Source organism: Narcine bancroftii, chromosome 2 (assembly GCF_036971445.1).
Source record: "Narcine bancroftii isolate sNarBan1 chromosome 2, sNarBan1.hap1, whole genome shotgun sequence".
NCBI classification, from domain to species: domain Eukaryota; kingdom Metazoa; phylum Chordata; class Chondrichthyes; order Torpediniformes; family Narcinidae; genus Narcine; species Narcine bancroftii.
In genome coordinates this window covers 142805398-142877486 of record NC_091470.1, presented here as the reverse complement: position 1 = coordinate 142877486, position 72089 = coordinate 142805398, and the positions used below count along the sequence as shown (strand labels likewise).

The 72089-nt window shown below is 42.5% G+C and overlaps 2 protein-coding genes across 7 annotated transcripts in view; one reads left to right on the top strand and one right to left on the bottom strand.

The window, feature by feature from the left end:
- Positions 1-7150, top strand: part of ubxn10 (UBX domain protein 10) — a 10509-nt gene extending 3359 nt beyond the window's left edge. For 4 of the 6 annotated variants that reach the window (XM_069918347.1, XM_069918343.1, XM_069918344.1 and 1 more), the window contains one exon: positions 4524-7150. In XM_069918347.1, coding sequence (XP_069774448.1) covers positions 4539-5351 — 813 coding nt within the window. In that variant the 5' untranslated portion in view covers positions 4524-4538 and the 3' untranslated portion in view covers positions 5352-7150. Of the gene's footprint in view, positions 1-1818; positions 1898-4523 lie in introns of those variants that run through there. The other 2 variants (XM_069918348.1, XM_069918342.1) reach the window with 2 other exon arrangements.
- Positions 7151-12888: 5738 nt separating this feature from the next.
- LOC138754295 (ATP-dependent RNA helicase DDX19A-like) lies at positions 12889-48005 on the bottom strand. The gene is made up of 12 exons (XM_069918338.1): positions 47919-48005; positions 44227-44278; positions 32668-32766; positions 30820-30955; positions 26911-27003; positions 26438-26540; positions 25921-26035; positions 19600-19777; positions 18769-19006; positions 18381-18543; positions 16610-16801; positions 12889-15177 (listed from the first exon to the last, which is right to left on the bottom strand). The coding sequence occupies exons 1-12, from the start codon at positions 47976-47978 to the stop codon at positions 15116-15118; spliced, it is 1491 nt and encodes a 496-aa protein (XP_069774439.1). The 5' UTR covers positions 47979-48005; the 3' UTR covers positions 12889-15115.
- Between the last annotated feature and the right edge of the window lie 24084 nt (positions 48006-72089).

Here is a 72089-nt window from a genome sequence, read left to right as displayed (position 1 = left end):
GTATAGCCTGTGTAACTAATTATATTGTATCATGTGTAACCTCGTGTTTATTGTATTTCTCATAGTTCCGGAGCATAGCTTTTCCCATTTTTCATTTTTTATCTTTATGTTTAGATCTTGTTCCCACTTTTGTTTGGGTTTATAGTTTATTTCCTCATTCTCTTTCTCTTGCAGCTTGATGTACATGTTTGTTATAAATCTTTTAATTATCATTATGTCTGTAATCACATATTCAAAGCTGCTTCTTTCTGGTAACCTCAGCCTGCTTCCCAATTTCTCCTTCAAGTAGGTTTTCAGTTGGTGTTATGCAAACATTGTACCTTGAGTTATACCATATTTGTACTTCATTTGTTCAAAAGATAATAAATTATTTCCCAAAAAACAATTTTCTATTCTTTTGATCCCTTTTCTCTCCAATTCTCTAAAGGAAAGGTTATCTATTGTGAAAGGGATTAGTTGATTTTGCGTCAATAATAATTTTGGTAGTTGGTAATTTGTTTTTTTTCCTTTCTACGTGAATCTTCTTCCAAATGTTGAGCAGATGGTGCAATACTGGTGAACTTCTATGTTGCAGCAGTTTTTCATCTCACTTATAAAGTATATGTTCTGGTACCTTCTCCCCTATTTTATCTAGCTCTAACCTGGTTCAATCTGGTTTTTCCCTTGTTTGATAAAAATCTGATAGATATCTTAATTGTGCTGCTCTATAATAATTCTTAAAGTTTGGTAGCTGTAAGCCCCCTTGTTTGTACCATTCTGTTAATTTATCTAGCGCTATCCTTGGTTTCCCCCCTTTTCCATAAGAATTTCCTTATTGTTTTCTTTAGCTCATTGAAGAATTTCTCTGTTAAGGGAATTGGTAACAATTGAAATAGGTATTGTATCCTTGGGAAGATATCCATTTTAATGCAATTTACCCTTCCTATCAGTGTTAGTGGTAAATCTTTCCAATGTTCTAAGTCATCTTGTAATTTCTTCATTAATTTAATTTGTATAGATGGCCTAAATTATTATCTAATCTAATACCTAGGTATCGGATTGCTTGTGTTTGCCATTTAAATGGTGATTCTTTTCTAAACTCTGTGTAATCTGCATTATTCATTGGCATCGCTTCACTTTTATTTGTGTTGATCTTGTACCCCGATATTTCTCTATATTCCTTCAATTTCTTCTGCAATTCTTTTATTGATAATTCTGGTTCTGTTAAGTATACGATGACTTCATCTGCACATAAACTGATTTTATATTCCTTTTACTTTTTTTATCTCTTTTATTTTATTTTCTGTTCTTATCAGTTCTGCCAGTGGTTCTATAGCTAACGCGAACAGTGAGGGAGACAGTGGACATCCCTTCCTAGTTGACCTACTTAATTTAAATTGGTTCGATATATATCCATTTACTGTCACCTTCGCCAATGGTCCCTTATATAATGCTTTAATCCAATTAATATATTTCTCTGGTAGGTTGAACCTCTGTAGTACTTTGAATAAATAATTCTACTCTACCCTGTCAAAGGTTTTCTCTGCGTCTAAAGCAACTGCCACTGTTGGCGTCTTATTTCCTTGTACTGGATGGATTAAGTTAATGAACTTACAGATATTGTCCATTGTTGAACGAAATGTTGAAGTGAATAAATGACTCGGGTCTATATTCATGTTATACTTGGATTGGCCATGAGTGAATGTTGTGTAATGGAGAAGCAGTTGAGCAAAAGATAGTTCTGTGGTGAATGGTATCTTGCAGGCTGGCCTTGGAGAAAAGGACTTTAGGTGATGATCCATTTTTTGTTCTCTTCCAACAGAAGGAAGGAGACTTCATATGTTGTTTATTAAACAAATGATCTTTAATTCAAAATTATTTCCTGGTGACTCTTTCATTGGAAATCCCAGAGAAAAAAGTGAGAAATTGATTTAATAATTGTTCTTGTTTTTGCACAGTTCAATATTACATTCGGGATGGAGGAGGAAAACGCTAGTGAGCAAATGGAATTTGTGGAGGGGTTTAGAACTGCATTTGTAGCAATTTCAAAGAGCCATGTAAAATGCTGATCATCTACCCAAGCTAAATGCCTTCACATTTGGAAAGAAATCTCATAATGGTGTTCTGCAAGAGCAGAAGTTAAATGTAAACCAAAAAAAAAAATCACCTTTGAACAGTGGTGATGTGAGGTGTTTAGAAATCATATTAAACTTTGTGTGATATAAATAGTAAAACAGAGATTCAACGAGTAAGATTGAATCCCTGTTGTCGGGAGTGGATTGTGTACATATTCCCAATTGAAAGATTGGGAATATTGGGCTTAATCATTTTTTAATAAATTACGTCTTCAAGATGCAGTATTGGTCAGAACACTGGTTATTTTTTAAAAGCTAGTTGTGAGAGCAGAGCAATAGGCTATCCAGCCCATCCATTTTGTCCCAGTAGTGACCAATTCAATAATCTCACCAGTGGCTGTTTTAAGAGCAAGCTTCCTTGCAAATAACTTTCGTGATAAATCCTTTGAAGTTTGCTATCTCATCATCAACCTTTTTTTTGCATTGACGACATAGTCTTACAGGCTCATTTATTCAAAAAGTGCTTTATATAATAAAGAATAATTAAATTTATTTATCTGGATCTCTGATTAGCAGTAATATTTAATCTTCAAGTGTGCTTTTATACAGTGAAGTGAATTTTTTTTTTGTTTTAAATTTTTGCCATCGGGATTTGAGTGTACATGCTGTTATCTCAGATCTACTTTGCATGTTCAGCTCACAGGCTTGGTGCAGGGCCAAGATTTTGTTTTGTTGGAGCTAATTTGCACTAATGCTTTATTGCAGCATATAAAAAATATTGAACCAATGGCAATTAGAGAGCATCTGCAAAAACATTTTGAATGCAATCCCTCAGTGAAAGTCAGCCATTTCACTTTCCCACCCAAGTAATGGAATATTGCTGTGATTTTTAAAAATTTTATGGGCAGTTGTTCATTCTTTAATGCCAAAACTCTACTCAAGTCAGATTTTACACTGGAGCAGCACTGTTGCACAGATGGTTACATTCTTGAAATGTGTCACGGTTTGAATTAGGTCATTGGCTTGGTAAATTTTTTAAATGTTTGAATTTAAAAAATGAGACATACAGCACAGTAACAGGTCATTTCAGCCCAAGATCCCATGCTGCCCAATTACACCCTATTGACCTACAACCCCAGTATGTTTTGAACAGTGGGAGGAAACCGGAGTACCCGGAGGAAACTCACACAAACGCAGGGAGAACATACAATCTCCTTACAGACAGCATGAGATTTGAACCCCAGTCTCGATCACTGGTGCTGTAACAGCGTTATACTAACTGCTACACTAACTGTGCCATCTATAAAAGAGGAAGGAGTGCGCAAATCCTCCTTTAATTATTTTCAAATGTACTATGTATTTTTTGGGGAGAGCTGATGAGTCACAGGCAATGGTTTCTTTCTATTGATCTCCAGTACTTTGTGTGATTAATGGGAGTAGTCACAGAGTGAGAACCTGAACAAAGGAACGTAGGAGTTGTGAAGTGAAGGCAGTTGGAGAGAAGGAAATAAAGAAGTTGTGAAGTGCAGAACTGTAGGACATGCCCAGTGCAACAGGTTCTGTTAATGAAGAGAGAAAATCTGTACCGATATCACAGATGGAACAACTTCCAGTATCCTTTTCACTAGATGGCCTGGTTTAGAACTTAATTCTATGGCAGTCTGGTATTGTCTTTATCAGAGATATTCCCTTTGACCTTCTCCATCATATTCCATCTCGGCCATCTTCATCATTAAATAGATACAGAGTTCTACCATCCATTGGGAGGAGGGAAGCCAGTGGTTTTAGAGTAAAGAACACAGGCCACAAAAATGATCAGCTGAATTTCCATGTTGAGCTTCAAGAAAAATTAAAATTGGACAAGGAAAAGAAGCCATCACCTTTTAAATCCATTAGTGCAATTTCGAAAGCACACTTCCAAAATACGCAAGCAACCTTCCCTCGCCTTCTCTGAAGATGTGCTCTTTCTTGCCCAGTTCGAATGATAGACCTTTCCATTTCCGCAGATGCCACCTTACTTGCTGAGTGCTTCCAACATTCTGTTTTCAATTCATTTGGCAAGAAAGTTTGTGGGTGGAGGGAGCAGTTGTTGTAGAGGCCAGACCAAGTGTGAGGAAGGAGGGAATCCTGTTGAATTCTGAAGATGTCAGTTTAATTCAGTTGTATTCAATATAGGCTCAAAATCAGTAATGTTGCTGCTTCACTATCCTCCTCCTTGCATTAAACTTTTGGGCTTAACCTCCTAAATATGCTCTGTGTATGCTGAGTACAAGATCCCCTGAAGTTTATTACCTGCTTTGTTAATCTGTTCTGCCACACTTGAAAATTGTGTTCAAATATTCAAGGTGTTGATATTCTTGCACTCTTTAAAACTGCTCAATTTGAAACACATTTCATGCAATCTATCACCTCAATTTAATTTGTTGTGCATATTGAATGATTATAATCAGGTTTTCCAATTTTCTTTAGGTATGAAAGAGTGAAATGGCTGCTGCAGAACCAACCAGCAGGCCACCCTCTGTGTCCAAAAGCATTTCCTTTGATCTTCCTGTACACTCCATCACAGATCCTGATACTCACATCATGAATACTCCAAGACCCAAATCTGCCAAAGGTCGTAGTCGGTCTACCTCTGCTTATGCTCAAGACGCAGGGACTTGTTCGTATTCCATCCCAGTTCCAACTACTTTTGGTGATCGGAGCAGCTGTCCTTCATCTTCAGCTCCTGAGTGCTATTCACCCACCAGGAACACTCGAGTGATCAAGGAGGAAGTTCCAGAACTTCTCCATCATATTCCATCTCGGCCATCTTCATCATTAAATAGATACAGAGTTCTACCATCCATTGGGAGGAGGGAAGCCAGTGGTTTTAGAGTAAAGAACACAGGCCACAAAAATGATCAGCTGAATTTCCATGTTGAGCTTCAAGAAAAATTAAAATTGGACAAGGAAACGAAGCCATCACCTTTTAAATCCATTAGTGCAATTTCAAAAGCACACTTCCAAAATACGCAAGCAACCTCCCCTCCACATGAGCCTGCTGAATCTGAACCAAGGTTGCGGCTTGCTGTGAGATACCCCTCTGGTCAGAGGTTTGAGAGTTGCTTCAGACCTTCAGACACACTACAAACAATCCTTTCCGTAGCTGAATGGAAGAGTAAAGGCAACTATAAAAACTTTGTGGTTGAAACAATGGATGTGCCTAGGAGGAGCTTTAGTGATCTGTCTAAGACACTGGAGGAATGTGGAATTCAAAATAAATCAGTTCTTTGCATCTTACAATGTGATGGTGATTAGTGTCCACCTTGGTGACTTGTATATTTTTCTAGTGTAAAATGTAAGATGTCAAGCCAATGGACCACAATTTTTCAGAATTCCAGCTTGCACTTTTAAGATTGCTGACCATAAATCCAATTGATAGGCAAGCTGCACACTTTAAATGGCATATTTTTGTATTCTAAAGAAAAAAAATATGATTAACAGTGGAAAGGTTGACAATTGAGGTTGCAATCTGAACTTTCCATAATCAGTTTAGAGGCAATGATGTCCATCCACTAATTATGGACCTGTTGAGACAGTGAAGAAATGCCAACTAACATGGATAATTTCCAATCCCCAATGGTGATCAAGAAGGGAAGCTTTGTGTGTACCTTGTATGATGTTTACTCGCACTGGGGTCTTGACCATCTCATCAAGTGATGAGATTCCTTCTGATGGAATTCCAAGAGACTGTGTAATAGTAGCTTCATGAGGCTGACTATTCAGGATGTTGGCTACATCTGTAGCCACCACCAAATGGCTTTGTTCAAAGTCATCACTAGAAGGTACAAAGTATAACAAGATGCAGAGTCTTCACTTGCATTCATTTTTATATAGCCTGGTTGAAAGCAAACCCTTGATTTATCTCAAAGTCCTCCTAGTACAAGGTAAACCTTAAGTTCTGTATTGCTGGGGCACCATTGGTCAGTGGGTGGATACATTACCCACCTGCATTCTCCTTTTGGCCCCAAGACAGACCCCACAATTGAAACAGCATTTCCCTTTGAGAGTCACCATTTTGAGAGCTGTTACCATGGAGAAGGTTCTTGGCTAAAGGTTTAAAAGCTCTATCTGTACAATTCAGAAAGTGAGCCTGGGATTTACAATGCCAGCACAACCTTGAACACCTTAGACTATAGGTTCCTCTTCAGCTTTGGCTGAAGCTGCTCTGGCTACCCATGCAGTGTTGCTTCAGAATGCGTTTCTATTCAATTCCTTTAACTGATTGGATACCTCAAATAATTTTGAGCAAGACAAATAGCAATACTATCAATGGAAAATTGAAGTGTGATTTCTCTGCATGAATTTTAGAAATAGTTGCATAGTGGAATTTAAAGAATGAAATGGTCTTTCCTTGAGATTTTGATGTTTGGTGTAATCAGGCATCGCCTGAACATGTCATCTGTGCCGACTGAAATTGGGAGTGGGTAAAAATGTCAGCTGCAGTAAAGAGGGTCACCAGGACTATAGGATAGTAAAAACTCACAATGCTGGAGAAATTCGGCAGCCTGAGCCCAAAACATCGGTTATGTATCTTTACCTTTTTGACCTGCTGAGCTACTCTAGCATTGTGTGTTTTTACTTCATCCATGGTGTCTACAGTGTTTTACTTGGAACTATAGGATAGACTCGCCTTTTTTTTGTCTCCTCGCCCCCAGCACTCTCCACCCTCCCTAATAACAAGGGCGAAGGATAAATAGCACACATTTAACTGAATACAGCAGAAGACTTTGACATCATTCTGTAGATGGACAAGTGAGCATTTCATGCTTTTAGGAGTAGCTTTAATTTTTTAATGATTTTTATGGAATGTTAATATATTTGGTTTAGTTAAGACATTTGATCCACTGGTTGTATCATACCAACTTGTTTACATCACTGGTTATAACTCAGAGCGAAAGGAAAACTCCAAATAATTTTACTAAACAGTTCTGATCTGAATGTTGTGTTGATTAGCGTTTCTGTTCAAACCCCTGACAGGTTTGCATGGAAATAAGGTTTTCAGTGGAATAGTGGCATTTTAGTTTGCAAGTTCAAAGTACCAAATTAATAAATTTTCACTCTTTGTTTGATTCCATTCCTGTTGTTGCTTTTATTGGCGTCACTTTGGTATTTTCTGAATGTGAAGTCGAATGCAAGTGTGATACAATGTTCATTCTGTTTCATTAATGTAGCCACAGAGAATTGAGTTAAAGAACCATTGAATGTTGTTGCCGCAAGGAAAGGGGTAATTTCAGCCCATCAAATCTGTGCCAGCTCTTTCAGAGCAATTTAATTAGTTCCACTTTTCATTGTCCTGTAAATGCTCTATTTTTAGATATTCCATCTTGATCAAGGGTCTGGTCTGTAATGGTGATAGACCATTTCTCTCCATGGATGCTGCCTCCAACTTCTCATTGTTTGCTCACAGATTCCAGCATCTGCCGTTCTTGTGTTTCTGTCTCTTGCTGAAGGTCCACAAACACTGTCCTGGATGGCTCATTGCTTTCTGCCTGCTCTTACCCAGAGTATGTGCCTTCTCATACTTCGTGTGTTCCAACTTACCTCTGGGACAACTTGCATGCCCTTCACAATTTTGATAAATTCTGATTTCTTGGCTTCTACCTGGTCCACTGTGGATGTCCAGTCTTTGTACACATTCAGTTCCTGTGTGGCCACTCTCATCTCCTGTCATAACTTGATCTCACTCTGAACAGCTCTTGACTGCTCTCACTTCTGGCAAATCAAAAGTGTGGTCAGTGACATCATAGCTATGCCTGTCTTTTCATTGGTTACGTGGAACAGTCCTTGAACCAAACCTTCTCTGGTACCACTCAACTCTATTATATCAGCGACTGCTTGGAGCTGTGTTGGACCTCTCAACTTTATAACTTTCACTACTAACCCTCCCCTACTCAAATTCCTAGGCCTTTTCTGACACCTCTTCTGTGTCTCTGTCTCCATCTACAAACATTTATCAGACATCCATTGACTCCCACACTGACTCAACAACTCTTCTTCCTACCTTGCTCTTGTAAGGATGCCATCTTTCTCCCAGTTTCTTCCTCTGCTGCATCTGCTCTTAAATGGAGGCCTTCTGTTGCAGAGATACTTTGGTGCTTGAACATTAATCACAAGTACCTTTTCAGGTGCTACAAGTAATCAAGAAGGTAAATGGGATGCTGGCCTTCATTGCTGGAAGGCTTGAATTTAAATCGGGGAGATTCTGCTGCAAGTACACAGGGTGCAGTTCTGGTCTCTTGAGATGTAAAACACAAGGCTAGAGGTCAAAGATATATTAGCAAAGATAAAGGTACAAAACCTTTCATCAAGGGTCTACTGGCATTTTGCTCATACCTTGATGAAGGGCTCAAGCCTGAAGCTTTGGTTATGTACCTTATCTTTGACCTGCTGAGTGATTTTACTTCAACCAGTGTCTGCAGGAGTCACGCGATGGAGTAGTGGCCGGACGGTGAACTCCAGCCCTCTCCAGAAAAGTCGGGAAAAACAAGAGAAAACACAAAGGCACAGAAATAAAAGTTACAGAAAAGTGAGTATAAAGGTGGAAAGAAGATGGCGACAAAAAAAGAAAAGTCGAAAGCAACGGTAAGAAGAGAGGAAGAGAAGACAAAGGAGGAAAAAGGTGAAGGCCTTACCTGTCCGAAGAGGCCCGCTGCGGAGAGAGAAACCCGCTCCCTCAGGTCGGTAAATAATGGACTACAAAAATGGCTCGCAGAGCCGAGTAAAAGTGCGCAACCGCGCATGCGCGAAACTTCGCGCATGCGCGATGCGAATGAAAAAAAACACACCGACGGGAGGGGGGACCAGCTGGGGAGTCGATCTCCACAGCCGGCAACGACAGCTGCAGAACACCTGCAGCAAGAAGAGACCACAGAAGACAATAGAAACAAGAAAGAAGAGGAGGAAAGGGCAACAAAGAAACAACAGATGGCCAACCCAGAGGAAGAAGAAGAGGAAGAGTATGGTGAAATAGAAGAAGAAAAGAAAGGCAAGGTAAAGGATATACTTGCTCTTATTAGAGGATACATGGAATCATTTAAAGAATGGCAAACACAGGAATTTAAGGATTTAAGAAAAAGAATAAACAACACAGAAGAGAAAATAAATAAAATGGAGATGACCTTAACAGAAATGGGAAAGAAAATGGACAAGATGGAAGAGCGGGCAGTAGCAGCAGAAATGGAGGTAGAAGACTTAAAAAAGAAATTGGAGAAATCTAATAAAAAAACTAAAGAGACACAAGAACTACAAGCTCAAAAAATAGATACAATGGAAAACCATAACAGAAGAAATAACATAAAGATAGTGGGCCTTAAGGAAGATGAAGAAGGCAAGAATATGAGGGAGTTTATAAAAGAGTGGATCCCTAAGACCCTAGGATGTCCAGAACTACAGCAAGAATTGGAAATAGAAAGGGCACATAGAGTATTGGCCTCTAAACCACAACCACAACAAAAACCAAGATCTATTGTAGTAAAATTCCTAAGATATACTACAAGAGAAAAGGTACTGGAGAAGACAATGGAAAAAGTAAGAGAGGGCAACAAACCACTGGAGTATAAAGGGCAAAAAATCTTCATTTATCCAGATATAAGTTTTGAACTCCTAAAGAAGAGAAAAGAGTTCAATACAGCAAAGGCGATTTTATGGAAGAAAGGGTATAAATTTATACTAAAGCATCCAGCGGTATTGAAAATATTTATTCCAGGACAACAAAACAGACTATTCTCGGATCCAGAAGAAGCACGAAAATTTGCAGAACAATTACAAAAATAGACTGAGGGAGGAAGACGGGTAATGAGAGTTAAAATGATCACAATTGATATGTATGTGGGTAAAGACAAAAATAGACTGAGGGATGAAGACGGGTAATGAGAGTAAAAATGATCACGATTGATATGTATGCGGGTAAAGAGGTATAAGAGTGAATAGAGACAAGGAGCATACGTGAATGTATCTGTACTTAGAGGAAAATATAGATAGTATAGACAAGAATTAATAAGGGAAGGTAATGGAATAGAGAGAATAAGGAGGGAATTAAAAGAGTGACCTTTGTGACATATGAAAAGTGAAATCTTTTCTGGGGGAGGCGGGGTGGGGGGAAATAGCGGTCACTGCAAAATCAGTTGACGCTTGCGAGTGGATTCGCAAATCCAAATGGAGAGGGGAGATGTGGTTGTCCGACAAGGGATAAAGGACAACTCAGGAGGTGAATGGGAGATTGGGGATAAATAAGATAGAAATAGGAGAATAAGGAAAATGTTGGATGTTGTAGGAATGTTGTCTTATAAAGAGTTGAAAATAAGAAAACAGAAATGGAAAAGGAGGAAAGGTGATGATGGAAAAACGGAAAGAGAAGATAAACAAAATATAAAAGGGCTACGCTGAACTATATGTCTTTAAATATTAATGGAATACATAACCAAATTAAAAGGAATAAACTACCAAATTTAAATGAATAAATGTATTCCATTAGAAAAAATAACATATTGGTTAAGAAATAATATTGAAATATTCGAACAAGTATAGGAGCCTTACATTAAATACAATAGCGAAAACCTACCGGGGACAAACATTACCTAAGTTGATGGAAGGAGAAGGAAAGAAAAGAATGGACTCAGTAGAATTTCTGGTGTAATTTTGTTGAATGACAACATTGTCTGACTGGATTAATGCAACCTAGATTGTATACCTAAAATGGATGAGAGGGGGGGTGGGGGGGTGGTTTGGGAGGAAAGGGGGGGGGAGAAAAAGTCACTGTATATGTGTGAAAAAGAAATTGTGTATGTCATGGCTAATGTGATTTATGGTGTGAAAAATAAAAAAATTAAAAAAAAACAAAAAAAAACCCAGTGTCTGCAGACTTTCAGACTACGCCTAGGAATTATACTTTTTAAAAATGCTTTTTATGAAATGCTAATATATTTGGTTTAGTCTTTTCTTGAGTCAAGAAGTATTAGCTTTAGAGGTGATGCAGAGCAGGTTCACTGGGTGGATTCTGGAGATGTGAGGGTTGGCCTCTGAGGGCTGATGGAGTAACGTGAGATTGGTGCTCATTGGAAGTCAGGATGAGGAGGGATATTATAGTGAATAATAAAACTATGAAGGAAATAGATAAGATAGCAGGGAGGTTGTTTCCACTGGCAGCTGAGACTAGAAGTAGGGGACATTGTCTCAAGTTTCAGGGGAGTCAATTTAAGATAAATGAGGAATAACTGCTTCTCCCAGAGACGAGTGAATCTGTGGAATTCTCTGCTTAATGAAGCAATTGAAACTGCCCCATTTAAAACAAATGGGTACCTCCCACCTTTGCTGGCTCAGTCAGGTTCTCCTGACCACAGGATGGCACAGCAGAGCAGTGACTAGATCTTCCTTCCCATCTCCAATTACCTAGTGATCAAACCTGACCGGAGTTTGTGCATTCTCCCTGGATTTGACATGTATGTATTTTAAATTTTGTTTATTTATAAATTTAGACGAACTGCATAGTATCAGGCCCTTTCCACCCATGAGCCCGTGCCACCCAATTGACCTACAACCCTTGTATGGTTTGAACAGTGGGAGAAAACTGGAGCACCCAAAGGAAAGCCATGCAGACACGGGGAGAACGTTTAAACTCTAGAGAGAGCTCAGGATTTTTGGCCCTGGTCCCATTGTTGATGCCACGATGCTACCCAAATTATTTAATTGAGTTATTTATCTGATTTAGAGATGATGAAATTAATTTTTCTCTAGAAATTAATATTACATTTCAACTTCAGGATGTTATTAGTTTTGTGGCTTAACTTGTATTTTGTTAAAAGTGCACATTTTTCTGTCTGATGTAATTGTTGAAGGGCTTTGCTACAACACCTGGTACAGCACTGCCTGTGGCCCTCACCTCTGTGGCTAATCTTCGCCACCCACATCCTGGGAGGGCCGACTGTTGTGCCCATATTTGCTGGTAAATGCTTTGTCTCTGCAAAGTTGTAAGGATTTGAAATATGTTATGGAGACATTTATTAAATATATAATTGATGAGAAAAATCATTTTAGAACCATATTTGGAAAGTTTAACTTAATTTTAAGGGTGTGTAGTTTAAAGTACTTAAATACTTTTCTAATGTATAGAGCTGAAATCAATTTTGTACCATATTGAATATCTGACCCTGCTGTAGAATCCAATGGGAATTCCATCAGGACAGTTTCTCCTGTTGCTTTCCATAGCATATAAAACAGAACAGCATAGGAACAGGCCCTGTGGCCCACATCTGCGCCCAATTTTTATCAAAACTTTGCTTGCTCATGATGCATAACCCCCTATTCGCCATATCATAGTGGTGTTCTGAAGTGTTGTGATGGATGTGGTATCATTCATCAGGCCCTGAATCCTGGGTGTCAGCATGCTTGCATTTAAATGGTTTCAAACATCACAAAGGATGCCATCACCTTTCTTCTGCTGCTCCTTTCAGGCAAAAGGTACAGAAGATTGAAGTCCATTGCCTCTAGGTTCAAGAGCAGTTTTTACCCTAACAGCCATCAGGAGGCTTTTGAACCTCCATATTACCCCTACCTATAACCCTACTCCAAGATCTGTCTGCATTATTGAAACAGCATATTCTTTTGCGGTCTCAACTAAACATTTATCTATGATTTCTCTTTTGGTGCATGGTTGTTACCATTTTATATATCTGTACAGCTGCCACAAGAATTTCATTGCAACTATCATAAAGACATACTACCTTTCCCAGAAATTTCGAACAGATAGTTATTCAGAAATAAATGACTATTAATATAAAACAAAAAAGCAAAACAGTTGCTATACTTGTTCTTTATTCCAATTAGTTCACAAGAATAATATGGAAACCAGAAGCAGCTTTAGCCATCTCCATTGTCAGAGCTGCAAAACAATCTATTACAATTTGTAAAATTATAATCATTTTCAACCTCAATTTATCCATGAAACTCATTCATGTCTGCAGTTTAAATATTTTGAATAACAATCCAATTCAAATAAAAATGCACTGTGTACAAATGCATACACCTCCAGTACAAAATTACAGTATTTGGAAAGCTGCACACCCAATCTAAAGTCAAGCTTTTATACATGTGGAGAGGGCATTTTGTTAAATTCTCCTAAAATTTTAGGTACAACCTCAAATTATTTTAAATTTTTACTTGGTAAAAGTTTTAATTTATTTCTGCGTTTGAACAGAATTTCACAGCCAATAATGTTCCATAAGATTGTATTTTTTTTTAAAATAGTTTCATCACTGCTCTCCCCATTTCCAGCAAACAGATCGGAAACAGTCCTAGTGAAGGCAGTGATTGTTAAGTGGTTCCCATTCACTGCAGAGCCGCGAGTCATAAATTGGAAACTACTTGTGAATATAAGCGGCAAGACCTTCATCAGCTAGCCACATATTGCAAATAATTGACTGCTGAACCACAATACCCTTTTTGATTTTAATTACTAGGTCAAGGTAATTGTTCCTTAACATTCCAACAGAGCCACCTTGGAGCAGCTACTAGCTGTGCGCATCAGCCAGAGCGTATGAAGGTTCAGGATGGGACCAGCACAATAGATGTCCAATTGCCAGATTTCAAGTAGAAAAATAAAAATATGCACTTCCCAATTCATGTTTAAAAGATCCAAGAAATGTACTAGCAAACTGATTTAAAAATTGTTGCTGTGAACACACATGCATCTGATTAGACAGACAACATCCATAAAATGGATAATCTTGTATGAAGGGCAACAATGGCAGGAATCTATTATTGTCACATCTGTTCTAAATTTCACCGATTTTTCAGCTGCCTCTCGTACAGTAGCATACAGTGCATGGCAAGTATAGTCTCACAAGTCAATCGTTAGATCACATGAGCATAAAATGGAGAATTATCATTGGTAACATTTTGGGTACAGGTCTACAAAAGCTATATTCAGCTAAAAACTTGTAACAGTTCCTGGCTTATATTCTACACTAGTTTAAGTTATACACCCGAGAGCTGACTACGATGCATTTAATTTCTGCAGATATTTAACTTGTCCAAGTTGAAATTCCAAGCCATTATATAGAACATTTATTCAGTGTAGCTATTCAAAGAAAAAAAACTCAAAATCCAGCAACTCATTTTACATGCAGCTCCAGATGATTTACTCAAATAGCAGCTTTATTCATATTTATGTTCAATTAGAAATTACTTCTACCTAGCAACACTGCTTCCTACCAATGTCTGTACATTTTGGATCAAGATCAAATACCTGGGTCATACAAAAACTACATTTTCTATAACAATTATGAAAGTTGCTGTATTAAATAATTATTAATGTACTGGGGGTAGCTGATACTGGGATTTACTATTGCTGTTGAGCAAATTATTTGAGAGGAGTTAGAGACGATGTCAGAGTAGGCTGAGTATCTCAGTGTGCAGTGTCACTAGATGCCTTTGAGTCCAGAAGGAAACTAGTTGTGATTAAACTGAAATAAATCACAATTAGTAAACCCAAAGATACCTACCTCAACTACCATAGTTAGTAAGAAAAAAAATTACACCCTGAATGCTAAATAATGGTGCCATTAAATGTGTTTAAAGTAACATACCTGCTTTCAATTTCATTAACACTTCACTTCCAAGCAGAATTAAATCTATTTTTGTAACTCACCATATTAAAAATGAATAGTATCTAAATTGAAAGAGTCACATTTACATTTTTCACTTTCTTCTGTTGTTTGGCATTTCAAATATTCTTTTTAAGGCTAACTAAGACAAACCATATAAAGCATGTTGAATGTTTTTATGTAAACATTTTCCTGGTAATTTTATTATTCACTCCTTTGAAGGAAAAATACAACATTTTACAGTCCCAATGCAAATTCTGAAATGAGGTAAAGTGAATATAATTTGATTTTGTCAGTTTATTCTCTAAATAGACTACAGAATAAACCAAACCAATTTCCAAGTCCAAAAGTCCACTTGCATCTGGGCAGTAAATGTTGACACAGGGGTGAAGGGCGCCAAAGTGTTCAACCTAATGTACTTCAGTTTGTGATCTTCTCAATCTCATCAAGGTCATCTGTATCAAGCTTCTCAATTTTCTTGTCTGGAAGACAATCATAGAACAGTTTCACAAATTTTTTGGGCCATCGTGTCCACACAAGTTAATGTCAATTCTGATCAAGCTAACAATATGCCATTGTTGAAAAGTTTTACAATTACAGACCAAGGAGTGAACCAATTCATTGCTGAATGATTTAGTATTAATCTTGAGTTGATGAGTTAAGGCAGGATGTGCCACAAACTCAACTGTTGATTATCCTCAAGCGACATCTATTTTAAAAGGTTATGATTCGAGAACCACTTGAAAGGCAATGTTCTCTGGATTCTGCTTATCTTCCAATTACAACTATTAACCATATAACCATTTACGGAGCGGAAACAGGCCGTTGGCCTTTCGAGTCCACACCGGTTCACTGATTTTGTGCGCCCTCTTCAGGCATTGGTCCCGGTAGATCTTTATTTAATCACAACTTTTTTTTCCTCCAACCCAAAAACAGGTGGAATCTAGGGTTGAATGCATAGTTTTTTTTAGTCAATCCAGATTATGGGAGTAGCGCACATTCTTTTTGCAAGGTAAGTCAAATTTGCCTCCTAAACCACTTCACCAGATTTTATTTTCACCACGTGCAAGGCAAGGGCCTTTGGTCACCTTTAAGGGCAAAACTGCCTTCAATCCCTTTGCTGGACTCAACCGGTCCTTGCTGTCAGTTTGTTAATGACCCCAACATTTTTCCTGCTATTTTCAAAAGCATACAAACATCTCTTTGGTGAGGTGAAAGGATATTTATTTGAATGGTCCAATCAAAATTAAAAACTTTATGGCAAGATGAAGCATTGGAGCTTCAGTGCACCAGGGCCAACTCATAACACAAGCCATTCTTCAACCAAGGAAGAGCAGAAAATGAATGCCACCAGCACTCAGCCCTTGCAAAACTACAACATCATGGAGAAAAGCACCCTTCACAGGCAACCATGGAACTTACCTCAGTCACTGCTACTTTAACACCACTATTTATTTGAATTAAAATCCCAGACCATATGCTATTGAGGACAATAATCCCTGGGGATTGGGTTTCTTTCTCAAATACACAAACTATGCAGAAAGTTTGTCCATTAAATACATATAAAAATGGGTGTCAGACAGTAAACCCCAACAATAAGAACTTCTTAAATGATAATACCCATCTTTAAGGAGAAGATGCTTGTGCAGTCTTTGACAATCAACTCTCTGCCCCTTTCTCATTGAAGGCGCCAATTTGGACAAGGGAAGAACAGCTTTCATGATTAATGCACATCTGAAAACTTTACAGTTAACACCTAAATAGTTAAAACAACACAAATTTATAGTATATGCTTAATCCAGAAATTGTTCAGTTGACACAAAAGCGAATTTATGCCTCCCATCATAATTTACATTCCCATCATAACATCTTGAGATTTTACTAAAGAAGTTAAACTTGGATGAGGTGACATACTGAAGTGGTCCTGGATTCGGTTCAGGATGTTCATGCTGTATTTACTGTCCACCATGTTGATGGCCAAGCCACGTTTGCCAAAACGCCCAGTTCGTCCAATCCTGTGAAGGTACGTCTCGCAGTCTGGAATCCCATCCTTATCCACCGGAAGATCGAAGTTTATCACAACAGAAACTTGTTCAACATCAATACCTGATGTAAAACAAGGAAGATCACAACATTTTACCCATTTTGTCATTGCAGATTACAAAATTACACACCGATATTTGGCCAAGAAAGCCTAGAGACCCAAGGAAATTTGGCATGTCACCTGCACCTCTAACAACTTCTCCAGGTGCAGGACTCGAAGTGTTCTGTCACGATGCATCACTGCATGGTATGGGCACTGCTCCACCCTACTGCAGGAAACTGCAGAGGGTTATTGATGCAGCCAAGCTCTCTCCTCTATCAACTCCATCTCCACTTTCCGCTGCCTTGGAAAAGCAGCCAATACATTCAAAAAATGAATCCGAACCCAGCCACACTATCCTCACCCCCCGCCTGTCAGGAAGATGATTCAGGAGTGTGAGATCACGCATCACCAGATTCAAGGAAATCTCTTTTCTGTTCTTGTTAGACGTGAATAAACCTCAAAATTTCCTTTGTTCCGTAACAACGATCTTTCTGTAACTCTGCACCTCTGTACTGTTTTATTTGCTGTAGTATGTTGGGATATCTATCTGGATTGCACGCAAAACAGGGCAGCATGGTTTGTGTAGCAGTTAGCGCAAAGCTGTTACTGCACCAGCGACCAGGGTTCAATTCCTGCACTGTCTGTAAGGAGTTTGTATGCTCCCTCTGTATCTGTGGGGATTTCCTCCCACCCTTTAAAATGGGGTTGTAGGTCAATTGGGTGTAATTGGGCAGCACAAGCTCGAGGGTCGGAAGGGCCTGGTTCCATGCTGTATGTCTAAATTAAATAAAATTAAAAATTATCACGGGAACTTGGAACACGTGACAATAAACTTGAACAAGGATTTTATTAAAATGATGGCAGCAGTAGAGGGGAAACAAAACCAAACTTTTACTTTGGGTTCACACAGAAGCTTTTACACAGAGAGACCTCCTGGTGTATCGGGAGAGTGCAGGAAGCAGTCTCTCCACGTTTAAAGTTAGCCATAACGATAATGGAACTTGTCACCTGCTGAGGAGATTGACAGGTTTAAGGAGTAGTGTCAGGGGGCGCACAAATAGCCTGCTTCCCAAAAGCAGGTTGTCTATTTAAATGCAAAACACAATCTGCGGAGGAACTTAGTGGATCTAGCATCGAGATTGGGAGAAAATGAATGGTCAATGTTTCAGGCTAGAACCCTTGATGGAAATATCGACTATTTTTCTTCTACTGATGTTGCTCGAGTTACCCAGTTCCACCAGCAGATTGGTTTCGCTCTAGGTTCCAGAATCGACAGCCTCCTGTTCATTCATATATTAAGGTCTCATCCTTTCATACAACCACCTGCAGATTCAAAAGCTGCAGCCAAATCAAAGCTTCAGCATCTTTGGGATAAAAGTCACTTCACGGCGCTGCTCGCGGGCGAAGACCAGTGGCGCTTTCTCGCTGGGCTCAGGATTGGATATCCTCAGGCAATGGACTGGACCCTCCTTGTGACCCGCATCACAATCATCCTGGCCTGACTGGAAGCTAACTCTATCAACAAACAGTACGGCCATGGACTGGATATCCCCAACGAAGTCCCATCCAGGCCTGTTTGAGCAGCAGCTCACGTGTTACCTCTTGCACAAACGTTAGTTGTAACCAGGACTTTCTCTTTGCCATCCCGGAAACGCTGGATCACAGCAGCTCGTTGTTCTACCATCATCTCTCCACTCAGCAGTGCTACCTGATGACCTTCTTTAGACAATTCTGCGGCTAGCCAGCCAGCTGTCCTGCGTGTCTACAAGTGAAGCAACGGATTAAATAGAGATGCTTTCCATAGGGCTCAAGAAAAACTTAAATCAGACACTCACTATCCATTACAAAGATACATTAAAATGTCTGTAATTAAAATGCATCTACATGGATAAAGTTTTCAGTGCTTGGTTACTCAATGAGAGCAAAAAGTGGCCAAGATACTGGTACCTCCACTGATAACCAGGTATTGGTGCTAAAGATTACTCACATGACAAAAGATCATGGCCTGTGCAATGGTTATTGCTCCATAGATATTACACAGTGCGTGGTACTTCTCTTCCTTGCTGTTACACAAGACATAATATTGTTTAATTGTATCCAGGGTTTCTTCCTCTCGCTTCAAGCCAATAATGTTCGCTTCGGTAACAACTTTCTTGGCAAATTTCAATACAGTCTCTTCAAAAGTCGCTGAGAACAGCAGCATCTGACAGTTTTGAGGCAGCATCCTGGAAATCAAAAGGAGGAATTATTGATCCAGCTGAATTCATTACTTGTACGTTTGCTTCTGTCCATAAGCAACACATTTATCCTTTTTCCAGGCTTCACATACCTCAGTGATCAAGGAAATTGAAACCTCAATAGAAAAGTCAGTAGAGCAATTTAAAATCCAAATTTATTTGTAATAATTCTACTACATTATCTAAATCACTCTCTACTCCCATTCAGAAAGACTGTGTATACTGCCACAATAAGTAGGGATTTAGGAATGGAGACAAGGCTGCTAAGGCAGTGTGGATAAGAACCGGAAGTCCAGGAAAACTGATAACCCCGTGCTCTGGAACCCTTGGTTTATTTTCCAGATTATTGGATGTTATTCCCTTAATACCAAATTCAATTCTAATTTTTAAAAAAAAAGATGTATTCTAAACAAATGTTACAATTTCAAGTGAACCCAGTACGTTTTAAAGGAGCACAGGAAACATTACGTGGCGAGCCACATGCCAAATTATTGAACATTACTACAACTTCCCCCTTAATCTTGTGATCCTTAATTTGCTGGAATACGAGGAGGATATTCTGTAATAATCACTTCACCTACTTCTGAATTCGAATACTCTGGTCTTGGTGTCCTTGAGTAGCAATCATAACATCAGCTTCATCCAGGACAAAGACTTTAATTTTCTTGGTCTCTATGAATTTCAGCTTTGCGCACCAGTCCATGACTGTCCCAGGTGTTCCAATAACTATTTGTTCTGAAATCTTCTGGCCTTTCTCAACTGAAAACAAAACCTATTTTCAATTACAGACTGCAATGCACGCAGATTAACAATGCAACAATCATTTCAATTATTATCCATATACAGACAGTAGTGGATTTTAGAATCTCAGGGTTGTATGTGATGTTATGTATGTACTCTGAAAATAAATCTTAACTCTTAAAGGAGAATATATAATAAAAAAAATACAATCAGATATCAGCAACTTCCAAACATGAAAAGAATTGTGGCTACTTCCTCAATTTTAAAATCTCAATCTTGTCAAACTTATTCCAAGAAATGTAAATAGCTTTTATTTTTTGCTGGACGTGATGTTAATGAGTTTATTGTCCTGCCGGGCTGCATCATTGCATCGGAGGCCAGTACGGAGAGTGATTAAATCTCTGAGATGATCACTGAGGTCCCCCTTCCCTCTATCAATGATATCTACAGGGAGCAGTGGTGAAAAAGGGATTAAAGATTGATCAAGGACCCTTACCATCCAGCTTGCAGTATCTTTGAGATTACTACCTTAGAGTTACAGAACCAGGACTGCCAGGCCTGGAAACAGCTTCTTCCCGTAGGCAGTGAGACTGCAGAACAATCCTAGAAACACGCAAATTATTTTTATATACATTCATTTTGGATCACTACTTTTGTGTGTAGGTGTGCTGTCTGTGTGTGTCTGCGCTATGGTCTGGAGATGTGCTATTTCATTGGGTTGTATATGTACAATCAGATCATAATAAACAAACCTTTTTCTCTTCTGCTCTTCCACTATAATCACTCATGACCTCTTGCCTGGTGGCCTATGGTCTTCCCCCTACCTTCTTTTCTATTCATGCACCTGCTTGCTTTTTCCTCATACCTTGACAATGGGTTCAGGCCCCAAATACTGGTTATACATTGTAGAGTGGATTGTGTAGGGTCATGTGACCTCTGTCTGGAACCCAGTTGGAAGTCGCATCACCTGTCAATCAAGGTTGGACTCTACCCACCCATTAGTGCACACCTGACCATTTGCCCCCTGATTAACTGGGCTGGACCCTGCAGCTTAAAGCACTAGAAATTCCAGTACGTGGAGTAGCTCTTCCTCTTTTACTCTTTGGTCCTGAGATGAACCCTGCTCCACTCAGGTGGTGAACTGTTGGCAGATTGGGGCTGTAAGATAGCACTGGAGCTGTGCCCAGGTTTAGACCAGGATTGGCAGGTAGCATACTTTGGTTATACAGTTCCTAGTATCGGTAGTGTTAAGTCCAATGCGATGGATTATAGTGTTCTGTGATTGAAAGTACTAGTGTGTGTATTCCCTGTTGCGATCCCCTTACGTGTGTTTTAATAAAGATCATTCCTGTGTTCAGCCTGTGTCCAGACTCGTTGCTCTTTGAACCATAGGAACATAGGAAGTAGGAACAGGAATAGGCCAAAAACAGCCCATCGAGCCTGCTCCGCCATTCAATACGATCATGGCTGATCTAATTTATGACCTAACTCCACCTACCTGCCTTCTCCCCATATCCCCTAATTCTTCTATCATGTAAAAATTTATCTAACCGAATTTTAAATATGTTTAATGAGGCAGCCTCAACCACTTCCCTGGTTAGAGAATTCCAAACATTCACTACTCTCTGGGAAAAACTATTTTTCCTCATCTCTGTCCTAAATCTACTCCTCCGAATCTTGAGACTGTGTCCTCTCGTTTTAGTTTCCCCAGCCAGCTCAAAAAACCTTCCTACATCTATCCTATCCATACCCTTCATAATCCTATATGTTTCTATAAGATCTCCTCTCATTCTTCTGAACTCGAGCAAATACAATCCTAGATGATTTAATCTTTCATCATAAGTCAACCCCTTCATCCCAGGGATCAACCTAGTAAACCTCCCCTGGACCGTCTTCCTCAAATGTGGAGACCAGAACTGGACACAGTACTCCAGGTGCGGTCTCACCAGTACCTTATACAGTTGCAACATTACCTCCCTACTCCTGAATTCAATTCCTCTAGCGATGAAGGCCAACATTCCATTTGCCTTCTTAATAACCTGCTGTACCTGCAACCTAACTTTTTGCGATTCTTGCACAAGCACTCCCAAGTCCCTCTGCACAATAGCATGCTGTAGTTTTTCACCCTTTAAATAATATTCAGCTCTTTTATTTTTCTTGCCAAAGTGGATAACCTCACACTTACTAACATTGTACTCCATCTGCCAGACCTTTGCCCACTCATCCAGCTTAACTATATCCCTCTGCAGACTCTCCACATCCTCATTACAATTTGCTCTTCCACTCAATTTGGTGTCATCCGCAAACTTGGCTACACCACATTTTGTCCCCTCCTCCAAGTCATCAATGTAAATAATGAACAGTTGTGGGTCTAACACTGACCCCTGCGGCACCCCACTTACCACTCTCTGCCAACCTGAAAAACTCTCATTTATCCCGACTCTCTGCCTCCCGTCAGACAACCAATTTTCAATCCAGGCCAATATACTTCCCCGGACTCCACTTTACTGTAACTTACTGAGAAGTCTCTTGTGCGGCACCTTATCAAACACTTTCTGGAAATCCAAATATACAACATCAACCTGTTCCCCTCTATCCACCGCACCCATTATATCCTCAAAGAATCCTAACAAGTTTGTCAAACAAGATCTTCCCTTTCTAAAACCATGCTGCGTCTGCCTGATTGAACCCTTACGTTCCAAAAGTTTCACTATTTCATCTTTAATGACGGCTTCAAGCATTTTTCCAACCACAGGCGTCAAGCTAATTGGCCGATAATTTCCAGTATTCTGCCTACATCCCTTCTTAAAAAGTGGCGTGACATTTGCTGTCTTCCAGTCTGCCGGGACCTGCCCAGAATCCAAGGAATTTTGGTATATGACCACCAATACATCAACTATAACTTCTGCCATTTCCTTCAGAACCCTTGGATGCATATCATCAGGACCAGGTGATTTGTCTGGCTTTAGTCCCATTAGTTTCTCCATCACTACTTCCTTTGTAACAACTATTTTATCAAGGCCCTCCCCAACATTCGCATCCTTAACTCCGCACTTGGGCATGCTGGACATGTCTTCCACCGTGAAGACTGACACAAAATATTTGTTTAATGCCTCGGCCATTTCCTCATTTTTTGCTACCAGTTTTCCTTTCTCATCCTCCAAGGGTCCTATGTTAACTCTTGCCACCCTCTTCCGTTTTATATACTTATAAAATTTTTTGCTTTCTGTTTTTATATTTTGTGCCAATTTACTTACATAATCCTTTTTCCCATTTCTTATTACCCGCTTTGTAACCCCTTGTTGTCTCTTAAAGTTTTCCCAATCTTCCAGTTTCCCACTGCTCTTTGCAGCTTTGTACACCTGCGCCTTCAATTTTATACTTCCCTTCATTTTCTTTGTTAACCACGGTTGATTTTTCTCTCCCTTGCTGCCCTTTTTCCTGACCGGAATATATTTTTGTTGAGCATTACAAAATATTTCTTTGAAAATCTTCCACTGTTCCTCAACTGTTTCATCGATTAGCCTGTGCTCCCAGTCCACTGTACCCAATTCCTCCCTCATCCTATGGTAGTCACCCCTGTTTAAGCATAATATATTAGTTTTAGATCTAACTATTTCCCCTTCCATCTGAATGAGAAATTCAATCATACTATGATCGCTATTTCCCAGATGGTCTCTGACTATTACATCATTTACTCTACCTATCTCATTGCACAACACTAGATCCAGGAGAGCATTTTCTCTTGTGGATTCCTTAACATGCTGCTCAAGAAAGCTATCGCGGATGCATTCTATGAAGTCCCCTTCCAGACTCCCACAACCAACATGATTTTCCCAATCTATGTGGAAGTTAAAGTCCCCCATGACGACTGCCATATAATTATTACATGCCTCACTTATCTCTCTATTTATTTCCTGTGCCACTAAACTATTGTTATAAGGTGGGCGATAGATTACACCCACCAATAATTTTTTCCCTTTGTTATTCTTTATCTCTACCCAAATGGACTCAACATCATGCTCTTTAGATCTTATATCATTCCTCACTACTGCCTGGAGCTCATCTTTGATTAAGAGTGCAACTCCACCTCCCTTACCATCCTGTCTATCTCTTTGCACCACCTGATACTCTTGAAAGTTTAATTCCCATTTAGGGTCACCTTGTAGCCATGTTTCCGTGATGGCTACCAAATCATAGGCATGGGTACCGATTTGCACCTCAAGTTCACTAACCTTATTTCTAATACTGCAGGCATTCAGATAAAGTGCCCTTGTGCTCTTTGTCCTTTTAATATCTAGTGACATCTGTAACCTTTTCTTTTGATTTTTCTGCCCACTATTTTTCTTTGTAATTTTCTTAACACTATCATTGACCCGAAAGCTCACTGCACCATCTGATTTTTTACTTTCTCCTCCCAACATTACTTTTCCTATTTTACTTTTCCTGGCCATTACTTTATTTTCCCTACCCTTTTTCCTATCACTCTGGTTCCCATACCCCTGCCAAATTAGTTTAAACCTTTCCCCACTGCTGTACCAAACATACTTGTCAAAATGTTGACATCTTTTGGATTTAGGTGCAAAGATCATGCCTTCCCCAAAAGAGATCCCAATGATCCAAGAAGCCAAATCCTTGCCTTGTACACCAGCACCTCAGCCACTCGTTCATTTTCCTTATCCTTACATTCTTTTCATCACTTGCATTTGGAACAGGTAGTAATCCCGAGATCACCATCCTAGCGTTCCTGTCTTTCAGCTTTCGTCCCAGCTCACTGTAATCCCTTTTCATTACCTCCTCCCTTTTCTTGTCAATGTCGTTTGTACCCACATGTACCAAGACATCAGGCTGCTCTCCCTCTCCTCTCAGAATATTTTGGACCCGATTTGTGGTATCTCGTACCCTTGTACCAGGGAGGCAGCACACCATGCGGGTATACTTATCTGGCTCACAGAACCTCCTGACAATGGAGTCCCCAATAACTACTGCATTTCTCCTTTTCCTTTTCTTTTGCATCACTCTGCCAGGCTCATTGCCATTGACCTGGTGCTCGTGGCCATCTTCTGTCCGGTCATCTCCCTCAACAGAATCCAACACAACATAACTGTTGCTGAGTGGGATAGTCACTGGTGTGCTCTCCGTTTTTCTCACTTTTTTCTTTCCCCCCCTGACGGTTTCCCACTTACCTGACACAGGTTCTGGAGTATTTATCGCCCTGAAAGTTGAGTCGATTAACTCCTCACTCTCCCTTACAAGCCGCAGGTCATCAATCTGCAACTCCATATCCCTAATTCGCTCCCTTAGTGACTGCATCTCAGTACACCTGGTGCAGATGTGGCCACTTGGGAGGGTGGAGGTCACCCATTGTTCCCACATCTGACACCCAGTACAGAGCACTAGCCCTATTGGCATGACTCTGAATACGAAGGCAAATAATTCAGCTTACCTTTTCTCCTTGCCTGAGCCACTCCTCGCTGGCCGCTCCCTCCCCTTTCACTCCTTTAATTGGCCCCTTGACCAATTAACCCTGTCACTTTCAGCAAGCTCCTCCTCCTCTGATTCACAGCCCGACTCTCTCCAAGCTCCTCCTCCTCCGACTCCCAGCCAAACCAACTAGGCCCAAGCCCTGATAAGCCCCCGACTTTAATAGCTTACCTTCTCCTCACTTTCAGCAAGCTCCTCCTCCTCTGATTCACTTTCAGCAAGCCCCTCCTCCTCTGACTCACTTTCAGCAAGCTCCTCCTCCTCTGATTCACAGCTCGACTCTCTCCAAGCTCCTCCTCCGACTCCCAGCCGAACCCTCTGAACTCGTTCCTTGCCACACATTATCTTTGCTTCCTATGGACGATGCATGACCTGCTGAGTTTCTCCAACAGTTTTTTGTATTAAACTACAATTCCAACACCTTCAAACTTTCTTGTTTAACTGATGTTTCTGCAGTGGTGGTCCCAGAGTAGTTTACCATTAGGGTAGTAATAGGGAGGTTCAAGGGGCTGACAGCTGTTGGATAAAAACTGTTCTTGTATCTAGAGGTGCAGGACTTCAAGCTTATGCACCTTGTCTGACAGTGCAGAGATAACACACATTTCTTGAAACTTGTCGAAAAGAAAAGCATATACCCTCACGTTAAAAATCAGATAACATGCTCTTGTATGACTCACGTCTGTTTCCTCGGACAGCGTATGCTAACTTGATATCAGGACAGAATTTTCCCATCTGCTCAATCACTTGTCCAGTCTGTAAAGCCAGTTCATAGGTTGGAGAAAGGCACAGACACTAGACAGGCAAAAAAAAATCAACATCTCATTACGGATTGCAAACAGTGAAACAGGAAATGCAATCAGGATAGCATGGCCAGTTACAAATTGTGCACTTCAAATTCTGTGTCATTCAATGAGATCGCAGCTGATGTGGCCGTGGACTCAGATCCACCTACCCCCACCCCCTACTTTTCCCTCAGAATTCTTAGTCTGTTATGGTCAAAATTCTCAATCTACAAATATATTCAATGAGGCAGCCTCCACTGCTTCCTTGGGCAGAGTTCCACAGATTCACCACTCTCCAGGAAACGTAGTTCCTCCTTATCTTTTCACTTGAATAATTATTTTAAGAAGATAAATTAAGAAATTAGTGCCACCTTCCTTGAAGGTATTATTTTGTAATATTGTTCCACTGTACCTGTGGATGCCTTTGGGAGATATCCACACGACTGAGCATAGCCAAGACAAAGGCAGCTGTCTTGCCAGTACCAGACTGAGATTGTGCAATCAAATTCTGTGGGCTAGAGAAACAGTTTAAACACCATTCAATCACAAAGATAAACGCTGTAAAATTTACACGAATCTTTAAAACTACGGCAGTTGGGTAGTGGTTAGCACAATGCCTTGACAGTGCCAGCGATGGGGACTGGTGCAGGGATCAAATCTTGCACTGTTAGGAGTTTGTATAATCTCCCCGTGTCTGCGTGAGTTTTCTACAGGGGATCCGGTTTCTTCTCACTGTTCAAAAATAATGTACCGGGGAGGGGGCATCAGTTAAATGGGGTAAATTGGGCAGCACGGACTCATGGGCCAAAATGGCCTGTTACTGTGCTGCATGCCTAAATTAAAAAATGAAAATAAAACAACATATGATGAGTAGAATAAACGTACGGCTCTGCAAGCATCATAGGCAAGGCTGTCTCCTGGATCTTAGAAGGTCTGTTAAATCCCATTCCATACACACCTTGCAGAAGTTCTTTCTTCCTATGAAATAGAGAAAGAATAAGATATTTACACCACCAGGAAACGTGAGAACGCAGACGCCAGAATCTGGAGCAAGGAAACCACTGGCTGGAGAAACATGACAGCACTGTGAGGTAAAGTGATGGTTGACATTTCAGGTTGTGATCCTGCATTGGGGCTTGTTTACCAAACCTTTGCTATTGCTCTTTCTATTTCAATTAAACTGGCTGCTATGTACCACCTGGATTCCGGAATTCAAAAGAAATCCGTATAGTAGACTTGTCTGGTGAGCAGGAATCAGCGGATCATGAGGCATTTTAGTTAGGCATTGCAAGAGTTACGTCTCAACAAACCAGGAGTTTTACGGTACATAGGAACACCTCTGGAGAAAAATTAATCCAGTGTCATCTTCTCATCATCCCAGCTCTGATTTGTGATAAACCACATCCACTCAGATCAATGAACAGAGATAACTCAATTTATTTCTAATTTTGTTTTAATGAGATTGAAGAATAAACTAGCCTTGCACATGATCCTGAGATTAAAAATGTTCAAATATCTTTCAAGTCCCTTCTGTGGCATTTTTTTCTTTACAAAATACAAGGTCACATGGATAGTCTGGAGTTTATTACAGAAAAATTACCCCAACTCACTGAGCCAAATATCAAGTCACCAAAATTAATGATGCGTCACAGCAGGAAGATCTGCATATTTCCCCCACATCTTCTCGTTCTTCATTCGAGTCCCTTTTAGTATGATTTTAAACCCTTGTATACAATTTAAACAACACTGATACGCTATGTACAGATACAAACATCCTTAACTACTTGCAACATTGTATTGAACATCTGAGGGCAAAACAGAGGCGTTTGTTAAAAGGACTGCTTAGTCCCCCAGTGGAGGTAAGACACTTGTCAGGAAGGTACCACAGGGAATGCACTTCCTGAGAAGACTGAAGTGGGCAAGGCTACCAGCCACCATTATGTTAACCTTCTACAGCAGCTCTGTCGAGAGGGTTCTGGTCGGCTGCATAAAGTGCTCAGGAGCAGCTTCTTCCCACAGACAAGGAGACCAATGGATCTGCTCAAACTAACCATCCAAGACTCTCATCTTTACCAAACATATTTATTAATTTCTATATATGAATGCTTGTCCTGCATATGTATTGTTTGTCTGTATGTATGTATGTTATGTCTGGTTGTATGTCTGCATGTTTTGCACTGAGGACCGGAGCACGTAGTTTCATTGGGTTGTACTTGTACAATCAGATGATTGACGTGTCTTAAACACAGAAGTCTGGATTGGAAGAAGTAGAAGTACATCACTATTGCACTCAGGAAGGAAATTATAGAACATAGAACAATACAGCACAGTACAGGACCTCAATGTTGTGCCGACCCATATATCCCTTCCTAAAAAGTACTAAACCCTCTCTACCCCATAACCCTCTATTTTTCTTTCATCAATGTGTCTGTCTTAAATGCCCCCAATGTTTCAGCCTCCACCACCACCCCTGGCAAGGCATTCCAGGTTCCCACAACTCTCTGTGTAGTAAACTTAACCCTGATGTCTCCCCTAAACTTCCATCCTTTAACTTTGTACATTAGTTCTCGGCTCTAGGAAACAGGTGGTGGCTGTCCACTCTATCTATGCCTCTCATAATCTTGTAGGCCTCTATCAAGTCTCTTCTCCTCTCATCCTTCTATGCTCCAAAGTGAAAAGTCCCAGCTCTGCTAACCTTGCCTCATAAGACATTTTCCAATCCAGGCAACATCCTGGTAAATCTCCTCTGCACCCTCTCCACAGCTTCCACATCTTTCCTTTAATGAGGTGACTAGAACTGAACAGAATAAGTGTGGTCTTACCAAAGATTTGTAGAGTTGTAACATGACCTCTCTACTTCTGAATTCAATCCCCCTATTAATGAATCCAAGCAATTCATAGGCTTTAACTATCCTATCAACCTTATGGTTTACAAAAATGGCATTTATATTGTAACTGGGAGCAATCCAAGACAGCCCAAAAAGTGCAGATTCTTAAATCAGGCAGTCATGAGCTAATCCTTTGGAAACAGACAGCACATTAATAAAGGCTGTGGTCATGAAAGAAGTTCAGCAAATCTTTTATCCTTTTGACAATAAACACAATTATGTTAATTGAATTAAAGAAATTGTGTAATTCTGTTGCTGTGTTAGTATTTGTACCAGCATTATCTTTTGAGCATAGGAACATAAGAAATAGGAGCAGGAGTCGGCCATCCAGCCCATCGAGCCTCCTCCGCCATCCAATGAGATCATGGCTGATCTGATGATAGGCTCATCTTCACCGACCTGCCTTTTCCCAAGATCCATTACTATGTAGAAATCTATCTAACCTTGTCTTAAATAGAGTTTTTATTTCTTTCTCTCTTGCCACCTGTAAAAAGGATTTTATAAACCATGGGAATCTGAAGCAATGCCAGGCATTTCCCAAACACCGGTCGAACAACTGGGTAACTAGGAAGCAGAGTCTGAGGTGGGAACTGAAGGCCATGACCTTAGTCTTCTCAATGCTTTATTGGTGGAATTTCTTGGTCCAATCAGAGTCTGAAATATGAGAGACAAGAGGGGATGGAGAGGCGTTGGAGCTGTGTACTGTCAGCACCCACATAGAAGAGGTAAAGCATGGACCCTTGGAGATTCCAGAAATGATCTTGGAGTGTGAAAAGGAAGCTGATGATTTGGTATCTATCTGTTTACACCAAAGTGGAGTCAGGTGTATGCAGCACCACACTGCTAGAATAGACTTGGGAGGGTGGGGAGGTGCAGTGTGTTAAAGGCTGGTCTGATCCAGAAGATACAATAACAGAAGTAGGTCATTTGGCCCATGGAGACCAAATGAACAGATCCATTCCCCCAATCACCTGATTTCTTACCCACAACCTTAGATACCTATCAATCTCTGCCTTGAATACACCCAATGACCTGACTGCAATAGCCATCTGTGGTGGCAAATTCCAGAGCTTGACCACTTTCTGGCTAAAGAAATTCCTGTTTTAAATGAGTGCCCTTCAATCCTGAAGTTGTACCCTCTGTTCCTATACTCCCTTCCATGAGAAACAACTCTGTTCAGGCCTTTCAACAGTAGAAATACTTCTATAAGGCCACCCTTCATCCTTCTAAATTCCAAGGAGTCCAGTCCAAGAGCTGTCAAACATTCCTCATATGCTAATCCATTTATTCCAGGAATCATTCATGTTAATCTTTTCTGAAACCTTTCAATGCCAGCACATCCTTTCTTAAAGGAGCCCAAAACTCTACCCGTACTCCAAGTGAAGCCTCACCTCATCAAGATAGTAAGGGATATGGGGGGGGGGGGTTGGGGGGTATAAGGCAGGTGGGTGGAGATGAGTCTATCATCAAATCAGCCATGATCTCATTGGATGGCGGAGCAGGCTCAATGGGACGGATGGCCGACCCCTGCTCCTATTTCTTATGTTCCGAAGATGGATGAGTGACAGTTTAACTCAATCAACACGACAAAAGACATTATTGGTAGTTTCAGCAAGAGTTGCCTTGATGCTAATTTGAGGGACTCAAATGAAGAGTCCGAGTTAACGTGGTGTGGATTTGGAGGGAAAACAGTTGACTTAGCTACAGGCTTCCTTTCAAAGGCCACTTGCTGCATAATTATGATCTATCCTTTTCATTTTTACATCCAATTCCACCCGCCTTATACCTGTCACTCTTAGAATGTGCAGGAGAATGGTAATTCCAACTGGAAAGTACTTCCTGACAAAATATAGATAAATGCGATGACAGCTGAACAAAAGCAGCACAAATCAAAGGAAAAACTCACAAATGCAGCTCTTCAAAGGACTTCACGGAGTAGAGAGGAGAATTTGGATCCCTCTGCAGCACCTCAACTTGGTGTGAAGATTGAACCAGGTTACTGCGGATGAGTTTATTCAACAGCGACTGGGCAGCCTTGTCCTCTGCAGAAGCAGAATTACACAAGTCATCACATAGGAAACAGTAAAATTACCACCATAATTCGTTGAAGAAAACACTGAATTAAACCCCAAGTATGACTATAAATAAGCTTCACTAAAGTTTCAGTAATGGTTATGCACGAAACTTTGTTTAGACATACAGTGAAACCCCACTACAATGCGATCATTGGGGTCCACAGAATCTCATTGTGAAAAAAGCGGTGTCGCGCTAAATTGGGGTTTCAATGTATTTCCCAGTTTAATTTGCACACCTACATTATTTCCATTTCTCCTTTATTTGGAACAGCCCAGTTATTCTGTATGCATTTTAAATCAATCAGGAGCCCGACGTAATAACTCCTGCCGGGAGCCTGACGTCCCTGCTGCTGCTGGGAGCCGACGCCCAAGTCCAATGAGGTGTATCCGAATTTGCAGGAAATCGGGGTTTCACTGTACAGCACGGTAACAGGCCCTTTCGGCCCAATTACACCCAATTGACCTATAATCCAGGTATGTTTTGAAGGATGGGAGGAAACTGGAGCTCTCAGGGAAAACCCATACAGATACGGTGAGAACATTCAAACTCCTTAGTCAGCGTGGGATTTGAACCCCGGTCCCAATCACTGACACTGTAACAGTGTTGAACTGACCATGCTGTTCTATGTGGTCAAAAGTGCCAAAACTCCAAGGAATGTCCTTAGAGAGGTTTATAAAATCACGAGGGATATGGATAAAGTGAAGGCTCACAGTCGATTTCCTAGGGTAAATGATTTCAGAACAAGAGGGCATGGGTTTAGGGTGAGAGGAGCGACGACTGCTCTGCCAGAGGAAACAGGTAAAACTATGACATCGAAAGACATTTCAAGAGATGGATGGATAGGAAGGACTTACAAGGATATGGATGAAATGCAGGTAAATGCAACTGGACCAGAATGCCGACTTGGTGAGAATGTATATGCTGGGACAAAGGACCGTGCTGCATGGCTCTAAATGTTGCCAGATGTTTCAACGATGAGTGAAATTAATACTAAACCTAGCAGCACCTGCCTATCACTTCATAAATTAAACATACAAATACTTTTACTGGTTTCGACCAGTGGTTGTCAACTTTTTCCTTCCACTCACACATGTCACTTTAAGCAATCCCTTCTCACCCCAGAGCACCTACAGATAGACCTTGACTTAAGATCATTTGAAGTTACGACGATCAGAATCTGTTTCTGTCCAATCAGCGCATGCGGATCGCTTCCCACCTCCCCCCCCCAAACATCATTTTGGTGCTCCTCTTGTAGGGACATTAAGGAAACATGCTTTGTTGGACCCAACTCCGTTCTTTAAAAAAAGTGATTTGGAATGCATGCACAGATTGCCATCGCTGGGGAGGGAGAGAGATTGAAGAGGGAGAGAGTGCAACAGCAATCTGCGCATGCGTTCCAAATCACAGGTTGCAAAGTGACGCCGTTTTCCCCTAATTACCAGGTGCCATCTTGGGCTCCCAGTAGGAGCAGGGATATCGGCCTCCTGGCAGGAACGTGGCAGAACTCTAGCTGTACAGGTAGACCCTGAGATACGATTTCACCTTACGATGCGAGTCACCGACCCGAACCCTTAGGTACTCTACGGATAGTAAGGGATTATTCAAGGTGGTACATGTGAGTGGAAAGAAAAAAGTTGACAACCACCGGTTTAGACTTTGTAATGCAAGTTATAAATACCTCGGTCATCTTCATCCGGTTTGGTATCTGCATTATCACCACTTTTGTCTGGTTTATTGGGATTTTCAACTTTATCCGCAGGATCTTGCTTTATGATTGCTGAAATGGAATTATTCAATTAGATTAGGGGTTTCCAAAGTGGTTGATATAAACCCTTGGAGGTCGATGGGACTATCCAAGGGGTCAGAAAATGCCACAGGGTCAAAAGGGAGTCGATAAACACCAGGGGTCAATTGAACCTTTGGGATTGGAAGAATTGTAAAGCCCAACATCCCCACTCCTGCCCGGGAGCGAGGTCCCCGCTCCTGCCCGGGAGCCCGAGGTCCCCGCTCCTGCCCGGGAGCCCGAGGTCCCCGCTCCTGCCCGGGAGCCCGAGATCCCCGCTCCTGCCCGGGAGCCCGAGGTCCCCGCTCCTGCACGGGAGCCCGAGGTCCCTGCTCCTGCCCGAGATCCCCGCTCCTGCCCGGGAGCCCGAGGTCCCCGCTCCTGCCCGGGAGCCCGAGATCCCCGCTCCTGCCCGGGAGCCCGAGGTCCCCGCTCCTGCCCGGGAGCCCGAGGTCCCCGCTCCTGCCCGGGAGCCCGAGGTCCCCGCTCCTGCCCGGGAGCCCGAGATCCCCGCTCCTGCCCGGGAGCCCGAGGTCCCCGCTCCTGCCCGGGAGCCCGAGATCCCCGCTCCTGCCCGGGAGCCCGAGGTCCCCGCTCCTGCCCGGGAGCCCGAGGTCCCCACTCCTGCCCGGGAGCCCGAGGTCCCCGCTCCTGCCCGGGAGCCCGAGATCCCCGCTCCTGCCCGGGAGCCCGAGGTCCCCGCTCCTGCCCGGGAGCCCGAGGTCCCCGCTCCTGCCCGGGAGCCCGAGTTCCCTGCTCCTGCCCGGGAGCCCGAGATCCCCGCTCCTGCCCGGGAGCCCGAGTTCCCCACTCCTGCCCGGGAGCCAGAGATCCCCGCTCCTGCCCGGGAGCCCGAGTTCCCCGCTCCTGCCCGGGAGCCCGAGATCCCCGCTCCTGCCCGGGAGCCCGAGTTCCCCACTCCTGCCCGGGAGCCCGAGTTCCCCACTCCTGCCCGGGAGCCCGAGTTCCCCACTCCTGCCCGGGAGCCCGAGTTCCCCACTCCTGCCCGGGAGCCCGAGGTCCCCGCTCCTGCCCGGGAGCCCGAGATCCCCGCTCCTGCCCGGGAGCCCGAGGTCCCCGCTCCTGCCCGGGAGCCCGAGGTCCCCACTCCTGCCCGGGAGCCCGAGGTCCCCGCTCCTGCCCGGGAGCCCGAGATCCCCGCTCCTGCCCGGGAGCCCGAGGTCCCCGCTCCTGCCCGGGAGCCCGAGGTCCCCGCTCCTGCCCGGGAGCCCGAGGTCCCCGCTCCTGCCCGGGAGCCCGAGATCCCCGCTCCTGCCCGGGAGCCCGAGGTCCCCGCTCCTGCCCGGGAGCCCGAGGTCCCCGCTCCTGCCCGGGAGCCCGAGGTCCCTGCTCCTGCCCGAGATCCCCGCTCCTGCCCGGGAGCCCGAGGTCCCCGCTCCTGCCCGGGAGCCCGAGATCCCCGCTCCTGCCCGGGAGCCCGAGGTCCCCGCTCCTGCCCGGGAGCCCGAGGTCCCCGCTCCTGCCCGGGAGCCCGAGGTCCCCGCTCCTGCCCGGGAGCCCGAGGTCCCCGCTCCTGCCCGGGAGCCCGAGTTCCCCGCTCCTGCCCGGGAGCCCGAGTTCCCCGCTCCTGCCCGGGAGCCCGAGATCCCCGCTCCTGCCCGGGAGCCCGAGGTCCCCGCTCCTGCCCGGGAGCCCGAGGTCCCCGCTCCTGCCCGGGAGCCCGAGGTCCCCGCTCCTGCCCGGGAGCCCGAGTTCCCCGCTCCTGCCCGGGAGCCCGAGTTCCCCGCTCCTGCCCGGGAGCCCGAGATGACTTCTTTGATGCAGACGGCAGTGCACCCAGTGTTGAGAATGGAGTCACCGTTGCTGATACTGAAAACTTGGACCCAGCTCCGTTTGGCAACTTGATGGCCAGAAGCAAAGTTTTTGTTAACTGTTATTGTAATTACTTGCTTAATTTGCAGATTTGTTACTTGGCGATTGTAATAAAGTTTGGATTGTTGCTGGGAGGCCCAGACACCATATGGAGTTTCTCTCAGTAATACACATGAAAACTGCTCATGTATTTAATTATTATTTATTTATTAATTAATTTTTGTACATGCTTGGGGGTCAATGAGGGATCAAGGATTCCATGAAGGGAGTCGATGGTCTAAAAAGTTTGGGGACCCCTGAATTAGATGAAGGCAGAACCTTCCCAGTGAATGGAAGTGATCATTTGTTATGCACATCTTGTTTCAAAATGATTCTGACTCACTCCTCAGTAACCGCTTCAGTCCGATCTTAATTTTCAAATCTTTATGCAGTCCTTCAAGAGGTGGCACAATTAGCACAGCGGACTTGTCTGTATGAAGTTTGTACATCCTCTCTGTGTCTGTCTGGGTTTCCTCCCACCTTTCCAAACATATCAGGGCTGTAGGTCAATTGGTGTATTTGGGGGGCACTGGCTTGTGGGCTGGAAGGGCCTGTTTTCATGCTGTATATCCAAATTAAAAAAAAATAAATTAACCCCAACCCCCAATTTTAAGTACCATTGTTCAGAGTAATTCTGGTCCCCTAGTTTCACAAACCAGAAAATTCTCTTTTTCCCCAGATGAAGAGTCTGATTTTACATCTGCATCATTCTAGTCCAGAGATTTTCAACCATTTTCTTTCCACTCACATACCACTTTCAGCAATCTCTATGCCATAGGTGCTCTGTGATTAGTAAGGGGTTAAGGTGGTATGTAAGTGGGAAGAAAAAGTTTGAAAACCACGGTTTACATTTATTTACAACACAATAAATGCTGATTCCAGACACTAAAACCCTTTCCACCCAATTAACCCCATACGTTTTTGGAGGGTGGGAACAAACTGGAGCACCCAGAGGAAACCCACTTGGACACAGCAAGAACATACAATCTCCTTACAGACAGCACTGGATTCGAACTCTGGTTGCTAGCACTGTAATATGCTGTCTCTTGGCCATTAATCATTCAGGCCCTCATCTACAAGTGCAATATAAATGTAAGTTTGAGAAAAAAACATACTGCATCCATAACCAACTCATCCGCAGGAAGGAAAATAGTCAACATTTCAGATGTGATGAAGGGTTACAGGCCAGAAACATTGACTGTTTCTTTCTCCATGCCTATTCTTTGTCCTGCTAAAGTTTTCCAGCATTTTTTGCTTTTGTGTGAAGAAAGTCTTGAGAAAATTGATGCCATTTCACCTGGAGCTCAGAAGAATTAGGGATATTCTCATTGAAATATTAAAAACTGAGATGAACTAAGAGAGTTAAACGTAGAGTTGAGGACCATCTCAGAATAAAAGGTCAGGTACTCAAGGGTGAGTGAAGATGGAACCCCCCCCACACCACCCTAGAGAGTCAAGAATTTTGAGAAATCTCTACCCCAGTGAGGAACAGATGCCGAGTTTGTATATTCTAGAAGGATTTTTTTTTTGGATGGATGATAATGAGTTACGGAGACCAGTTGGGAAAGCAGAGTTGGCTGGGTCAGCAATGATGCTATAGACAGGGCAACTGTGTGGTCCACTCTTGGTTTTTTATGCCTTTGGTTCACCTTTTTCACAAGTAACTGGCAGGAGTTGTTTTAGAAGTCATGGCACAACCGCTTACAAGCCTTTTATGTCCTTGTAATTTCCAGGTGATCATCCAGAGGGTGAAAGATAATCTGGACTACTGATCCATTATTTATTGAAGTTCTCTTATGCAACCATGTAACAATTACAGCACAGAAACAGGCCAGTTCGGCCCTTCTAGTCCATGCCAAACACCTTCTCCCACCTAGTCCCATTGACCTTCATCCAGCCTATAACCCTCCACTCCTCGTCCATATACCTATCCAACTTTTCCTTAAATATTAAAATCAAGCCCACATCTACCACTTTGGCCAGAAGCTCATTCCACACCCCCACCACCCTGAGTGAAGAAATTTCCCCTCATGTTCCCCTAAACTTTTTCCCCTTCAATCTCAATCCACGTCCTCTTGTTTGAATCTCCCCTACTCTCAATGGAAAAAGCCTGTCCCCATTTACTCTATCTGTCCTTCTCATAATTTTAAAAACCTCTATCATCAAATCACCCCTCAATCTTCTACATTCCAGGGAATAAAGTCCCAGTCTGCTCAACCTTTCCCTGTAGCTCAAACCCTGAAACCCTGGCAACATTCTTGTAAATCTCCTCTGCACTCTCTCTATACTGTTTCTATCCTTCCAATAATTCGGTGACCAAAACTACACACAATATTCAAAATTTGGCTTCACCAATGCCTTCTACAACTTCCACATGACATCCCAACTCCTAAACTCAATACTCTTGATTTATGAAGCCAACATACCAAAAGCTTTCTTCACCACCATATCTACATGTGGCTCCACTTTCAGAGAATTATGTACCAGAATTCCTCAATTGTTTACCATTTAACATGGATGATCTTTGCTGATTAGTCCAACCAAAATGCAGCACCTCACACTTATCAGTATTAAACTCCATCCGCCATGTTTCTGTCCATTCTTCTAACTGTCCTGTATCCCACTGCAAGCTTTGAAAACCTTCTTCACGGTCCACAACATTACCAATCTTTGTATAATCTTCATACTTACTAATCCAATTTACCACCCTACCATCCAGATCATTAATATATATGACAAACAAGTGAACCCAGTACCGATCCCTGAGGCACACCACTAGTCACTGGCCTCCAATTTGACAAACAATTTTCCACCACTACTCTCTGGCATCTCCCATCCAACCATTGTTGAATACATTTCACTACTTCAACATTAATACCTAATGATTGAACCTTCCTCACTAACCTCTTATGCAGAACCTTGTCAAAGGTCTTACTAAAGTCCATATAGACAACATTCACAACCTTCCCTTCGTCAACCTCCTTGAATAGTTCTAAGATTTGTTAAGCGTGGTATACCATGTATAAAACCATGTTGACTACTCCTAATCAATCCTTGTCTTTCCAAATAATTGTATATACCATCTCTAACAACACTCTCCATTAATTTACCCACCACCGATGTCAGACCTATAACTACCAGGTTTACTTTTGGAGCTGAACAACACGAGCTACTCTCCAGTCCTCCGGCTCCTCCCTGTGGCCAGTGACATTTTAAATATTTCTGTCAGAGCCCCCACTATTTGTTCACTAACCTCCCTCAGGGACCTAGGGAATATCTTGTCAGGACCTGGAGATTTATCCATCTTGATTCACTTTAAAATAGCCAATGCTACCTCCTCATTAATCTGTATATTTTCCATGACCTCCCTACAGAAAGTGAAGCATTTTTATGATTAGCAATGAGAATATTGCATCCTTTATATTAGTAATGCACCTTTGAAAGACTCAAGAACCATTTGTCGTTAACCCTTCTTGAATGGGGGGGAGGGAGTCATGTGATGGAGTAGTGGCCGGTAGGAGAATACCAGCCCTCTGCAGAAAAGAAAAAAAAGTGAAAAAGGAAAGCCCCAGCCAGACACACAAATCACAGCAAATAAAAGATAAAGGTGTGGAGAAAATGGCACCTATGAAAGAAAAGCTAAAAACATCGGGAAGAAAAGAAGAAAGACAGACAGCGGAAGAGAAAAGTGAAGGCCTTACCTGCACAAAAAAGCAGGGGCCCGCTGTGGAAAGAGGAGCCCGCTCCACGAGATTAGTGGAGTCCCTGCAGGGTCGCGACCCACTGACTGCAAGACTGCAAAAATGGCTCACGGAGCCAAACGGGTGCGCAACTTTGATGCGCACGACAAGGAGAACACCAACGGGAGGGGGGACCAGCTGTGGAGTGAAACTCCACAGCATGAACAGCTAAGAGAGGCCCGACAGCAGGGCTCCCAGCTGGAAGATAAAGAAAGCAACGGGAACAGGAGGGGTGAGAAAGAAAAAAGGAAGCAAGAGACACAACAGATAACCAGCACAGAAGAAGAGGAACAACATCAAGAAATCATGGAAAAAAATACTCAACAAACTGAGACAGGCAGCTCAAGAAGAAAGTCAGAAGAGACACAGATACAAGGAAGAGAAATAGAAGACACAAACCCAAGAGCAGATCCAGAAGAAGAAGAAGAAGAACACCAAGCTCTACACAGAGGAATAGGAGGGAAAATGAATGGACAGTACATAGATAAAAAATTTTTTCAAGAAAAAATGACAGCATTAAGAGAATGGCTGACACTAGAATTTAGTGAAATGAAAAGAAAAATGAAAAGTGCAGAAGAAAAAATGAGAAGAATAGAGCTGGTCATAACAGATGTAGGGAAAGGATTAGAAAATGTGGAAGAACGTGTAATGGCGGTAGAAATAGAAGTGAACGACTTAAAATGAAAATTGAAAGAAAGTGACAAAAAAGTTAAAGAAACACAAGAGCTGTTAGCTCAGAAGATGGATATAATAGAAAACTATAGTAGGCGAAACAATATAAAGATAGTGGGCCTTATGGAAGATGAAGAAGGCAAAGACATGAAATAATTTATAAAAGAATGGATCCCAAAAATCCTGTGAATGCCAGAAATGCAGGAAGGAATGGAAATAGAAAGAGTACACAGAACACTAGCTCCAAAACCACAGTCACAACAAAAACCAAGATCCGTTTTAGTAAAATTTCTGAGATACTCGACAAGAGAAAATATATTGGAGAAGGCAATGAATAAAATTAGAGAAGACAAGAAACCACTGGAACACAAAGGTCAAAAAATTTTTTTCTACTCATATAAGTTTTGAGCTCCTAAAGAAGAGGAAGGAGTTTAACGCAACAAAATCGATCCTATGGAAAAAAGGCTATAAATTTATGTTAAGATATCCAGCGGTCCTTAAAATAATTATCCCGGGGCAGCAAAACAGACTGTTCTCGGATCCGGAGAAAGCACGAGAATTTGCAGAACACCCACAAAACAGAGAGATGAAGAGATGTAACAAGAACAAAGCACGACAACAAACTACATATAAAGATGTAAAAATAATGTACAAGTAAGAACTAAAAGAGGGAAGAAAAAGGAAGTAAGGGAGAAGGGGGGAAAAAAGAAAGAGGAGGGATTAAAAAAATGAAAAAGAAAAAGAGAAGAAAAGAGGGGGAGCTTTGTTGTAATGTGAAGATAAAAGTCTTTTCTGGAGGGGGTTGGGTGGGAGAGAATAACAGTCACTGTTAATCAGTTGACACTTGCGAACAAGTTCGCAGTCCGAATGGAGTGGGGAGTTGTGGTTGCCCGTCAAAGGGCGAGGGGCGACTCAGAGAGGTGGGGGGGGGGTGGGGACACTTGGGTTAAAGGAATTTTAGATGTGGGAATGGTTGAAATATTTTATGTTTTAGAAGTATTGTCAAAAGTATTGTCAGTGTGTTCAAAAAAAGAAAACTGAGAAATGAAAATGGGGGAAAGGGGGAAAGGTGGTGGAGAGGAAGCGGAAATGAGATGTAAACAGAGTCTGAGATGGCCATGTTGAACTATATGACTATAAATATTAATGAAATACATAACCAAATCAAAAGGAAAAGGCTGTTAAATTTACTGAAAAAAGAAAAAATAGATATAGCATTCGTGCAGGAAACACGTCTAACTGAAGTGGAACACAAGAAATTAAGGAGAGACTGGGTAGGGCACGTAACGGCAGCATCATATAATTCAAAAGCCAGAGGTATAGCTATATTAATCAATAAAAATGTACCAATCAAAATAGAAGAGGAAATAATAGATCCAGCAGGGAGATATGTAATGATAAAATGTCAGATATATTCAGAGCTCTGGAATTTGGTCAATATATATGCACCTAATGAAGAGGATCAAAAATTTATGCAAGATATTTTTTTGAAGATTGTAGATGCGCAGGGGAATATATTGATAGGAGGGGACTTTAACCTTAATTTTGATTCAAAGATGGATAAAACTGGACAAATGACTAGCAGAAAGAACGAAGTAGCCAAATTTATGGTTAAATCAATGCAGGAAATGTAACTTTTGGATATATGGAGCAAACAACACCCAAAGGAGAAGGAATACTCATATTATTCGAGTAGACATAAAACACACTCAAGGATTGATCTGTTCCTGTTGTCAGCCCATATCCAAGGGAGAGTTAGGAAAACTGAATATAAAGCTAGATTGTTATCTGATCACTCACCCCTGTTATTAGCAATAGAACTGGAGGACATCCCACCAAGAACATATAGATGGAGATTAAACTCCATGCTACTTAAAAGACAGGATTTTAGAGAATTCATTGAGCAACAACAAAAAGAAGAGAATTGGCGGACAAAGAAATAAAGTACGAAACATTACAAACAGATAAAGTGGAGAAGAACATAATGAAAATAAAACAGAAGTATTACGAGCTAGGAGAAAAAACGCATAAAATACTAGCCTGGCAAATTAAAATAGAACAAGCTAAAAGAACTGTATTGGCATCAAGGAAAAAGGACAAACAAATTACATATAACCCAACAGAGATCAATGAAAACTTTAAGGAATTCTACAAGCAATTATACCGAACTGAGAATGAAGGGAAAGAAGACAAAATAGATGAGTTTCTAGCTAAAATTGAACTACCGAATTTGCAAGAAGAGGAGCAAAACAAATTGATAAAACCATTTGAAATAGAGGAGATACAAGATATATTAAAAAAGCTACCGAACAATAAAAAGCCTGGGGAGGGCGGACTCCCAATAGAATTCTATAAAACATTTAAAGAGTTACTAATTCCTCCTCTCCTGGAAGTAATGAACTAGATAGAAGAAACACAAAACTTGAAGGATTCATGTAAGACAGCAATAATTACAGTAATACCAAAGACAGGGAAAGATCCACTAACACCAGCATCGTATAGACCAATATCTCTACTTAACTTAGATTATAAGATAATAACAAAACTATTAGCAAACAGATTGGCCGAATGTGTACCAAAAATAGTAAAACTAGATCAAACTGGATTTATTAATAAAAGATGAACAATGGACAATGTTTGCAAGTTCATTAACTTAATCCATGCAGTACAAAGAAATAAGACGCCAACAGTGGCTGTTGCTTTAGATGCAGAGAAAGCCTTTGATAGGGTAGAATGGAATTATTTATTCAAAGTTCTACAGAGGTTCAACCTACCAGAGAAATATATTAATTGGATTAAAGCATTATATAAGGATCCAATGTGAAGTTGACAGTAAATGGATATGTATTGAACCAATTTAAATTAAGCAGGTCACCTAGGCAGGGATATCCACTATCTCCCTCACTGCTCGCTTTAGCAATAGAATCACTGACAGAACTGATAAGAACAGAAAATAAAATAAAAGGGATAAAAATAAAAGAGAGGGAACATAAAATCAGTCTATTTGCAGATGACATCATAGTATACTTAACAGAACCAGAATTATCAATTAAAGAATTACATAAGAAATTAAAGGAATATGGAGAAATATTGGGGTACAAGATCAACGCAAATAAAAGTGAAGCGATGCCAATGAATAATGCGGATTTCACATAGTTAAAAAAAGAATCACCATTTAAATGGCAAACACAAGCAATCCGATACCTAGGTATTAGACTAGATAATAATCTAGGCCATCTATACAAATTAAATTATCAGCCATTAATGAAGAAACTACAAGATGACTTAGAACATTGGAAAGATTTACCACTAGCACTGATAGGAAGGGTAAATTGCATTAAAATGAATGTCTTCCCAAAGATACAATACCTATTTCAATTGTTACCAATTCCCTTAACAGAGAAATTTTTCAATGAGCTAAAGAAAACAATAAGGAAATTCTTATGGAAAGGGGGAAACTGAGGATAGCGCTAGATAAATTAACAGAATGGTACAAACAAGGTGGCTTGCAGCTACCAAACTTTAAGAATTACTATAGAGCAGCACAATTAAGATATCTATCAGATTTTAATCAAAAAAGGGAAAAACCAGATTTGACCAGGATACAGCTAGATAAAATAGGGGAGAAGGTACCAGAACATATACTCTACAAGTGGGATGAAAAACTGGTGCAAAATAGAAGTTCACCAGTACTGCACCATCTGCTCAACATTTGGAAGAAGATTCACGTAGAAAGGAAGAAAACAAATTAACAACTACCAAAATTACTATTGACGGAAAATCAACTAATCCATTTCACAATAAATAACCTTTCATTTAGAGAATGGGAGAGAAAAGGGATGAAAATGATAGAAAATTGTTTTTTGGGAAATAATTTATTATCATTTGAACAAATGAAGTACAAATAATGGAATAACTCACGGTACAATGTTTGCATACCACCAACTGAAAACCTACTTAAAGGACAAATTGGGAAGCAGGCTGAGGTTACCAGAAAGAAACAGCTTTGAATATGTGATTACAGACTCAAAGATAATTAAAAGATTTATAACAAACATGTACATCAAGCTGCAAGAGAAGGAAAATTATGAAATAAGCTGTAAACCCAAACAAAAGTGGGAACAAGATCTAAACATAAAGATAAAAAATGAAAAATGGGAAAAGCTATGCTCCGAACTATGAGAAATACAATAAACACGAGGTTACACATGATACAATACAATTGGTTACACAGGCTATATATCACGCCCCAAAAGTTAAATAAATGGGACCCAACATTATCAGATAGATGTTTTCACTGTAAGAAGGAAAAGGGAAACAACAGTACATGCAATTTGGGCATGTGAGAAAGTGGAAAAGTTTTGGGAAGATCTAAACCAGGTATTAAATAAAATCACAAAAAGCAACATACCAAAAAATCCAGAGATCTTTCTTCTAAGTAATATAAGAAGTAAAGAATTAGACCGCGAACTGGATGAAGCGCAAAACAGATTTATTATGATAGCCTTAGTAGTAGCAAAAAAATGTATGCCGTCAACTTGGAAATCAGAAAAGAGCCTGAGAGTGCAGCAATGGTTCATGGAAATAATAAATGTATTCCATTGGAAAAAATAACATGCAATTTAAAAATTAAATTCACATTATTTGAACAAATTTGGGAACTGTACATAGAACACAACAGAGAGGGCCTACTGCGGACCTCCACCACCTAAAATGATAGAATGAGAAGAAGACGAAATGACTGACCCAGTGTGAAAAAGTAGATGACACAATTTTCTTGTTTATTTTCATTGTGTGATGACATTTAATGGGTTTATTGTATTGTACATGTTGAACATTTAACGTGTTTGGAGGGGGAAGGGGGAATAAGGGGAGAAAATGACACTGTATATTCAAGATAGAAATGTTTGTGTATATTTTGATTAATATGGTTCATAGTGTGAAAAAAAAAATGGGAATGGGAAAATTTGGGTGCAGCACTGTGAAAGATAAATTCATTAATGCATTTCCACTCATGAACAGTTGAAACCCCCCTCAAAAATGTTAGAATAATGGTTATATTCAGAATTGATCCACTAATTCTCCAACCTTCATGTTTTGGCTCAGTGTTCTCCTGGTGGCACTGAGTGTTTACAGCATCTTACAGTAAGTGCCAAGGACAGATTCTCACCTTCTTTTGGCTCAGCTCTCGAACTCTCTTCTTTCAGTTTCAAGTTGTTCAGCTGAAATAAAGAACGCACGTTGCTTAGCAAACAAGAGCACGAGCATTCTAATGTTGCCTATTAGTTGGGAAAAAGGAGGGCGAGCATGGCCAGTCCTCAAACTCCAACCAATTCCACTTCACAAAAACTTCCACCACAGACTATTCACCTTTCAGCCTTTAGAACTCTACATCTCATCAAACTTCTGATTATGCCCTCAGCATCTCCTCCCCAGTTTTCCCTACTGATTGTGCCTCGGTCATGCATTCTGAGATGATATCATAACAGATTTATGGAAGAATAAATGGAAGATTTGAGGAGCAAAAACAGGAAGGAATATTGGACAAAGATTTATTTTTAAATATTTATTCACAGATAAATGGATTGATGCCTACTTCTTAAAAAGAAACAAAGGATAATATAGGAAAAGGAACAGGTCAAATTAGTATAAATGTACTAACCATTTTAATAATCCAGAATCCTGCACAAATGATCAAGAACCACAGGTTCACATCTTACCAGAGCAGCTGAGAATTTTGAATTTAATTAATTCTGAATGATAATGCTCACATTAGGAACAATGACTTCTGAACTACGTTTGCTGCAAAAACCCATTTGTTTTACTCGATTCCCTTGTGAAATAAAATCCGAATTGACCAGCAGCTTGTCTTCCGAGAAATCCCAGACCAACCAACGTAGCTGACTTTTAATCACCCTCTCAGATGTCATTTGGTTCCATTAGATGTAGACCATGTCTCAAAAAGGGTCCCTGATCCAAAATGACGACTAACCATTTTGATCCCTGAATGCTACTGAGTCCCTCCAGATTCTTATTGTTCTAAACATAAGACATGGGCTAACAGTATCAGCATCTTGAACCTGCTCTGCATTTTATGAAGATTATCGCTGATCGAGCCATGGGCTCAGCTCCAGTGACCCATGTTCCCCATAACACTTAATTCCCCTCAGGTTTTTACAAAATATTTGCTCAGGTTCCATCTCAAGTGTCTTTACTTCAAGATTCCTTTATTGTCATGTAATAGTACCGAATATATTACACAAAGTTGCCTTCTACCTGCCATAGTTTATTAATATCTGATTGCACAAGTTCAATCTGATGAAGCACTGGTCACAACCAGACATAACACACGATCACAAAATACATATGCAGGACAAACATTCAACATATAAATGAATAAATATTGCTTTGTGAATATTGGAGGGTCAGTGTGAGCAGTTCCTTTGGTTGTTCATCATTCTCACTGCCTGTGGGAAGAAGCTGTTCCTCAGCCTGGTGGTGCTGGCTCTGATCCTCCTGGATCTCTTCCCCGACGGGAGCAGCTGAAAGATGTTGTGTACAGGATGGAAAAGGACCTCAATGATTTTGTGTGCCCTCTCCAGATAATGATCCAGGTAAATCATTTCAATGCCAAATAATCCAGGTAGACACTTTAGGTGTCAAAAAATCCTATCACACAAGGCAGTAGAATGCATGATTCACATTGAATGTTGAAAACAACTGAAATCAGCCTCACTGTGGAGATAACAGTCCATCCAGATAATAACCAATGACTGTGGGAGGAATGGGAAGGTTTTATATGAAGTGTACTGCAGGCTCGACCTAACAATTTTCTACAATTCACCTGCTTGCTTGGTTCTTCGTGCATGCGTTCAACGCGTGATCCAAGACAGTGCTCTTGCTGCTGAGCGTAATGTTACTAACCACAAGTGCATTGCACTGCAAGCATTGCAGCACATACACTGCAAGTCATGCAGAACCATTACAAAACCTGCAGGAGATTGTTGACAGGTGGGGCAGTGAAACCCATGGTGGTCCAGGCAGCACGAGTACAAAGTAGGGGTTAATCAAACTGATTAGCAAAATCTACAGATGCTGGAAATCTGAAATAAAAACAGAAAATACAGCATCTGTGGGAAGAGAAATTAATGAAATTTTGAAAAAATTATCTGAAACATTGACTGTTTCTCTCTCCACAGATGCAGAATGTTTCCAACATTTTCTGAATATCTTTTCAATTATAATTATGTGAACTTAAAAGGATCGGATACAAAACCTGGTCAGAACATGCAGTCCGCATTTGGGGAGACAAACCAAAACACAGTAAAAACATCCCCCCTTCTTTCCTCCCTGTTCACCACTCCATCCCTTCCTCCTTCCCCACACCCCTCCCCTCTATCTCCTCCTCTCCTACCACTCCTCACCCCCTCTTCTCCCTCCACCCTCTCCTACCACTCCTCACCCCCTCTTCTCCCTCCACCCTCTCCTACCACTCCTCACCCACCTTTCCTCCCCCTCTTCTCCCTCCACCCTCTCCTACCACTCTTTACCCCTCTTCTTCCCTCCTCCCTCCCCTACCACTCCTCACTCCCTCTTCTTCCCTCCCCCTCTACCACTCCTCACCCCCTCTTCTTCCCTCCCCCTCTACCACTCCTCACCCCCCTACCACTCCTCACCCCCTCTACCACTCCTCACCCCCTCTTCTTCCTTCCCCCTCTCTTATCACTCCTCACCCCACTCTTTTCCCTCCTCCCCTTTCCTCCCCCTCCCCACCACTCCTCACCCCCTCTTTTTCCCTCCCCTTTCCTCACACCCTCTTCTTCCCTCCCTTCTCCTCACCCCTCTTCTTCCCTCCCCTCTTCTTCCCTCTCCTCACCCTCTCTTCCCTCTTCTCACCCTCTCTTCCCTCTTCTCACCCCCTCTTCTTCCCTCTCCTCACCCCCTCTTCTTCCCTCTCCCTCTCCTCACCCCCTCTTCTTCCCTCCCCCCTCTCCTACCACTCATCACCCCCCTTCCCTCCCCTCTCCTACCACTCCTCAGCCCCTTCCCCCCTCTCCTACCACTCCTCACCCTCCCCCTCTCCTACTACTCCTCACCCACCTTTCCCCCTCCCCTATCATTCCTCGCCCCCTCTTCTTCCCTCCCCATTCCTCACCCCCTCTTCTTCCCTCCCCTCTCCTCACCCCTTCTTCCTTCCCCCTCTCCTACCACTCCTCACCCCCTCTTCTTCCCTCCCCTCTCCTCACCCCTTATCCCTCCCCCTCTCCTACCACTCCTCACCCCTTCTTCTTCCCTCCCCCTCTCTTATCACTCCTCACCCCCTTCCCTCCCCCTCTCCTACCACTCCTCACCCCCTCTTCTTCCCTCCCTCTCCTCACCCCCTCTTCTTCCCTCTCCCTCTCCTCACCCCTCTTCTTCCCTCCCCCTCTCCTACCACTCCTCACCCCTTCCCTCCCCCTCTCCTACCACTCCTCACCCCTTCCCTCCCCCTCTTACCACTCCTCACCCCCTTCCCTCCCCTCTCCTACCACTCCTCACCCTCCCCTCCCCTCTCCCTCTCCTACCACTCCTCACCCACCTTTCTCCCCTCCCCTACCACTCCTCACCCCCTCTTCTTCCCTCCCCTCTCCTCACCCCCTCTTCTTCCCTCTCCTCTCCTCACCCCCTCTTCTTCCCTCTCCCTCCCCTCTCCTCTCCCCTTCTTCGCTCCCCCTCTCCTACCCTCCTCACCCATCTCTTCTTTCCTCCTCCCCCCTTCCTCCTCCCACCACTACCACCCGCCCCCCCGGCCCCGGTTCTCCGAGGCGGCGGCTGCCGCCCATCGCGCCTGTTTAACGGAGCCGGCCCCCGGGCCATATTTACCGACTCGGCGGTCGATTCCTGCATGTCCACCGCCCGCGCCCACGACTCCGCCGCCATCATCCGCTATGCAGATACCGGAAAGGCGGGGGAACCGAAGCAGGCAAACACCGCCGACTGCGGATCGGCCCTACCTCTAGCGGGGCCGTGCTGCGGCTATAGCCCCGAGCCTTTGGTTCCGGGTTCCCCCTACCCAATTTCTATGCCATTCCCTGAAGTCTCTGCATTCACATAGTAACTGGTTGGATGAGGGTGGAGGTCACCTTTAGGCATTGTCTTAGGGTGGGACCTGACTCGTCCATGATGTCTGAGATCAATGACTGATGTGTTCAACATAATACAATGAAAAACAATGTTTTGCATGTTATCCAGGCAAGTCAACTGATGGAACCAGTTGTGCAATGAGAACAAATAAATACACAACCATGTAGGGAGTAGGGGAATGGTAAAGGTACAAAAATCATACTCGAGAGGAGTACGGTTAGAAAAGACCATACAAAGGCACCAGCTTTTGCCAGCGAGAGGACCGTTCAAGGGCCAATAAATAGAAGGAAAGAAACTGCTTGACTCAGGAGAGCCGCGTTCTGAAGCCCTCGTATCCTCTAAAATATCCAGTGAAAAACAAACTGCTGACCACTTCTGGTTGTTCAAACAGTGTCCTTTATGGAGCAAAGATAAAAATACACAACCAAGGGCTTAAGCCCTTCATTAAGACATAAGCAAAATATTGACAGGCACATAAATAAAAGGTGGAAGTAGCTTTCTTGGATGCTGGCTGCTCATTTTTATACATTACTGAAAAAACAAAGACAGTGGTTATGTCAGGTATACAATGGTCGACTCAAACAAAACTCTTCCATTGTAAAATATCTGACAAGGTCCTGTCATTGAAACTGATTGACTGAATGAATGAAAGCTAATGGTCATTTAATTGAGTAAGAGTGATCTTTGAGGGTGCCAAGACTAGCTTCGACACTCTAACAAAGTCCATAAGACAAAGGAGCAGAATTAAGCTATTCAACCCATCGAGTCTTCCCCACCATTCAATCAGATCAGTATGTCTCAACCTGTAGTCCCCAGATCACTGGTGGTCTATGGGTTTGTTACCAGTGGTCCACAGCAAAGGAAAGAAGACAAGTGTTACTGACTGAATGAGTAAAACCAATTTGTAAATTTGACAAAAAAAGTCGCACATTTTCCCACCAAAACAAAACTCCCGTTGGTGGACAGGGAAAGGTTGGGAGCTCCCCAGCCCTCTCCCCACACTGCTGGTCCAGTGATTAGTTATAGGTAGTGTGAGAGATGAGTAAAACTAATATGAAAATATGAAAGATGAAGAAAACTAGTATGGATATATGTGTAATGAATAAAGCCAGTATGTCGAAGGCTTTGGTGAGGTCAACAAAGGTGATGTAGAGTCCTTTGTTTTGTTCTCTGCACTTTTCTTGGAGCTGTCTGAGGGCAAAGACCATGTCAGAAAGCCGCACTGTGATTCTGGGAGAACATTTTCGGCGACACTAGGTATTATTCTATTTAGGAGAATCCTAGCGAAGATTTTGCCTGCAATGGAGAGCAGCATGATTCCCCTGTAGTTTGAGCAGTCTGATTTCTCGCCTTTGTTTTTGTACAGGGTGATGATGATGGCATCACGAAGGTCCTGAGGCAGCTTTCCTTGGTCCCAGCAGAGCATGAAAAACTCATGCAGTTTGGCATGCAGAGTTTTGCCGCCAGCCTTCCAGACCTCTGGGGGGATTCCATCCATACCTGCTGCTTTGCCACTTTTCAGTTGTTCATTTGCCTTATATGTTTCTTCTCGGGTGAGGACCCTCATCCAGCTCTAGCCTTAAGGGCTGTTGAGGGAGCTGGAGCAGGGCGGATTCTTGGACTGAGCGGATGGCACTGAAAAGAGATTGGAAGAGGAGGACTTTGCTGTCTGAACTGCGTAGCGGGCTTTGGACTTGGGGAGAGGGGCCGTACACAGCCTTTAGAGCCTCGTAGAAACCCCTGAAGTCGCCAATGTCCGCGCTGAGCTGGGTTCGTTTGGCAAGGCTAGTCCACCACTCATTTTGGATCTCCCGGAGTGAGCAGGAAAGGGCTTTGGCAAATACTAGAGCACCTCGGATGCCCCCCAAAGTTCCTCAACATGGTTATCCAACTGCACGAAAACCAACAAGGTCGGGTCAGATACAGCAATGAGCTCTCTGAACCCTTCTCCATTAACAATGGCGTGAAGCAAGGCTACGTTCTCGCACCAACCTTCTTTTCAATCTTCTTCAGCATGATGCTGAAACAAGCCAATAAAGACCTCAACAATGAAGACGGTGTTTATATCCGGTTCCGCACGGATGGCAGTCTCTTCAATCTGAGGCGCCTGCAAGCTCACACCAAGACACAAGAGCAACTTGTCCGTGAACTACTCTTTGCAGACGATGCCACTTTAGTTGCCCATTCAGAACCAGCTCTTCAGCGCTTGACATCCTGTTTTGCGGAAACTGCCAAAATGTTTGGCCTGGAAGTCAGCCTGAAGAAAACTGAGGTCCTCCATCAGCCAGCTCCCCACCATGACTAACAGCCCCCCCACATCTCCATCGTTCACACGAAACTCAAAACGGTCAACCAGTTTACCTATCTCAGCTGTACCATTTCATCAGATGCAAGGATCGACAACGAGATAGACAACAGACTCGCCAAGGCAAATAGCGCCTTTGGAAGACTACACAAAAGAGTCTGGAAAAACAACCAACTGAAAAACCTCACAAAGATTAGCGTATACAGAGCTGTTGTCATACCCACACTCCTGTTCGGCTCCGAATCATGGGTCCTCTACCGGCATCACCTACGGCTCCTAGAACGCTTCCACCAGCGTTGTCTCCGCTCCATCCTCAACATTCATTGGAGCGACTTCATCCCTAACATCGAATTACTCGAGATGGCAGAGGCCGACAGCATCGAGTCCACGCTGCTGAAGATCCAACTGCGCTGGGTAGGTCACGTCTCCAGAATGGAGGACCATCACCTTCCCAAGATCGTGTTATATGGTGAGCTCTCCACTGGCCACCGTGACAGAGGTGCACCAAAGAAGAGGTACAAGGACTGCCTAAAGAAATCTCTTGGTGCCTGCCACATTGACCACCGCCAGAGGGCTGATATCACCTCAAACTGTGCATCTTGGCGCCTCACAGTTCGGCGGGCAGCAACCTCCTTGGAAGAAGACCGCAGAGCCCACCTCACTGACAAAAGACAAAGGAGGAAAAACCCAACACCCAACCCCAACCAACCAATTTTCCCTTGCAACCGCTGCAACCGTGTCTGCCTGTCCCGCATCGGACTTGTCAGCCGCAAATGAGCCTGCAGCTGACGTGGACATTACCTCTCCATAAATCTTCGTCCATGAAGCCAAGCCAAAGAAAGAAAAAAAAAAGCCAGTATGAATAGGATAAGGACAGATAATAGAATGTAGGAAGTAAAGTTAGTCTGAATAAGATAAGGGTCTTCTAGCCTTTTAGACAGAATCAGCAAGTTCCGCATATAAGAGTTAGTAAGCCCTGAGAGTCGGGAAGGTGTGAATAAGGACAATGACATGATGGGACACCAACAGGATACCCCTTGGTCCTCCATTTCACAGAAACAGCATGTAGGCAGACACGATTGCCTAATGCCAAACTCATCCAGGAGGCAGAAGAATGTAAGGGGGAGGGTACTTCTATACTGAAATAAACTGTATAAAAGTTGGGTGAGCCCCAGTGTGTGTGTGTATTCCCAGGGTAAGGGGAAGCACCCAACTTTGCATTGTTGTATAATAAATGTTCTTTGTTCTCAATTTTTGTCTCGAGCAAATTCTGTGAAGGTACTTCTGTTTCTCACAGTAGCATGCCATTTGTAAAGGAATGCTAAAGGTGGGCTGTGGGCAAAGGAAAGTTGAGAGTCACTGTTATAAAGAAGCAGAGCTCTGGGTGCAAAAGAAAATAAAACTGGGTTTTCAAACTCTCAGGGCTCAAGGACGTTGCAATGAAATCCCGTCCCATCTGCATTCTGGGTGTGTTGATAAATGTAATGACTGGGGTGTAAAATGTGTCATATAGTTCAGAGGGTGACAGGAAGGGTGAAGGAATGTCCTCGTGGAGTAAGAATCCTCCTGTGGAAATTATAACACACAAAGGTCTACAGATGCAGAGGTTGAAGTAAAACACAATGCAGTTTAAACAGTGCAATTCCTCCATAATTTTTGTCACCTATATGATCCCACCACCTGACATATTGTCCCTGCTTCTCCCTCTCCACTCTCCAGAGGGACCGCTCCCTCTGTGTCATCCCTTCCCACTTATTGCCAATTTGGCACCTTACCCTGCGGTCGCACCTGCGACCACATCTCTTCTCTCACCACCATTTGGAACCCCAAACACTCCTTCAAAGCGAAGAAACACTGCACTTGTGTTTCTGCAGGAGTTATCTACTGCATCCAGGGCTCCCATTATGGTTTTCTCTACATCGGAGAGACTGAGTGCAGAACTGGGAGATCGATTTGCTGAGCACCTTAGCTCAACGACAGGGATCTCCCAGTGCCCAACCAGTTCATTTCTGTGCCCACTCCCACGCTGACATGTCTGTCCATGATCCCATGCGCTGCCATACTAAGGCCACCCATAAATAGAAGGAGCAATACCTAACATTCCATCTGGGCACTCTCCAACCGGATAGTATTATCATCCACCTCTCTAATTTCTGCTTGCCCACTCCCCGTTCCCCCTCTCTTCCCCATCCCTCTGTCTTCTTTCCTTCAGCTCTCCACCCCTTTCCCTCTCTATTCACAGAGCCATCCCTCCGCCCCTGCTCCCTGCTTAGAGATGTGCCCTCCTCTCTCCCTTCTCCACCTATTAGTCGTACCTCTGGGACTGTGCTCCTGTCCCTCCCCCGCAACATTTTGTTCAGGAAACTGCTTGCATTTTGCTCATACCTTAATGAAGGGCTCCAGCATCGTGTTTTTACTTCAATCACAGTGGGTGTGGACTTTCGAGTTTTACTCATTCCTGTCTGTCCTTCTTAAGTGTTTGTTTCAACTCATCCTTGACTGCATCTCAAAGTCCAATGAAGAATGGAATTGTTTGTTGTCACAGAAAGAGGCACAGTAAAAATCTTTGTATTATTGCGCTATCTTGTCTTGTCAACCTTTACATAGCACAGCAGTTAATGCAAGAATTAAAAACCGTGTTACAATAGAGCCAAAGTGAGGTTGTAGGGTCACAGAGGAGAAAAGTTCAGGGTTTAATGTTAAAGTGAAAAGCACAGTTAAACAGTGCAAGGAATCTTTACTTTTTATTGTCACATGTGGCAAGATGTGGAGATGGAGGTTGTTTTCCAAGGAGACCAGGAGAGTCATGTGCAAGTCATGTGCAGTACATCAGGTAAGGCACCGTACAAAATGACAGAATTACAAAGAGAGATCAGTTGGTGCAGGGCAAAGCAACACATATTTTCCTGCTACATACTACTTACAAGTAGAGGACATTTAAGTTCTTGGGAGTCACTATCTCGGAGGATCTTTCCTGGACCCAACATACTAATGGCACCGTGAAGGAAGCACTTCAGTGCCTCTACTTCCTCAGGAGTTTGCAGAGGTTTGGAATTTCTACAGTTGTGCGGTGGAAAGTGTGCTGGCCGGCTGCATCACGGTCTGGTATGGCGATAGCAATACCCCCAAGCGTAAAGTCCTTCAAAGGTAGTGGACATAGCCCAGGGCATCACAGGCAAAACCCTCCCACCATTGAGAACATCTATAGGGAACACTACCGCCAGAGAGGAGCAGAAATTATCATGGACCCACACCACCCAGCACACACTCTGTTTTCACTGCCGCCATCAGGAAAGAGGTATCGGTGCCACAAGATTCACACCATCATGTTCAAGGACAGCTGCTCCCCCTCCACCATCAGATTCCTCAACAACAAACTCAATCAGGGACTCATTTAAGGACTCTTACTTGTGCACTTTATAGATTTTTTTTCTCTGTATTGCACAATCAGTTTGTTTACATTTTAAAAATTGTTTACATGTGTATGTTGTGTACAGTTTTATTTTGCAATACCAATTAGTGGTAATTCTGCCTGGCCCGCAGGTAAAAGAATCTCAGGGTTGTATGTGATGTATGTACTCTGACAATAAATCTAACATCTGAAGATAAATCTTTAAATGAATGTTGGGAAACAGAGAGTGCTTTGCGTTAATCAGGGCATCCTTTTGCAAAGCCAGACATTGAGAAAAGGTCAAGTTCACTGAACATTTCTTTGTAAGAGTCCAATCAGGCAGCAGAGTGAAACTGAAAGTCTGCGGACGCTGTGATTGCAGTAATAACATGGCACAGTTGACGTCGTGGTTAGTGTAACGCTATTACAGCACCAGCAACTTGGGTTTGTACACACTGTGTCTGCATTGGTATTCCCCAGGAGCTCCGGTTTCCTACCACCGTTCAAAACCTACCAGAGGGTGTAAATTAGGAAGCACGGACTTGTGGGCTGAAATGGCCTGTTACTGTGCTGTATGTCTAAATGTTTTTAGACATACAGGAGGAACCCCTGATAAATCTCTTCCATACCTGCTCTGAAGCTTCCACATCCTTCCTATAACGAAGGGACCAGAACTGACAACTGTACTCCAAAGTGTGGTCTCACAAGAGTCCATGCACCAAAATTCTTACTAACTGCAGCTGAACAAGGTCTAGTGGAAAAAAATAGTAAATGTAATTGAATTAAAAAAGACCATAAATATGTCAGATTAATAATAAATATTAAGAGTAATCCCAGTGCAAAAAAAAAGTCCCTGATTAGTGAATGAAGGGGAGGTTCAAGAGCCTGATATCTGTTGGAAAGAAACTGTTCTTGAACCTGGATGTGCTGGTCTTCAGGCTTCTGTACCTTCTGCCCAAAGGGAGCAGGAAGAGGAGGTTGTGACCAGGGTGGAAGGGGTCCTTCATGATGTGAGGTGCCTGCTTGAAGCAGCACCTCACATAGATCTCTGCAATGGATGGAAGGTCAGAGCCTGTGATGGACCTGGCTGTATTTGTTACCTTCTGTAGCCCTCTGCATTCCTGGGCAGTTGAATGACCAAACCAGGCTGTGATACAAGCAGATAGTATTCTTTTCACAGGACACCTGTCAAAGTTTGATAGGATATCTAATGACAAGCCAACTATCCTTGGACTCCTTAGAATGCAGTGTTCCTTTTAATGGCTGCTTTGATGTACTGGCTCCAGGAAAGCTCTTCTGAAATATGGACTCCCAGGAAGTTATTACCAGAGTGCTAGAGCAGATAGTGGAGTGGAGGAGAAAAAAGATCATGTTAAGTCCATATAGCGACCAAAATCAAAGAGTTGTGTGTGGTGGAAATCATGTTCTCAGGGGCATCGATTTCAGTGCAAGTATATTGTAGGAACAGCAGACGAGCTTAGAGCATGGATCAGCACATGGAATTATGATATTTTGTAGCTATTAGTGAAACTTGGTTGCAGGAGGGGCAAGACTTTATGCGTGGTAGGTCGTCTTTAACCAATCTTATAGAGTTTTTTGAGGAGGTTACTGGAAAAATTGATGAAGGAAAGGCTGTGGATGTCATTTGAAGAAGGGCTCAGGCCTGAAACGTTGGCAATATATCTTTTGTTTTCTATTGATGCTGAAAAGACCATCCGAGTTCCTCCAATATTTTGGTGTTTTTAATACAATCACAGCATCTGCAGCCTGTCGTGTATCACTCGGGTTAGGACTTTATTCCCTGGAGCGTAGAATATGGGAGATTTGATAGAGGTATTCAAAATTATGAGGGGGGACAGACAGAGTAAATGTAGGTAGGCTTTTTCCACTGATGGTAGGTGAGATACAAAACAGAGGATATGGGTTAAGGGTTAAAAGGGAGACGTTTAAGGGGAATTTCTTCACACAGAGAGTGGTGGGAGTGTGGAATGAGCTGCCAGCTGAGGTGCAGAATGCGGGCTCAATTTTAACATTTAAGAAAAATTTCAACAAGAACATGGATGGGAGGAGAATGGGAGGATATGTACTGGGTGTAGGTCAATGGGACAGTGCAGAATAAGAGTTCAGCACAAACAAGAAGGGCCTGTTTTTTATGTTGTAATGTTCCAAGGTTTATTACCAGTGGTCCATTACAGATGCTCAGTTTGGCTACTACCAGGAATACACAAAATATATGAAGCGCTTTTGAAATGCAAATTGTTGCTTTTGAAGGAGCACAGATCTGTGGAATATATACTCCGTACACCTGCACGACAAGATAATGGTTAACATTCCATTTTTTTCGGTTTTGCAGTGAGTGTTTGAAATTGCAGCCCGTGCAGTCTATGGACAAGATTGGTGGATGTTTAAAAATAATATTAAGCCTTTAATTATATCCCAATAATTCACGCAGTAAATTTCTTGCAGATGCTGTTTTGAGTTAGCAGAGCATGGTGCATTCTGCCTCCCTACCTTATTAGTATGCTGTTGAGTAAGTTTTTCATTCAATACAAAACTGGCACTTGGATTACTGTGGTGCACTGTTAGCCTGAATCAGACACACACAAGGTTAAGACTGTACAACAGGCTTTAATCCACAAAGACTTCCACAGAGCCAGGCTGGCTGTGGCTGCAGCAACTCCGAATGAGGCCTCGGGAGGCCGGCGCAGGCTTATATCCCGGAGGGTGATTGACACCCGGCCGGGTGGGGCTTGATCCCTTCAGGCCGACTAATTGACAACTGGCCAGGTGTTGTCCTGTTCCCTTACACTCCTGCAGGTACAGAGGTTGCCCCTTGCAGTAGGCCGGTAGTTTTATTTTAATCCTTGAGCCTCCACTGCATATGGGACAGTTATCAGGTGATGTCCTATCATTGACCCCACATGAAGACACTAACATCAGCCATTCCAGGTCTCTGTATTTCTGCCTCTGCGTACCATTTAGAAGTCTCCTATTGAGTAAGGAAATGGACCACTAGGTGTGTATGCACATTCTGGGCATTGACCTCCCATGCTTTGAAGACATCAATGTGAGACACTGCCTCAAGAAGGCAGCCAACATCATAAAGAACCCCATCACCCTGGTCACCACCTCTTCTCACTGCTCCTTTTGGCCGGAAGGTCCAGAAGTCTGAAGTCCAGCAGCTCTAGGTTCAAGAACAGTTTCTTTCCAACAGCTATCAGGCTCTTGAAGCTTCCCATACTACCCAAACCTTAGCCACAAACTATTCTGGGACCACCAAAAGCTCTGCTTAACACTATTGAAACATCATGCTTTTTTCTCACATTAATTGTGGCCATGACTCTATCCCTTTATATTGATTATCTTTTTTCCTGTAGCATATTTTGGTAGTTCAATGTGTACTGTTGTAGTTGGTGCATCTTATGTACCTGTATGACTGCAGCAAGTAGGAATTTCGGTGCATCTGCACACGACAATAAACTCTCTCAGGTGAACCTCATTTATAAAGTGTGGAGATCCATTTTCTTTGAAGGTTAGAGGGTTACCTACCATTTTCACACATTGTGCAAGGGACTTGACATTCCCCTTGTCTTTTAATAATGGTTTGTTGCTACCTACATGAAGAACATGATCCTGCTTTGTGGCTTGAAAGCAGAATTGAATTAACTGTGCAGTGAAAAACAGAAACATTGGTTGCCAGAGTTTGCAGAAACCTTTAAGGAAGATACACAGCTACGCGTCGATTGCCATGGTTACAGCCTGACAAACAGACAGTTTGGCTAATGATGTTCCTGTAATGCAGTTACTAAAGTCAGACTGATCAGATATTTCCATCTAAAGCTCTCACTTAAGCTTTGTGAGTGTTTTAGGACTAATTATCCCTGATAATAGGTGATGCAGACATATACAGCGAGCGTTCTGATGATGACGGACCGTGCTCTTAGAATGGTACATGTTATTGGCAGAGATTTATTTTCCAGCAAAGGATCCACAAAGGGTGCAAAGCCGTAGATGAGCTCCAGTCACCATTTCATATCCACAGGTATTCCTGAGATTCTTTCACCTTTTTCTTATTCTGACTAAGAAAGGCACTTGAGACTGCTCCTCAGCAGAATAATCGGTAAGTTTATTGCATCCTCTCAACTTCCTCCCCTGAAAGGGTACTTTAACCAGTCAGATATTGCAGCAATGTAGTTCTCAGTGTATTTAAAGAAAATGCTTACATTTTAAAAATAAGAACTGTATTTCCAGGAAACCAACTGATCCGATTGAGGATGCAATTTTAAAAAATCAAAATGCTGGATGGAATTCATTAGAAGTTTCTTTTAAAAGGGCAAATAATCCTGGAAAGTATGTCAAATGAAATGTTTTTCCTATTAATTTCAATGCCACATATTTGAAACCATTACAGAGTAATGGATTTAAAATGTTTGTAGAATTGGAAGGGGGAGGATAGCTGGCAAGTGAATGATGTTTAAAAAATCCAAAAACATAATCACGATTGATGCTTCGATAATGGATTTATTGGACCTCAGCTTTGTTCCACTTACACAGCCTCATAGCAGCAATTATTTCACCGAAAGTACGTGAATCATGCAATTTTTATGCATTGCTGCTTCTTTCAATCAACTGATGGCGGATCTGTTTGGTGATATGAGCAGATATTTGCTTCTTTTTATTTAATTACAAGGCCAGATGATTGCAATTTGCTTGTCCGGTTTTCTATTCCCTCTCAAAAAAGGAGAGGAATTTTTTTTCCTTCCAGGAGTCTGTACTGAGCACACCTTGGGGGAAAAAATGTTCTGTGATGCATTTGTTGTTCTTACTTTTGCACACTGTGTTTATAATGTGCAAAATGACAAGGATACTCTTGTTTAGTGCAAAGTTAATGCTTTTCTTTTTGTCTTCTAAATTGAATGGAATTGAAATGGATGGTTGATACTGTGTTAGACAGTTGAATTGAGACCATAAACACGATATATTCTTAAACGCTAGTTATTTTTTTGTACTGCAGGTTGCATTGAGCATTAATTCCTTATCTTACCATAACTATGTGGCCTTGATTATTACCTGATTGATGACAGGCAAAACATCTTTGTATGCACAGCAGTGTAATATCTCTGATCAGGGACACTTGCTGTGACACAAGTCTGGGGAAATTGTCTTCATCCATGAATCTCTCCTCAGTTGGCAGAAGCAGTAAGTGGTATGGAACTGCCACGGTGACTTGTACTTTGCTTGGCAACCGCTGAGTCTGATAGAACCAGCTTTGATCTCAGTTTGGTGCCTAAAGCAGGCTGGAAATAAGTAAGGATGGGATGGGTGAGGACTGGAGAAATCAGCCAGCATTCCTGTTGGTCATTAGGTAATGACAGAACGGGGCTCAGATGACCTGCCTTTAGCAGTTGAATAACCCTTTCAACACCTGCAGGTGAGGCTCACTGAGTAAAACACCCCACATTCAGTGAGCTGCTGAACTTTGGGCAATGCTACCCTTGGTCTGAAGTGGAGTGAGTGGGTGGGGCAGGGCAATCTAATTTTATGGGTCTGAAGAGAGAAAGATGGAAAGGAGTCCATTTTGGGTGACAAGTGAATGGGAAAGAACAGTGCCAGTCAGGCCCCAAATGAGAGCCAGGAGACCGTAGGAGAGAACAGTGTAGTTGAGAGTGTTGAGGTGTGGACAGGTTCATCACCTGGGATGTGTGAGGCGTTCGACCAGGACTGAATCAAGATTCACGATTCAATTTATTGTCATGTAATAAAAACAGAATCATATTGCACGAAGTTGCATTTGTCTGCTGTAAGGCAGACAGATTCACCATTGGCAGAAATTGCCTGAAGTGCCTCTTACAGTCAGAGAAAGAGAAGCAAAAGAGAGTTCCCCGCAGAATCACCGAGTGTCCGTGGATTCACCTTCAGCTCTCCCGCAGCCTCGGCAGCCGCACAGAATCCAGTCCAAGCCATCAGCAACCCGAACTCCAGATCTGAAGCTCCGACATAGACACTCTATGACTGCTCCTAATGATGAGTGAAAACTGCCACATTCATACTGTTTATTCCCAAATACATCAGTATAGTGTACAGCTGCACTGACATTCTTGCTAATGCATGATGCAGATACTGTTAGGTCTGCTTTGTTCATGAATGAGTGAGACAAACACCAGGCTGAGTCGAAATCAGGGTTCTTTGTTCTTTATTACCGGATTGTAACACTTGCGACTAAACATGTTAGTCGGAGAATGCATTCTGCCGTTATCAGCAAAATGGTGATTTTTTATACCCTTGGATATGTGCTTAGAACATCATCATATCATTACTTGTCCAATGACTAAAACTGTTGCTATCCTTTCCCTGCTAGCTTCCTGCCTCTCAATCCATCAATGTCTCTCTTATCTTGTAAGTACAAGGATGCATTTACATCTTGTTACAGCCCTGTACATTCCCATCTCATGATGTTTTACCTAACAGGAGTACAAGGACACCTCCCCTTCTTGTTACTGCCCTGTACAGGGTAACTCCCTACACATTCCCATCTCATGATGTTTTACCTTACAATACACACAGCAGTCTGATGATGACAGACTGTGCTCTGAGAATGGCATATGTCATTGACAGAGATTTATGTCCCAGCGAAGGAAAATGTAACAAGTATACACCAAGGACAATTTTATAACTTAAATTGTAACCTTATGCTATGCTAAGACAGAAAAGGGAGATAGTAGATAGAAAAGGATGGCTAAATAAATATTAACAGTTGTTAATGCAAGAAAAAAGTGATATTTCAGTAGTTCAGGTGGCCCTGGAAATGTTTAAGGTTAAGGTAGTATGGGGAGATTCAAGAGATTGATTGGAGTTGGATAAAATCTGTTCTTAAGCCTTGCAGTGCTGTATCTCTACCTTCTTTCTGAAAGGAGCAGTGAGAAGTGGTTGTACCCAAGACGATGGGAGTCATTTATGTTGGCTGCTTTCTTGAGGCAGAGCCACATGCCGATGGTTTCAAAAACTTGAAATAAAAACAAACCATGCTAGAAATACTTAGCAGGTCAGGCAGCGTCTGGGAGGAGAGAAGCAGTGTTAATCTGAACTGTCAACCTGAAATGTTGGAGTGAAAGACGAAAGTCTGCAGAAGCTGTGATTGTAGTAAAAATACAGAAGTAATCTGAAATGTCACCTTTGTTTCCATTTTACAATTCCAGCATCTGCAGTTATTGGATTTTCATGTTCAAGGACTTCTTTTTTAAAATGTCCTCTGAGAGAAACCGAGCAAATACTGGCTACGATAGGGTTAGAAATGAATAATACCCTTTGTTTAAGTTGTAAAGAAAAAAAAAATTTCAATAACGTTCATTTGATCCTGCACAACTTTGCATTATGGTTCAAATTAAAGAAGAAGAATAAATAGGTTAGGTTGTCAAGTCAGTTTCTTCTTTCTTTGGCTTGGCTTCGCGGACGAAGATTTATGGAGGGGGTAAAAAGTCCACGTCAGCTGCAGGCTCGTTTGTGGCTGACAAGTCCGATGCGGGACAGGCAGACACGGTTGCAGCGGTTGCAGGGGAAAATTGGTGGGTTGGGGTTGGGTGTTGGGTTTTTCCTCCTTTGCCTTTTGTCAGTGAGGTGGGCTCTGCGGTCTTCTTCAAAGGAGGTTGCTGCCCGCCAAACTGTGAGGCGCCAAGATGCACGGTTTGAGGCGTTATCAGCCCACTGGCGGTGGTCAATGTGGCAGGCACCAAGAGATTTCTTTAGGCAGTCCTTGTACCTTTTCTTTGGTGCACCTCTGTCACGGTGGCCAGTGGAGAGCTCGCCATATAACACGATCTTGGGAAGGCGATGGTCCTCCATTCTGGAGACGTGACCCATCCAGCGCAGCTGGATCTTCAGCAGCGTGGACTCGATGCTGTCGACCTCTGCCATCTCGAGTACTTCGACGTTAGGGATGAAAGCGCTCCAATGGATGTTGAGGATGGAGCGGAGACAACGCTGGTGGAAGCGTTCTAGGAGCCGTAGGTGGTGCCGGTAGAGGACCCATGATTTGGAGCTGAACAGGAGTGTGGGTATGACAACGGCTCTGTATACGCTTATCTTTGTGAGGTTTTTCAGTTGGTTGTTTTTCCAGACTCTTTTGTGTAGTCTTCCAAAGGCGCTATTTGCCTTGGCGAGTCTGTTGTCTATCTCTTTGTCGATCCTTGAATCTGATGAAATGGTGCAGCCGAGATAGGTAAACTGGTTGACCGTTTTGAGTTTGGTGTGCCCGATGGAGATGTGGGGGGGCTGGTAGTCATGGTGGGGAGCTGGCTGATGGAGGACCTCAGTTTTCTTCAGGCTGACTTCCAGGCCAAACATTTTGGCAGTTTCCGCAAAGCAGGACGTCAAGCGCTGAAGAGCTGGCTCTGAATGGGCAACTAAAGCGGCATCGTCTGCAAAGAGTAGTTCACGGACAAGTCAGTTTAACAATGTGGGAATGGACGTTTGTGCAACACAAAGTCAGTTATATATTTCCTATGGTTCCTGCGACATGGAGATTGTTAGCCTCCAGGGTCAAGTCTGCAAGTCATGTATCTCCTCCTACCGGCTCAGCTGCAGATGTTTCAAGTGAAGGCTGAGCCAATTCCCAGATTTTATTTTTGGTTATGTAACTTAGATAATCAGAAGGGTTTGCCATGTAAAGCTTGAAATTGGAGCAGAATGGGTCTTCTTCCCACACACACATGCGCAATACAACACAGTCAGACTGCATGTTCTTGCTGAGGTCTGTGCTCCACTCAAGCCTTTAGCCATCTTTCCTAAATTTAGCAGCATAGCCCTCTGCCCCTCTTTGATCAGCCTTTCTTGTTTGTTTAAATTTATTGTCTAAGTTTATTTGTTGCATGATAGCTATTACAGTGAGAAGGATTTCTGTGAACAGTCTAATTGGTTATCTCTAACATTTATGCAGTCTTGTAAAGAGCATAATTCACAGTATTTAGAGATATAATGAAAAGAAAGATCAATCAGCACCAAGTAGACATACATGATTGGTGTGGCAGTTAGCACAATGATGTTACAGTGCCAGCATCTAGGACGGGGTTTGAATACCATGCTGTCTACAAGGAGTTTGTACGTTCTCCCTGTGTCTGTGTGGGTTTCCTCCGAGGGTTCTGGTTTCCTCCCATCCTTCAAAAAACCGTACCGCGGGTTGTAGATTAACGGTATAAATTGGGTGGCACAGGCTTGTGGGCCAAAATGGCCTGTTGCCTAAATATATAAATTAAAAAATTTAAATTTAAGTAAGGGCAGTATCTTAGCACTGTTGTGGGGTTCATTCAAGAACCTGAAGGCTGCAGGGAAGAAACGGTCTTTAAGCCTGTTGGTGCATGTTTTCACACTCTTAAGCTTTCTCCCTGATGGGAGGAGGGAGAAGAGAGTGCACCCGGCATGTGGTGGGTCCTTCAGTGTGTTGGCTGTGTTTCAGAGGCCAAAGGAGATGTGGACGGTCCACAGAGGGGAGGGAAGTTTGTGTGATGTTCTGAGCTGGGTTCACCATCTTTTGTAGTTTCTTCCAATCTAGAGTGGAGTAGTTCCCATCCCATGCTGCAATGTATCCAGCGAGCTGGCTCTCGGTGGTGCACATGTAGATGTTGTTGAGTGGAGTAGTTCCCATCCCATGCTGCAATGTATCCAGCGAGCTGGCTCTCGGTGGTGCACATGTAGATGTTGTTGAGTGGAGTAGTTCCCATCCCATGCTGCAATGTATCCAGCAAGCTGGCTCTCGGTGGCACACATGTAGATGTTGTTGAGTAGAGTAGTTCCCATCCCATGCTGCAATGTATCCAGTGAACTGGCTCTTTCAGTGCACATGTAGATGTTGTTGAGTGGAGTAGTTCCCATCCCATGCTGCAATGTATCCAGCAAGCTGGCTCTCGGTGGTGCACATGTAGATGTTGTTGAGTGGAATAGTTCCCATCCCATGCTGCAATGTATCCAGCAAGCTGGCTCTCGGTGGCACACATGTAGATGTTGTTGAGTAGAGTAGTTCCCATCCCATGCTGCAATGTATCCAGTGAACTGGCTCTTTCAGTGCACATGTAGATGTTGTTGAGTGGAGTAGTTCCCATCCCATGCTGCAATGTATCCAGCAAGCTGGCTCTCGGTGGTGCACATGTAGATGTTGTTGAGTGGAATAGTTCCCATCCCACGCTGCAATGTATCCAGCAAGCTGGCTCTCGGTGGCACACATGTAGATGTTGTTGAGTAGAGTAGTTCCCATCCCATGCTGCAATGTATCCAGTGAACTGGCTCTTTCAGTGCACATGTAGATGTTGTTGAGTGGAGTAGTTCCCATCCCATGCTGCAATGTATCCAGCAAGCTGGCTCTCGGTGGTGCACATGTAGATGTTGTTGAGTGGAATAGTTCCCATCCCACGCTGCAATGTATCCAGCAAGCTGGCTCTCGGTGGTGCACATGTAGATGTTGTTGAGTGGAATAGTTCCCATCCCATGCTGCAATGTATCCAGCAAGCTGGCTCTCGGTGGCACACATGTAGATGTTGTTGAGTAGAGTAGTTCCCATCCCATGCTGCAATGTATCCAGTGAACTGGCTCTTTCAGTGCACATGTAGATGTTGTTGAGTGGAGTAGTTCCCATCCCATGCTGCAATGTATCCAGCAAGCTGGCTCTCGGTGGTGCACATGTAGATGTTGTTGAGTGGAATAGTTCCCATCCCACGCTGCAATGTATCCAGCAAGCTGGCTCTTGGTGGTGCACATGTAGATGTTGTTGAGGGACAAGGGAGACACGTGGATCCTCCTTAGTCTTAGTTGAGATGTTGGTGTTGTGTCAATGTGTTTGTCCCAGGTCAATCCCAAGAACTTGAAGCCACCTACTCTCTCCACTTCAGCAGCAGTAATATAGACAGGGATGTGGACTCTTTCCCCCTCTCTTGAAGTCTGTGATCAACCCCTTCATCTTATTGACATTGAGGGAGAAGTTGTTATCTGAGCACCATGTCATTAGATTGTCACTCTCCTTCCTGTATTTTGTCTCCCCATTATTGCTGTCTGACCCAGTACCGTGGAGTCATCAGTCAATTTGAGGAGCGTTTAGCTGTACAATGGTGGGTGTAGAGGGAATATTGTTGGGAACTGACCATGCATCCTTGAGGAGTGCCAGAGCTAGGTTTGATTGTGGAGGAGATGTTGTGACCTATTTTAAGACCACAAGAGAAAGGAGCAGAAATAGGCCATTGAGCCCATCGAGTCTGGCCACATTTAATCATGAACTGATCCATTTTCCCACTCAGAATACACTACCCGTCCTTCTCTCCAAAACCTTTGATGTGAAACACCAAAGTCTGCAGATATTGTAATTGTAGAAAAAACACCAAAATGCTGGAGGAGCTCAGACAGTCTTTTCATCCCAGCTGATTCCTTGTTCCTTATGCGTACTTATAGAAGGGCTCAGGCCTGAAATGTCGGCAATATATCTTTGCTTCTTATGGATGCTGAAAAGACTAGCTGAATTCCTCCAGCATTTTGGTGTGTTTTTGCCCTGGATGATCAAGAACTTATCAATTTCTTCCTTAAATACACCCAATGATCTGGCCTCCACAACCCCCTTTGGCCACAAATTCCACAGATTCACTTCCTTCTGGCTGAAGAAATTCCCCTGCACCTCTGTTCTAAGTGGACACCTTTCACTCCTGAAATTGGGCCCTCTTGTCCTAGACCAGGAGCAGGCATCATTTTACCATGCGTGGGCCGGATGGTGTGTCAATGGTTGAACAGCAGGCTGCACTGATACTACCATAAATGAAATAAATACTGAAACACAGACATTATGTAATTGAAGTTTTCAATTGTCTCTGCATGAAGTACATAATGTACAATGTATGAACAGAACTGATGATAACTTAGAAAAAAAATCCACAGAAAAAGTTCCAACAACGAGATCAACCACATTCCTTCCAAAAACTATGATTATACATTTCAGGTCAGAGATAAATAAGAAATGGATAGACAGAACATAACAGCTCAATACAGGCCCTATGGTCCTCAATGTTGTGCTGACCTGTATATTCCCACCAAAAAAAGTACTAAATCCTCCCTATCCCACAACCCTCTATTTTTCTTTCATCCATGTGCCTGTCGAAGAATCTGTTAAATGCCCTCAGTGTTTCAGTTTCCACCACCTCCCCTGGCAAGGCAGGATTCCACAAGTCTCTAGTAAAAAACTTACCCCTGCTCTCCCCTAAACCTCCCTCCCTTCACTTATAACAGCAGGTGAAAGACATAACATTGGAGTTCATGAGGGGTGGGAATGAACCCGGAGTGGGGTTGCCTCCCCACCCCCCCAGCCTCTGTCACAAGGCCCCACGCACCACCGCGTTCCCTGGACAGAATCATCCAGACTGTCTCCCCTCCACCCTCTGGCAGTGGAGGTAGCCAAACCAGCTGGGTACCTGAGAGTAGATGAAGACTCACTCCTGTCTGTGAGCCATGACTGGAGCCCGCCATTTCTATGGGTTACACATTGAGGAGCGGGTGCCATCCGCTAAATAGCTTGCGCCAAGCAACTGTCAACTCTCCACGCGTTAATGGGGTTACGTCAATGACTCCACCATCTGCTAAACAGCTCACACTGGGGAGCAGACACCATGCATGAGGCGGCTTGTGCCGAGGTTGTGGGCTGGATAAATTTGGATCATAGATTTCCCACCCTATCCTAAACTCTCCCATCATGGGAAACAACCTGTCTACATCTACTCTGTCCAAGCATTTGAACATTTGAAATGTTTCAATGAGATTCCCCCCCCACTCAGCTTCCTAAATTTACTCTTTGTTACACATCTTCATTAATTGTCTCCAGATAATTCACCTTACCCACCTTCATACCACCCTATGAATCAAGTTCCTTCTGAAATTCCAACAGGTTTTAATGGTTACTAACTTACATTGTATATACAGTATAATTTTGGACCTAACGCTGCTGTTTTTTTTTTTAAATTTTTTATTTTTCACACCATAAATCACATTAGCCATGATATACACTATTTCTTTTTCACACATATACAGTGACTTTTGACCTAATGCTGCTGTTTCATGCTCTTTTCCAAACCTTTTTTGGGGCAGACCTAATTGGTCCAGGAATTGGATGGTAAGAACTATTTGAATATATCTAAAGTCTACTTATAATTATCCAGTGAACTGCAGGAGACCCAATAGATTAGGTTTGAAAATTAATTTTTTTCCCCATCTCCTTCATTATCCAATGGATATCATTTTATTTGACTTCCTTAAATATTGGTATTTAGACTCCAAATGAATTTACATAGGCTTGTTACTAAATAAACATTAATTCATGGACTACCTTTTTAAAAGCAGACTGATGCACTGTAATTTCATCCTTGGTGTAATTATATGGTACCTTCACATTACATTATTTAACACAAATGAGACAGAGGAAGCAGTTGAATTTTTAAAAAATTCACTTGTTATCTGTTACGTGACTTTCTTTAATGATTTTGAAATTTCTCCAATTTGAGTTTAATGGAATATTAAATATCAAAGACAAATAAAATAATTAGCAATTACGCATTGAGGAGCAATGAGCCACCTGCATTTCTATTTCTGTCTATATTGTGTTGAGTCACTTATATGTTAAATAAATGCCTTAATACTTGTCTGAGTCTACTAATTACCAAATGGAGAGTTGGTAATGATTTTGGCATGTCTGAGGCTAAAGGCTGTAATAAAAATTGGACATTATGTTCGAGAAGGCTTTCCATTTGATATGTGGCAGCACGTTATTGGGTGGGTTGGGTTGAGTTTTCATTCTCAAGGAATAGATGTAAAGGGAGAGAGAGAGTGAACTCTCAAGCCACAGAGTTGTCATGTTGACTGTGTGTTAGAGAGAGAGAGAGAGAGCTGACATAGAGGAGGCCTTCTTGAATGCAGACCCTGTTTGGTCACAATGCTATTTTTGTACCATGCACTGTGCTCGTTTTCTTGACCTTTGCCCTCGTCGTTGTTGACAGCATTCACTTGTTCCACCCCAATGGATGCCACATGGCCTTAATCCTCAATCCAACTCCAGGCAGTTCCCTGCTCCTGGTTTGCAGCTGGACAGAAAGGGAATGAAATAGAATGTGTAGGTTGGGGCAGGAGTGGGCCTGGCGTCTGAGCCATGAGGACTCAATGGTCTCAACACCATTTTCCTGTCCAGTCACCATCACCATTCGCACATTCTACCTGAACATTCTCAGTAACCAAGCATCCACTGCTCTCTGCTGCAAAGTTTTATGAGAAAAGAAATTCCTCTTTAGCTCCTGTCTTAAATGGGTGACTCCTTATTCGGGGAATATTTTTTGTGGCACAGTTATCGTTGCAGGTTGGCACAACACTCTTACAGCACCAGTGACTGGGGTTTGAATCTGGCGGTGTCTGTAAGGAGTTTGTACATTCTCCCTGTGTCTACATGGGATTTCCTGGGGAATCTGGTTTTCTCCCACTGTAAGAAACTTACTGGAAGTTGTAGGTCAATTGGGTGTAATCGAACAGCTCAGACTCATGGGTTAGAGGGGCCTGTTAGTTACTGTGCTGTATGCCTAAATTTAAATTTAAAAATGTATTCAAGATTCAAAACTCAGGATTCCTTTATTGTCATGTAATAAAACAGGTGTAATATTACACAAAATTTGCTTTAGTTATTACCTCAGTTTTCGATTTCTCCAATAGATTCTCACTGCATCTACCTTCTCAACTCCTTATTCCTGGAATCACCCATTTAAGACAGGAGCTAAAGAAGAATTTCTTTTCTTATGAAACTTTGCATCCACCACAGAATCATATATGCAGTCTCCTTCCATTCCTTTAAACACCATTGAATTTAGGTCAACACCTCATCAGACAGTTGCTTCCTCTCAGGATGGGTTCGATGTTTTAATTCAAAGGAAAGGCAGTGATTCTGATCTCAGGAAATCCCATCGCACACACCATGATCACCAGTGTTTTACAGCAAGGATGTAAAAATGTTAGAAAAAAAACAAGAAATGCCTGCAGCTGGCTAGAAATCTTAATCAGGGAGAGAAAATGATGGGAGCCTCAGCAGGTGAAGGCAGAGTCTGAGGTGGAGAACATCCTATAGATGGCCTTTGGTCAGAATTGTGGGATGTCGTTGGTGAGACAAGGAGGACAACCAAACTTGAATGACAAAAGTGATAGCTGTGGAATATTGATATGGACCAATACTCCACTTTATAAAAATCTTCAGGACGCTGTGATACTTCCTCTGGAGCCAGGAATGTTGGGAACCCTTCTTGTTTTTATTTGGTCATAATATAACAGTGGTTTATCACAGGGGAGATGGCCTTCTAAATGATATGGATATGGGAAATTTCAACACCGGTGTATATTGGGAACAATAGAGGTTAATTTTTGAGTCCAAATGAATGAGGAGAATGCAGTACACAAATGTGCTGGAGAAACCAAGCATAAAATGCTGAATAAAAATGTCTGGGGGCCAAGGGAAGGGGTTGGGGATCTGGAAGAAAGGAGACAGAGCGGTAGGGAGAGAGAGACCAGGAAACTGGGGGTCGATATTCATGCCATCTAGCTGGACTGGTGAGACGAAATATGAGATGTGTTTCCTCCATTTTAAGGGTGGCTTCAAGTTGGCAGTACTGGAGCAGCTCAGCAGGGCACACAGTATCCATAGAAAGTCAAAGGCAGTCGAAGTTTCAGCCCTGAGCCCTGAGCCTACATCAGGCAATTACTTCTGGAAATCAGATTTCAAGGATACTTATTGCATTGAAATTATGTTGGAAATTCGTCCCAATAATTCTCTATATCCTGTACCATGTGTACTGAAGCCTTGCTCTCAAGGCAGTGATAAAGTACAGCAGTAAACTGCAGCAGGTGCCCTGCTGGGGGAAGTCTGTTAGTGAGGGACCTCATTGAGTGCTTGCATATAGCAATACTATTAAACCCACTTGGTGAGCTACTGCTTGTAGCAAATCTGTGTGGGAGGGCTGTGAAGATGAAGTGCGACATCTTCTCAGGGTGAGGGAAGGCTTTTCAGGGGATGATTCAACTCAGTCCAGAATTCCCTACCTTCTGGCAGGCAAGCAAGAGACAGCAAGGAAGGGACCGCAGGTTTTAAAATTAAAATTACACTTTTTCTGAGCACTTTCTGATGATTATGTTAAAGGAGGTGTTGAATATTTATTTTGCAAATCATTTCACATAGACAAACTAGCTTTGTTAGTTGTTCAGGCCATCGTGGTGTGGAAAGAGTGGTGGTGAATATGATCCCACTGGACTCTCGAACTGGATGGCATTAACATCGACCTTTCCTGTTTCTGCTAATCTTCTCTCCATTCTCCCTCCCTCCCTTTCCCTTCATCTCCTACCTGCAGCTCTCCACACCCTTCTCTCTCCATTCACAGAGCCATCCCTCATCCACCTGTGCCAATTCCCTCCTGTTCTCACTGCCAAACTTTCACATTCTAGCAACCCGAATGTCTAAACCCACAGAATCCAGCACCCACATAACCTTCACACAAAGGCCCCCACACTCTTCACCCTCTCCCCTCCATGACCCAGATATAATTGAGAGAAATAGGGACAAATAAAATAAACTGTAGTTGTCAGCTTCCCCTGACCGACCCCGGATTTCAGAATTTATTGTCATGAATGTGTCACAAAACTTGTTGTTTTGCAACAGTATCACAATGCAAATACTGTTCTGCTATAAATTACATTTAAAAAATAATTAAATAGTCCAAGAAAAAGGAGAAAGTGAGGCCATGTCTGTGGTTCATTGATCATTCAGGAATCTGTTGGTGGAGGGGAAGAAGCTATGCTTGTGCCGCTGAGTGCTCATCTTCAGGCTCATGTACCTCCTTCCCAATGGAAGCAGAGTGAAAAGGACATGGGTGCTGAGGGTCCTTGAGGATAGAGGCTGCTTTCTTAAGACACTTCCTCTTGTAGATGTCCTCAATAGTATGAAGACTGGTACCCGTAATGTCAATGACAACTCTGTAGCCTTTTCCTGTCCTGGTCATTGGCACCTCCATACCAGACAGTGATGCAACCAGACAGAATACTCTCTGCGTACACCTGTAAACATTTGCAAGTCTTTGGTGATGTACCAAATCTCTTCAAACTCCTCATAAAGTATGGCCACTGGTGAGCCTTCTTCATGGTGGCATCAACATGGAGGCTCCAGGACAGATTCTTAGAGATATTGACACCCAGTAATGTGACTTCCTTGACCCTCTCCACTGCTGATCCCTTGATGACGATGGTTCGTGTTCTCCTGATTTCTTTTTTTTTAAATTTTTTATTTTTCACACTATAAACCATATTGACCAAGATACATACAGACATTTTTCTTCTTAAATATATACAGTGTCGTTTTCTCCCCCTTTTCCCCCCTCCCTTCCCTCCCTCCCTCACTCCCTTTCCCATTTATTTAAAGTTCAATCTATAAGATACATTAAACCCGTTAAACAATGTTGTCACTTAATAAAAATAAACAAGAAATTTTTCTGAGTCAGTTCTTTTCGTTGTCTTCTCCTTCTGTCATTTTAGGTGGTGGAAGTCCACGGTAGGATTTCTCTATTGTGTTTCATGTATGGCTCCCATAATTGTTTGAATATTGTAATGTTATTTCTTAAATTATATGTTATTTTTTCTAATGGAATACTTTTATTCATTTCTATATACCATTGTTATATACTCAAGTTGTCTTCTAATTTCCACGTTGACATAATACATTTTGTTGCTACAGCTAGGGCTATCATAACAAATCTTTTTTTGTGCTCCATCCAAATCGAGTTCAAATTCTTTGATTCTTATATTACTTAGGAGGAAGATCTCTGGGTTTTTTGGTATATTGCTTTTTGTGATTTTATTTAATATCTGATTTAGATCTTCCCAAAATTTTTTCACTTTCTCACATGTCCAAATTGCATGAATTGTTGTTCCCGTTTCCTTTTTACAGCAAAAACATCTGTCAGATACTGTTGGGTCCCATTTATTTAACTTTTGAGGTGTAATGTATAGCCTGTGTATCCAGTTATATTGTATCATACGTAACCTTGTGTTTATTGTATTTCTCATAGTTCCGGAGCATAGCTTCTCCCATGTTTCATTCTTTATCTTTATGTTTACATCTTGTTCCCATTTTTGTTTAGGTTTACCATTTGTTTCCTCGTTCTCCTTTTCTTGCAGTTTGATG

Bases quoted from the DNA above. Each gene is read 5' to 3' on its own strand.
- LOC138754295 (XM_069918338.1), bottom strand. From the start codon at position 47,978: ATGATGGCGGCGGAGTCGTGGGCGCGGGCGGTGGACATGCAGGAATCG. The intron at 30,956-32,667 runs GTATTTATAACT...CTGCTTCTGCAG, and splicing joins ACCGGATGAAGATGACCGAG to AGGACAAGGCTGCCCAGTCG. The intron at 18,544-18,768 runs GTGAGTAATCTT...CTTCACTTGTAG, and splicing joins AGGCCATGATCTTTTGTCAT to ACACGCAGGACAGCTGGCTG.